General features: G+C 40.1%; 1 protein-coding gene and 1 long non-coding RNA gene across 3 annotated transcripts; one reads left to right on the top strand and one right to left on the bottom strand.

The window, feature by feature from the left end:
* Positions 1-1,827: 1,827 nt before the first annotated feature.
* Positions 1,828-7,606, bottom strand: LOC307142750. Its single transcript, XR_013818508.1, has 3 exons — positions 7,459-7,606; positions 3,233-4,539; positions 1,828-3,027 (listed from the first exon to the last, which is right to left on the bottom strand). It is a non-coding gene; the product is annotated as an uncharacterized lncRNA (long non-coding RNA).
* A 5,483-nt stretch (positions 7,607-13,089) lies between these two features.
* On the top strand, positions 13,090-56,259 carry LOC307142814 (dysbindin). Of its 2 annotated transcripts, XM_079843935.1 has the most exons (5): positions 13,132-13,381; positions 26,370-26,440; positions 49,214-49,363; positions 49,844-49,987; positions 54,799-56,247. In XM_079843935.1, the coding sequence occupies exons 3-5, from the start codon at positions 49,264-49,266 to the stop codon at positions 55,065-55,067; spliced, it is 513 nt and encodes a 170-aa protein (XP_079700061.1). In that variant the 5' UTR covers positions 13,132-13,381; positions 26,370-26,440; positions 49,214-49,263; the 3' UTR covers positions 55,068-56,247. The 2 variants fall into 2 exon arrangements, with proteins under 2 accessions (XP_079700060.1, XP_079700061.1); XM_079843934.1 differs by lacking the exon at positions 26,370-26,440 and having other exon boundaries at positions 13,090-13,381; positions 54,799-56,259.
* The last annotated feature ends 1,900 nt before the right edge of the window (positions 56,260-58,159 follow it).

Genomic DNA, 58,159 nt, shown 5'->3' with positions numbered 1-58,159 from the left:
ACCATTTTTCCTGTTGTTAAACGGACACGCCCGAAGTGCACTTGCGCCATGCGCTTAAGACCATGCGCTTAGATTGTTAAAATAAGGACCAACAAAGTAGGATGGAAACTTTTTTGGGTCCATCATTGGGGATAGATTTCTGCTAAGATATTGCACAACACCAAATCATTCTAAATGAGGGAACATGTTGGGAACTCGCTTGTTCAGACATACACACCCTCCAGGAGTTTGCGTTCTACCAGTGAACGACGCCTTGTGGTGCCATACCAGAGAGGCATGAAATCACTGTCACGGACCTTTTCCTGGACTGCCCCCACCTGGTGGAATGACCTGCCTATCTCAATTCGAGCAGCCGAGTCTGTAGCCATTTTCAAAAAACATCTAAAGACGCATCTCTTCCAGCAGCACCTGACCAATCAAGAATAGCACTTAACATTCTATTCATTCTATTCATTTTTCTGTCTGTCTAATTTATTTAAAAAAAAAAAAAAAAAAAAAAAAAAAAAAAAAAAAACTACTAAACACTGTTTTATTAAAATGCAGAATGTTTCCTGTGATGGGTAGGTTTAGGGGTAGGGGTAGTGTAGGGGGATAGAATGTACAGTTTGTACAGTATAAAAACCATTACGCCAATGGAATGTCCTCACTTATATAGCAAAACAAACCTGTGTGTGTGTGTGTGTGTGTGTGTGTGTGTGTGTGTGTGTATGTGTGTGTGTGTGTGTGTGTGTGTGTGTGTGTGTATCTGGCAACAATGTGACTCATGTGGCAGTATTGCAGTATGTGTCCACCTGCAGTATCAGAGTCATCACTTAGATCGTCCTCGCCTGTGAAGAGCGGCCAAGGCAGCAGGTGGGCGGTATCAGGGGAGAGCATTTGGTTATGATCTGAACATTCGGAATATATCAAATGATAAAATGAAATTAATAAAACTGTCTAAAGAGGAGCAGGTGCGATAGATTTTGGCAGACAAAAATGTGACCCGTGCAGCTGTTCTTAATAACGTCGATACAATACAACATTGTAGCGGTGCGTTAAAGAGAGGCTCCAGTGATGGAAAAGATGACTTTCGAAAACCAGATGTTTGGAGAACTGAAAAACATTTTATATGCCATACATTTTGTTTTTCAATGTTGTGGAGAAAATCTGTTTTATCATTATGAAAATTGTTATAGGCCTACAAAAACCACAAAGTGAACCCATTAATCAAATAATGCAAATGTAAATATTCTTTGAAATCAGAAGTTTTGTGTTGTTTTATTGGCGGGCTTACTTGGGGGAGGACATGAGAATGTTACTGATTAACTAGGCATTAGGAATTACATAGACTATCTTGTTTAGAAAAGAATACAAGTATATTCCATACACCTATTTTCGGTTTATAGCTTAGGGTGTAAAACAGAATGCATTATGCAAATCTTTCAAACAGTATGCTACATTATTGTTACATGCCCTCATTAAATTGCATGTTTAATTCAGCTAGTGGCATCTAGTTATCCCATGAAGTCTTGTACCATTTTGAATGGGAATTTAAGTAACAGATAGTTTTCTATCTGTGGGTTGCATACTACAAACAGTATACATGTTAGAGAGCATTTTATTGCACATAAAACAAACAAAAAAAGTATAAACACACACACACACACACACACACACACACACACACACACACACACACACACACACACACACACACACACACACACACACACACACACACACACACACACACACACACACACACACACACACACACACACACACACACACACACACACACACACACACACACACACACACAATGTATACACCATAGAGAAGGAAATTATCTCATCAAATTTTATGCTGTTTATTTTGTCAGCTTTTAGGAGTATACTAGCATATAAATTACCACCAAGCTAACATACATTAAGTATAAAAAAAAGACCAATATAAGATATTGCACAGGGTTTTTAAGATTCCCTTTATACCAATCTGTAAGCTTACAATAAATTATACAATGCAAAACATAAAAATAGCTATTGTAATACCCTGCTTTGTTGTTATACATGTGGTAGTTGTTGTAAGAAGGTCTGAAATGTATTTTGTAGGCTAACTAAATAAACTACCGTTCAAAACTTTTGGGGTTGATTAAGATCTCTTACTGCATTTATTTAATAAAAAATACTGTAAAACAGAACTATTGTGAAATATTATTACATCATTTTTTTTTTATTGTAATTAATTTCTGTGATGGCATTGGCAAATAAAATTTTTCAGCAGCCATTATTCTAAATTGCTAGTAGGAATATGCTGATTTGGCTCAAGAAATGTTTCTTATTATCCAATATTTGAAATTCTTGCTCTGCTGCACTGCATTACGCAACATTCTGTAGCCTATGTTATTAGGATGACAAAAATGTTTAAAAGTTACATTTTGGGCCCTATCATAAACCTGGCGCAATGCGGTGCGACACAAGTGCTTTTTGCTAGTTTCAGCCTGACGCAGTTATCATTTTCAAGTCCTGCGCTGCGCCGATGTTGTTTCAATAGCAAATGCACTCGCGCCCATCTGTTTGCCCATGGGCATGCTGGTCTGAAAACGAGGGGTGTTCAGGCGCATTGTTGGCGTGTCTTTTAGTATTTGACTGTAACTCTGATTTAAAAAAAATCTATTAAACTTTTTGTTATATTTCAACAATACATAATTCAGCCTTTAGTTGCTCAATCTTTGATGTGTACCTTAGAAATTTCCCCAAACTCAGGAGTTGTCAAGTGTCTCTTTCTTGATTTATCTACTATCTGTGGTGTGGGTTTCTTTTCGGCATGACACTTCGGGACCAAATGATCTCCACCAACTTCAGTTAGGCCCTGATTGGCAGGTTGTGATGAAGAGGCGGGCATATGCGTCAGTGCCAAGCACACGTCACCCACCATTAGTTGGCGGCATTGTAGTCTGCAGAATTGACTTGTGTATTGAGGGTTACAGGAGGACCAGCCATGCCCACAAACGAAGAAAGGCAGCCCTTCACTCACCTCCAAAGACAACTGAAGAGAAAATGTAAATATTTTAAAATGAATAGTTCACCTGAAAACCAAATTATAATTTAATTTAATTTTATGCCATTTACTCATGTCCTTTCATTTTTTATTCTAAAAAAAAAGTCTTTCACAGAAGATGGTTGGAATAAGACTTGATTATTCCTCAAGATGCAGCATATCAGGAGTATTTTCTGTCTATGTGTGTGCTTACCAGCGTGTGGTCATGCTCAATCTCCACATGGAAGCAAGAGAGCGCAGGTGTGTGTGAAGGTGTGATTTTTAACACAGTGAAACGTTTCAGCATCAGATCAGGATGTAATTGAGCACACTGCTCCAAATCCTCTGTCCTTAAATCCTCCACCCGCTTCAGTCCACCACCCTCAAGCTCCACCAAAGAGCCTTCTATAAAGCGACGGAGAATCCATAGGGCAGAAGAGGAGGATTTAGAGTGTGTGCTAGTGTTCGATTGATTGTGTTTTTCTGCATCTCCTCTCCAGACCAGTAGGGGTAGCTCCTCTCTTGTTTGCTTTTTACTTTGCCACTTTGATTCTTCAGGCACAGCACGAGTAGAACGTTTCAAACCAAATGGCTGATGATGGTTGTACTTTGTGTTGTGTTTAAAATGTTCTTTATTAGAATCTGTATATAGTAGAGAACCTAGAAGTGGGTTGTTTTTAACATAATGTCTCTCATTGTCTCTTTTGGAGCAGATTCTTTGACTTTGTGGTCCGTGGTACCAATGTGAATACCTCAGTCTCTCCTTTTGCATGCACATTTTGACTTCCTCAGTTGGAATATCACTTCTTAGAACATCCCTAACAACCCCTGTATAGAAATATGAAGCTGACAATGGGTCGATTTGTGGATTATGCAGCTTTCTGAAACCTTTGACGAATCCATGTCCTACTGCTGGAGTTAAATAACTCCAGTATGAAGCACCCCTTCCAATACTGTGCAGCGTATTTGGGTCAGTCACAAATAATTTTGACGAAGGTGGCAGATAACTACTGCTAGTAGAGTTTTGACTCAGCGAAGGGTGGATCTGATTCGCTCCAATAACACAAGAGAGGTCAGGAGTTGTGTCAGAGCCTAAATCACACCTGTAATTGTACAAGTTAAATGCATCAGGCATGGATTCCCGTACATGTCTAGGTCTTCTGAATATTAACTCCTGATTCCAAAAAGGTGAAGGGGTTTTAAAAATGTGTTCGGGTGACTTTTCATTGGAATTTGGTACAGAATCCCATTTTTCTAAAACTGAGGAGGAACCTGTGTTGTTTGCCATGAGCACAACAAAGATAGCACAATATCACATTTGACATAAATTATCTGTTGTCCTCCTCTTTCTCTCTTTAAAACCACTTGCTTAATGGTTGTGGAAAAATATCAAGCATGTCTGAGCATACAAGGTTTTAATCGTTTTTGAATTGTGCTGAAGGGTAAATTGATTTAGGAATCAAAGGAGACTTGATCACACTAACTGAAGAACTGTTGGGTGGTTTCCAGTGCTAAGAATTTCTGGGGAAAAAAAAGAAAAAAGAAAATGTTAATTAACTTATGTTAGTGATTGATCTGTTTGTAGTGATACCCACCTTTAGGCAAAAACGATACAGTATTAAGTCTTAAAAAATTACCTCTGTAAGGAACATTTTAATCTTAAATATGCAGTATATTATGACGTTTACGATTTTATACTTGTAGAAGGCACTTTTTTCTGGAGTTTACATTTAACATTAAAGCAACCAACTGGGCACCACATGTTTACTAAATAAAACGTGGAATAAATAAATACATTGGGTGACAATTAAATATGCAATTAGGGAATTTTCTACAATAGCAATAACAATAGCAATTTTAGCTTTTGTGTAATGCCACATTCATGCCAATAGATGACAGTATAAAGTCTATGAACACTGTTGGCTTAGCAAATGAAAACAAATAAAAATGACTTTAAATTCAACATAAAATCAAATTTGACCCTATTTACTGTCTTAATACGTATTAAAATGACTTTTATCAACTTATATCAAAATGTATTAACTAGATTTGCCTCTGAAATAAAAGATTGCGCAACTACAGTTTATTTTGTAATGCCTCCCTCAAAACACCTGACCATTTTTCATGATCCAATCAATTCAGATAAAATCAAGTCTTATATCTTATTTCTTTCATTTACATTTATGCATTTGGCAGACACTTTTATCCAAAGTGACTTACATTGCATTCAAGGTACACATATTACATTTTGTCAATTCTTGCTTTCTCTGGGAATCGAACCCATGACCTTGGCGTTGCTAGCGCCATGCTCTACTGTTTGAGCATATAGGAAAGCTTATGGAAACTTTTTTCATGTTCTCTCTCTGAATATCGTGTTTCACTCAATGCATCAGATTACTTTTTTTTTATTTATGCAAAACTACAAATTGTTTTTCATGACTCCATGGTAGGTGCTATCAAGGTAGTGTTATTTTAATTAGAAAAAAGCTGCTTTATTGCATGGCTCTGTATTAATGTTTCTTAATATTTCCTTTAACTGCCGAGATTATTTATTTTTTCCCCCAAGTGTAACCCTGTGGAAACAGTGCTCTAACAATTTGAAAACTTAATGGTACACTAATAACAGCATTCAGCACCAGATGACTTGTCTCACACCAGCTTCTAGTCTACAAACTTCAGTCTGCCCCCGTATCAGGGCGTTTCTATGGCTACAGTTTTTCCATAATAACAGTGTAAGTTTGACTGCTATAAGGTTTAAAGGATAGTTCACCCAAAAATTTAAATCATCCCATAATTTATTCACCCTCAAGCCATCCTAGGTGTATAAGGCATTCTTCTTTCAGATGAATAAAATCTGAGTTATATTTAAAAAATGTCCTGGCTATCATAATGGCAGCGGCCTAAAATTTGAAGCCCAAAAAAGTGCATCCATCCATTATAAAAGTACTCCACATGGCTCCGGGGGGTTAATAAAAGGCCTTCTGAAGCGAATCGATGGTTTTGTGTACGAAAAGTATCCATGTTTAAAACTCTATAAAGTAAAATATCTAGCTTCTAGCCTTGCCTAATCAACTTACCAAGAAAGTGTAACCTCTCTCACAGTTCAAAATGCTTACACTACATCCGGCGTCATCGTTGTGCCAGTTACGTTTTTTTTGTAAGTTGAATACGGAAGGCAGTCTGCCGGAAGCTAGATATTTTACTTTATAAAGTTTTAAATATGGATACTTTTCTTACAGAAACCCATCGATTTACTTCAGATTGCCTTTATTAACCCCCTGGAGCTGTGTGGATTGCTTTTATAATGCACTTTTTTGGCTTCAGATTTTGGGCTGCCAATAACTGCCAATATAAAGCTTGGAAGAGCCTGGACATTTTTTTATATAACTCTGATTGTATTCGTCTGAAAGAAGAATGTCATAAACACCTGGGATGGCTTAAGGTTGAGTAAATCATGGGGTAATTTTCATTTTTGGGTGAACTATACCTTTAAGAGTAAAATATCTATGACAAGTATAGGAAAGGTTACAAATACACACCATTCTGGAATGAATTAAGAATTAAATATTTGTTTGATTTCATTCCTGAATGGGAATTGGTCAATTTCTTTTGATTTGAACCCAAATGTTGGACTTATGAAAGTTTTCAATTCCCACGCTCTCAGAAAGACATTAAACGTATCACATATTATCACCTGATGTATGAACTGTGGAAAGAGGTATTTACCTATTCAAATTCCACAGCTGTTTATTCAAATGAAATGACTAATACTGCCATTCAATATTTATAGCCCTCAATCTACACATACATTTTACTTTAGAACATAAAGAGACCATTTTTTCAGTAACACCTTCTCAGGCAATATACAAAACATCGGCACCAAAGGGCCTATTTGAATGAGGGATATGCAAACAATAATTGCTCATTGCTGTAGAACAGCTAACAGCTGATTTTTGCATGCAAAAGTGAATATTTGTCATGGAATTGATGTAAAAAATCTGCTGCAACAAAACAACTGAATAATCTAAGAATCCTCAGTTCAGCAATGAATCCACAGCATGATTCATCTATTCAATGCTGATTTCAAAGGTCTATTATCTGTAAAATGTTGCATATTGTTGAAGAGGAGGTTCTGGCACTGGTAATATCATACTGCTCCCTCTAAAGCTAAATATGCAACTGAGCATTACATGCAAATGTAATAATGTAGGCTGACTTATGAAAGTAAACTGATTATTAAATGAAATGAAACAACTGAATTGAACTATTTTAAAATCTTAAAACAACAGCTTGTGCTTAAATATATTCATATTACTCCAAATTAAAATGATCTTTTACGAAACATTTTATAGTGCTAATTGTTTGACTATATACAATGAAGTTTCAGATATAAAAGAAGTACCACTGCAGCCAAAACACTTGATTAAAGATTTGTCTTACCTCTAGACACCACTTGCTTTACATAACACAAGGGTCTGTGCTGATGAAATGTTGTGCATCCAGTTGTGATGCTGACTTGCATATAAATTCTTATTTTCATTCCTCCTACTCTCTCTCAGTCTCTCCCACTCTCCTCTCGACTCTGTCTGACGCTGATGCTCTCTCTCTCTCTCTCTCTCTCTCTCTCTCTCTCTCTCTCTCTCTCTCTCTCTCTCTCTCTCTCTCTCTCTCTCTCACTCTCTCTTCTTTTTGCTCACCGATTCTCTTTTCAATACATCTTATATGTAGCTATAGAGTTGCTTTACATTATTATTTACACTAAAAATTGCAAAAAATACTTTTTGTGTGTGGTGCTTGTCTGACCAAATGATGTCAGTATGTTCTTGGTGTAGAACCCAAGGTGTTGTTACATAGTTGCTAAGTTGCTAGGGTAGACACCAGGGTGTTGTTATAAGGTTGGTATGGTTTTTTAAAGTAATGTTACAGTTTTTCTCGATTGCTAAGACACATTTCTTGAAAGCTGCTCTCCTTTTTTCTAAACTGTGAACACAAAACCCAATTTTCAAGCTACATTCACAAAACCTCAGACTCTTCTTGCAAAACCAAACTTTCACCTCAAAACAGTTCAATCTGTGCTCAAAACTGAACTATGTTGTCAAATCGTGCCCCGCGTCAATCAAAATTAAAAACACTACTGAACAGTCACTAAACACTACGTAGAAAAATAGAAAACGCAATGCTCAGGACATGAAGCTGGAGAAATAAATGTTTATTGTTCACTGTAGGCTAAATGCATGTTGCAAAACAAAAACAAAAAAACCTGTTCATTTAGCACTTGTACAAAAAGACAAAACAGAAATCTTATGCATTTGCCACTTGTGTACAGTAAGCCCATGTGAAAATAAAGTACAAAAATATACATGGAATACTTGGCCTACGAACAGTTAGACCAACCCTCCATTACAATACTACAGTATATGGTACAGTGATGTACTGAAACATATATTTACTTACAGTATACTGTGGTACAGTATATAGTATGTCATACAGTAATTGCTGTCAACATTTACATACTGTACTATAATGTCAAAAAAAGGTAATTACCTGTTCTCTTGGACACAGTGGACACAGTGAATCTACTGATGTTTGGTTGTACCCTTTGTCCAGCCTCCCTCATGCTCATACCATGGACAAGAACATGGTCAATTACAGTAGCTCTGATTTCATCAGGAATTACTGTTCTTTGTCTTCGCTGATCACCTCGACCACCTTGACCTCCTCTCACACGAACTCTTCCTCTCAGATTTCTATCCATTGTAGGGCCTCACAAACCAGTGCTCTCTGAACTGGCTTACTGTATATGTTCCCTCACATCATTAGCCACAAGTGTGATAAATTTTGAGTTGTTGTGTTCAAGTGGTGACATCTGTGCTTTAATTGTGTTTGACTTTTGTCACCTGTGCTCACCATTCTGTAGCACGGGTGCATCACAATGAAAATGTGTTGGCAAGTTGTGTCTAAACAGGTGAAAAGTGCTTATGGTTTTGCCAAAAGAGTGATTGATTCAATCAGTGGGTTCAGGCAACTGAGCATTTGGTTCAGACAATAGGGTTTAGTGTTTTAGCAATTGAGAAAAACTGTAATATATTTCTAAACAGATGCTAGGATTTCTGGGTGGTATCTGTGTTGTGGGTGGTTGCTCGGGCATTTCTATGCAGTTGCTAAGTTCTGTATTCTGAATAGTTGTTAGTTTTGCTATGTCAAGTCAAGCCAAGTCGAGCCACTTTTATTTATATACTTGTATTATATTATTATATTACATTGTTTTATAGCAGCTTTACAGTAATGAACAGGAAAGTGGTGATCAATGTTGCAAACAGAATTCAATTCAGAATAAAAAAAACATGTCATTGTTCAGCTGATGACAGTTGATTCAGTTCAGTTCAGTGAATGTGTAAAGTTCATCTATTATAACATTTTAAGCTCTGGATAAAACAGTGATATCATTGTCTAGCTCAGTTCAGTTCTGATCCGATGTCAGTCCAGTGCAGTCATATTACTGGAAATTAAGTGTCCCCATATGAGCAAGCCAGTTGATTTTTTTAGTTTATTTAATTTATTTAACAGGGACCATAAACAACACAAATGTTGTGCCAGAGTTAGCTAAATAGCTAAGTTGCATCTGTGGTCCCTGGGCAAGATGATGTAACATAAAATTACAGCATTCCATTACTGTCACGGAGCAAGACACGCCCTCTCTGCAGCCATCAGTACCAAATCCACCCACTCGTTCACAATCACCGGAATTCTGATCACCAGCACCTGCACTTACACATCAGTTCCCCTTCTCCCTTCACTCCTTGGGTGCATCTCAATCATCTCCCTAGTTCAGGGTACTGATCAGGGAGTCAGCCCATTGACTTGTGTCCTGATCAGTGCCCTGGCTACTGAACTAGGGAGCTGGTTGAGTTACCTACTTGTTCCTGATCCGTCGTCTGTCTCCTGTCATCCGTATCCTGATCGTCTACTTCATTTCCCGTCTTCCAGTAACCTGCACGCCAGTATCCTCGCTGACCAGCCAGCCCTCCTGTTCACAGAGAAATAGAACTGTGGTCACCAGATAAGCCTGATTCACCCCGCTATCCATTTACCTACTCACCTCTCTGCATCCCCGCTCCACTCTTCCTGCATTTAATAAAGCTTTGTTGAACTTACCATTCTCTGTCTTCTTCTGTTTATGACAATTACAATCGAGAAAAAAGAAAATAATAATAATATCGTATCACAAAATCACAAATATTGAATCACATAGAAGAAGATAAAAAAATATTGATTGATTTTTCTTAAACCATAATTTAAGTTAAATTTAAAAAATGGTTGTTAGATGGTAGATTTGCTATGTGGTTGCTAGGCTTTAGTGTTTTGGTGCTAGAGTTGTATAGGCTAATGTGTTATACAAGGTATTGTGAGTGCTTGCTAGTTTATTGCTATGCAGTTGATAGAGTGATCTGGGTGGTTGCTAGGGTGTTGCTGTGCACTTGATAATGTGTTTTAGCATAAGGTTGCTATGGTGTTCTGGGTTACGTTAATGCATTTCTAAAAAGTTGCTAAGGTGTTCTGAGTGGTAGTTAGAGCTTTGATATGTGGTTGTTAGAGTTGTGTTTCCCCTGTGAGGTTTTGTATTGGTTTGATAAGGTGTTGTGAATATTTGTTAGTATGTTGCTATGCAGTTGCTAGGGTGTTCTGGGTTGTTGCAATGCATTTGATAAGGTGTTCTGACTGGTTTTAGCTCATTGCAATGCTATAGGCATTGGTGTTCTGAGATATTGATAATGCATTTATCTACAGTTGGTACTATCATTTCTGGTGGTATTCTGGCCTGTTTTTTCCCTGGTATTCTTGGAAAGGATATTACTATGTGGTTTCTAAAATGCTTATATAAAGGCTGGTGCCAGAATGTTGTTATATGGGTTCTAAGGTTTTCTGAGTGGTTGTTAGTGTTTCGGTATGTGGTTGCTAGGGTGACTGTTCAATGGTGTTGCTATGCAATTGTTAAGATGTTATGTGTACTTGTTAGTATGTTTCTAAGCAGTTGATAAGGTGACTGGTGATTACCATTGCAATACAGTTGCAGATACCAAAGTGTTGTTATACAGTGGCTACAGTGTTTTGAATCATTGTTAGCACTTTGCTATGTGGTCGCTAGGGTTTTATGTGTCAGTTCAAGGGTGTTGCTATGCGCTTGATTAGGTGTTGTGAATGCATGATATTACATGGACATGCAGTTTCTGGGTGGTTTCCAGGGTGTTGCTATGTGATTGGGAGTGTGTTCTCAGCATGTTGCTATATGTTTAGTCAGGTGTTTTGAGCAATTGCTAATGTGGTTGCTAGGATGTTCTTGTTGGTTGCCAGAGTGTTAATTTTGGGATAATCACCGGTTGTTAGGGTATTCTGGGTGTTTGCTGGGTAGTTTCTTACTGACCCAGTCAAGGTTTAAAGCCCAGGAAACATATGTACTACTAAATGCATGTATACCTTGAATGCACTAAATAATTTGAGTGTCCACCAAATGCTTAAATGTTCTACCATTTGGATCTGCTAGGGGTGCACAAACTACACATTTCACCTTTTTCTACATTAAAACATGATTGTAGTTCTCTTGAGAGTGACCTTTCTTTTGAGTGATGGGACTTCAAGTCAACCATGTTTATGTTTTTCTTTACTAGGGTTACTTTTTACAAACTTTAATTTTTTCCTCCACCAAAATCTAACCCAAACATCAGTCAGAAGTGTCAATATTTTCAGGGTAACCGTTGCACTTTTGCTTTATTCTGTTTGCACTTGAAACGTTAGTGACATGCTACGGCCACAAACACTGAAGTGAAGCCCACACACAGTCGCAAGGATTCTCTGTCTGAGTCATATAAGAGCTCTATAACACCACACACCAATCCAAACACACACACACACACACTGCATGCATGTCAGTCTGGATTGTAAAGATATGAGTGACATTTAGAGAGAACTAATGCTGATACAATCATGTTTTCCACACATCCCACACACTCTTACAGCTGTGGTAAACTAATCTTCAGACGCAACAGAAGCTCAGCTGCACCGTTGAGGCTGTGTATCTTCTCAGGACAGTTTGAAGCAGTTTCAGTACTAAACCGGAGAGCAACATTAACCTCAATTCTGATCCTCCCAGCCTCTCATGCACAATATTGTCATCAGTGGTGAATGAATGTTCTGATGAAACAACCATTATTCGATCAGTAATAAAACCGAGATTTATTTTGTATTTCGCTATTTAGATGTTGCAGTGGTTACTTCAGTGATGCCACTTAATGTTTAAGACATTTTTAGATATGTGGGTGTTCTTCAGTCTAACATTTACAGAAGTGAAAATGTTTGACTGTACATGCAATAACAAGCATCACAGTATTAAGTTTTGCACTTTAAATATAAAGTTAATATTCAATTCAGTATAAAGTATAGATCAATAAATAAATATACACACCCTGATTTTACTGGATTTGTTTAATTGCCACTAGATGGCGCTTTGTATATATATCTTAAAACTAGACCAAGTGCACAAAAAAATCTTAACCAAACCTAAAAAAAAATCTATTGTACTGCAGTTGAAAGTGGTCCAAATCCAAATTTCTGCTCATATTATTATTATTATTATTATTATATATGTGAGGTTATTTTACTATTTTATTTCACTATTTTTAAACTATAGCACACTCTAAACCAAATGCATGAGGTACATCCCAGGAGGATTTTTTTAAACAGCACTGAAATTGAATGTACTGAACAGTATATTATATATTATATTTTGACTGTCTTATAGTTAATAAACAAAAACACTTTTAACGATGAATGTGATGAATATGTGTATACACACAAACACACATAAAGTAAGTTTATATGTAATTTAAAATCAATAAATTAATGGTTGATTTGTGTTTAGTGCACTTAGTGAAACATAGCTCTCCTATAAGACAAAGAGAGTTTGAGAGCCAGAGATGTCTTTAATTTTCTTAGTACTTCCTCTCTTGTTACATAACCCCTCCCTCCTTCCTCTGTCTGATCCCATCTTTAAATTCTACTCTTCTCCTCCCACGTGGGTGGACTCGGTATGATCCACTTGCCCCCGACCTGAGGTCTGACTCTGAGCAGAGAGACACGGCCACTGGCACTGCTGCAGAGGAAGTGCACGACTGAATCTACAGCCTTAAGTCTCAGAGATAGAGATGGAGAGAGAGGGAGATGAGCTGTGTTAGATTCCAGTCTTGCTCTGGGACGGCAGACTGACTTAAGCTGTTGGTAAAGCACTGAGTTTTCACAGCTGTGCATCTCTGTCACTCTGGAGTCATGAGCTCAAAGGGGACGAACCTCCACAACAAACGTCTTCCATGTGAGTATTTCAGCTTTTGTTGAATTATTTTGCTCATAAAGACATGAATCTTCTCACACTCTGCTTGACAACAAGCATGAAGGATGACCAGTCATTAACAGAAGTATCCCTGTCATTAAAGAATATGTCTGGCTAGTTGTCACACGTTTTACTCCAGTGAATATTTTTCAGTTTAGGTTTATTAATTTTGATAATCAGCTTTTTAAATGGTTATAAAGTTTACATTTTCTGATTGCATTTACCACTGTTATTCAAAATATATATCAAAATAATAAAAAAACACAAAGCATTGCAAAATATTAAACCACTGTACTTTGGCCAGAGGAGAACTGGCCCCCGAACTGAGCCTTGTTTTTCCCAAGGTTTTTTCTTCTTCTCAATTCTGTCACCTGATGGAGTTTGGGTTCCTTGCCACTGTGCTTTTGCTTAGTTGGGAACGCTTAATATTAAAAAAAAATATATATATATATTGTTCTGACTGTACTGACGCTGTTGTATGCAAACTAAACTGAGCTGGATGATGACATAATTTTTTGCAGGACTTTATAGATGAAATACCCTAATTTTCCTGTCATCACTGTGAAGCTGCTTTTGTAACAATCTGTATTGTATAAAGCGCTATATAAATAAAGGTGACTTGACTTTGACTTAAATATGTATAAAATTACAAAATATAAAACATATAACATATGTGACAACTTGCTCCAATCTGACATTTATGAAAAAAACATTGCACCTTCATCTTATAACTTTTACCGGATGTATGCCATGTGGTTTTGTTCACTAAATGTCTAAATGTTCAGCTAAATGTTGAAATATTTGCTGATATTCTTTTTAAACCAGCATACAAAACTACTGCCAGTGAAAACAAAACAAAAACAAGAATGCGCTGAAAATACAATACAACCAAATACAGAAACTCACTGCAAATACTCACAACGCAACCAAATACAGAAACGTGCTGCAAATACTTAAAACACAACCAAATACAGAAAGCTGCTCATCACTTTGACAACACATGCTGCAAATACAATGCAACATTTAGAAACATTTACAAACAAGTATTTGCAGCACGTGTTGTCAAACTGATGATGTTTTTTTTTTTTTATGTTGGCCGAGCGAGCTCAATGCACTGCAACTGAAGAAATCACATGCAAATAGAAAAAACACCAGCAAATTAAGAAAACAAATACTAATTTACTCACAACACAACCAAATACAGCAACGTTCTGCAAATACAACACAACCAAATACAGAAACGCACTGAAAATACTCACAATGCAACCAAATACAGAAACACATTGCAAATACAACACAACCCAAATATAGAAACATGCTACAAATACTCACAATGAAACCAAATACAGAAATGCACTGCATTGTGGCAACTAACCCCGGACTCAAATGTGTGACAAAACATGTTATCTATTATTATCCTTGAAATATCACCAATATCAACATTAAAAATGCCTCCCTTATTTGGACACGACCTGGGCTGAATAAGGAAAAATATTTTAAACAGTTGTGGAGTCGTGGCACTGTTTGTTTTAGTCTATCATAGTGCAGGACTTTTTATTTATAACCTGAGTGTGAAAGGTTTTGCTTAGTTTCTCAAATGCATTTTCTGTTATGTAGATTTTCTATTTATAAGGGGCTTCAGTCATTGTTTTGACCAAACATTTAAAGAGCTAATGACTTAATGAACCTGCCAAAGCTTACTTGCTAGATTTGTTGGGAGTAACCTCACTGAAATCCCTCTAAATGGGATTGTTTTTCTGCCATTTTTAGCAGATGGGACTATATACAATCCAAGTTCCCACACTCTCTGGCCCCCCACACACACATGCTTAGAGGTTGAGAATGGAAATTCGATTGGCCACAAGACAATTTGTCACACTATCTTTCAATTTTGCTCAGATTATGAGTAAAATGTCCATGTCTGAGATTTGGACTCCAGATGTTTAGGATGGTGTCATTCGGGTCCAGTGGAATGACTCTTATCTACAGGAATAGCACTTGTACATTTAGCTAATTGTCTTCATTTGATTAACAATTATAGTAATCTTTCTGATTTGTCAAAATAAGGCAACATGGTAAAATGTAATGACATCAAATTATATTTACATTCATAGAAAAACAGACTAAACGTATAAGGTATGTTTTACTGGAAATCAAAAGATTTTGTGACCATTAATTCAAAAAAGTAGAAGTGCCTACTTGATTCTGTTACTTACTGATGCATTTGAGCTGTTTTTGGGGTTCATAGTTTCACTAAGGAAGAGACAAAGTTGCACTAATGAAGAGAACAAATGACACTCAACTCTGATAGACTGGAGTGAATCAAACTGACTCTATAGTGCTGTCAAAAAGTTTTGGCCCCGTCTTTTTGAGTTTATGCAACTATAGTATGTGATCACATGATAGCCTATTAGGATTGTATTCTGAAATGTTTTTTTTTTTTTTTATTTAATTCAGTTGGACAGTTCTATAAAATTCAATAATGAATACATGTAAGATGTAAATTGTAGTGTTTTTGTTCATGAAGGGTAACTTTTATTCATTCATAAGTTTTTGTTGAAGATCTTATACCATTCAGTGTGAAATGTAAAAAATTAAATAAAATAATACAGAAAATCACACAGCAACAAACTTTTTCACAGCACTGTATGTATCACTTACAAGTCTTTAGATGATAGCATGAAAAGCGGGGAGAAATTTTACTGAACCTACAAGGACTACTTTTTATCTTTACACTTTAGGATTTAAAGTGTGTGCAAATGAATGAGAAAAAGATTTAAAAAAATACATTCCAGTCCTTTTGGTCGACAGCACTTGCTATCTAGTTCTCTACTCCCTGCTTCATACTTTCCTTATGACTCATTATCATGTCATTAATCTTGTGGAATCTTCTAGAAATTCCTCTTAGTTTGTTCCACTCACATTGTTCTCTGTGGTACTTTCCTGTGAATCTCAGTGTCTCTGAAAATAGAACCAATAGAGTTGATGGTTGGCTTATTAAAGATGCCGAATTAGATGTTTATGAGGTTAGCCTGTTAACAATAATTTCTTTGTCAGATACTCCTACTATATTAATAATTCAGTTTGTTTAGGAAACCATAGATGTGTTTGTAGATTCAACACAGGACAAGGGGATTTCTTGATTATGCAGTAACTATTTATGCTTCTGTTATTTCTATAAAAGAGTTGATTAGACTTTCAGAATTACGCTCTGGTAATACTCAGACACTTAAAGGGATAGTTCTGTCTTTACTCACCTTCATGTCGTTCCAAACCCGTAAGACTTTCGTTCATCTTTGGAACACAAATTAAGATCTTTTTGATGAAATCTAAGAGCTTTCTGTCCCTCCATAGACAGCCACTCAACTAGCACTTTAACACTTTAACACATTTTCTGAGTGAATGTACCTTTATCTTAGCTGAAGCAAAGCAAAATAATACTTACTAAATAAAACTACTAAAGCGAGAGATGATGAACACACGACAAGGAAGAATGAAAAAATTTACATTCAGTACACTAGTATACAAGCAACCCACATGGAAATAATCTATATGAACTTATATAGGTTTTCATATAGGTTTTTAATATATGTGACATATATAAAATTGGCCGTTTTCCTATATATTATGTACATATATGCACATATGTGTACATATATGCACATATGTGTACATGTATGTATATATGTGTACATATATGTATATATGTGTACATATATGCACATATGTGTACATACATGCACATATGTGTACATATATACATGCATACATACCTATATAGGTACATATATGCACATATATATGCACCTATATGTTCACCTATGTAAACACCTCTTTTCCACTATCTTCATACAAGAAAGAATCGACCTTGTAAATGTTTCAGGAAAACGTGTAGACATCATAGCTTTCCATCTCCTCTCACCTAATTGCCATAGTTAAATTCCATAACATGCCAATTACATGTGATACAAATTTCACGTGTTCGCCCATACATAAGTTCTTGCATAGTTCTTAGTTATTGCTTTGATAATAGATAATATGAGCTAGGCATCATGCATGACATATCTTGTATGTATAGGGCTTATATGTGGATATAAAGAAGCAATACAGAAGACCAATATGGCCTGTATATGCACATATATTCACGTCAATTTTGCCTATGTGTGGCATATATACGCATATATGTGGCATATATACGCATATATGCGGCATATAGGCCATATTATTATATATGTTGTATATATGCAGCATATAAGTGCATATAAACTGCATTTAGGTTTCATACATGCGCATATATCCCCATATAGGTTCTTTCCATGTGGGAAGAGTTTGTTGTTAGTCGCAATCAGCACCAGCTCCAGACAAACAATGACACTCAAAACTGTCCTGGCTGTTACTATAACTAAAATTAAAACAACAGCATATCTTGGTTCTGTGTAAAAGCAAAAACATGTCTCTCGCATATGAAGTAAGGAATAATTGCTATACCTCTGTGCGTCTCTAAACCTTGCTAGTGAAAAAATGTTATGTGTAGCCTTTAAGTTGCTACATATAGGCTAACTGATAAAATCGCCAGGGCAGCGCTGACACCTTTTTGTGCAAACTGTGGTGCGTGTGCGAGCACGTGTGATTGCAGTAATGAGACAGAAAGCTTGCCTTTGATGTCCGCTTCTGTTTGTTGGTTTTCATCTGGACTGTCTAATACTGCTGCTGCCCAGTTGTTGAACATTTTATATTCACCATAAATATTAAGAGTTACTTTAGGAAAATCGTCTGTCATGTTATTTTTTTTTAGTCCTGTAATTTCCGTTATTACAGTTAACTATGCTAAGTTATATGGAACTTGCGGTCAAGAGAGCTGCCTGGAACTACGTTTGCTGTGCGTTTCCCAGAAAATAATTGTACACCTCAGAACGTTCATCAGCCAATCAGATTCAAGCATTCAATGGCCCCGTAGTATAAGCAAAAACAATGCAACCTAGGCGTCCATTTTCAAGCCTTTCTCGCTTATGTCTCTCCAGCACTGGAACGCTTTTTTAATATTAACCTGAATCCTAAAGCCTTAGTTTTTTCAGTGATATTCCTTTGATCTTTTCTCTTTTGTAATGTCACTCAGCCATCTCTCTTTTTTCAGTCTTTCTATTAAATCATCATGAGTGAAAATTCCCCCTACTGCTAGCTACACATGTGTTGTGGTGCTTGGTCTGATTCACTTTCAACAGCGTTTCTCAGTTCCCCTTCGAGGGAACTCGCACTGCGTCGTCGAGTGACGACACTCTGGGGAACGCCCACAGCGTTACGCATCTGAAGTATGAATGAAATCAAGCCAATCTGATTGGTGGTGCGTCGTGACGTAGTAGATGACGGCATACCCGGAAGATACAAAAAGGAAGCTGATGCAAACACACACTAGCTTTTTTGCTCTTCAGCGAAGCGCTATATGTGAAATTGTCTGTCTATTTGGTGTTGTTTTGTCACAAAATATTGTATCCAAGATGGCTAGTGAGCAACAGTTCACAAGGTGTGTGCACCCGTGTCCGCGATTCATTTCGGGCACGGACACACACCTTTTGTGTGTGCAATGCCTGGGCGTGCAGCACGCTAGGGCGGCTCTCGAGGGAGCCGCCTGTAGCGAGTGTGAAAAGCTGCCGCTTAAGGTATTGCGCTCACGGCTGGCCGTGTTCAATGAGACCGGCCAAGCCCGCGAGCCCCAGGGTGCTGGGTTGCTGAGGCACAGCGGCGCCGTAGATCATGGGGCTTGCAGCGGGACCTCGTGACAGGATATGGGACTGCTGAGGCACTTTCCCTATCCTCGTCCGAGGACTCCGATGTTCTCCCGGCCCGTGCGGAAGCCCGCGATGCGGCTTCTTCCCGCGGGGTGGAGAACCCGACGTTTCAGCTATCTGGCTCAGAGGAGTCGGATGTGCTGAGCGTCGAGGCGGGTGCAGTGGAGCCTGAGCCATCGCTTCACGCACCCGCTCCAGAGGAGCTAGTGGAGGTTTTGACCCGCGCCGTGGCCAAGTTAAACATCGATTGGCCACAGGAAGAACCGGAAATCCAGCCGCCCAGTAAGCTGGATGAACGGTTCTTCAGGCGCAGGCCTCAACCTCCACGCCGGGGTCTGCCTTTTTTCCCGGACCTACACAATGAGTTGTGTAGGTCCTGGGATAAACCCTATTCGGCCAGACTCACCAGCCCTCCAGTACTCGACTTTGGTAACGTACTGGGGGCGGCCGAACAGGGTTATGGGACACTGCCGAGGGTAGAGGAGGCTCTCGCGAGCTACCTCTCTCCCGAGGCCGCTTCGTCCCTGAAGACCCCGGTATTGCCCTCCAAACCAGCGCGCGATACATCAGCGCTGGTAGGGAGGCCATATATGGCGGCTGGGCGGGCTGGTAGTTGCCTGCACACTATGGCGGTGTTGCAGGCCTACCAGGCCGACCTCCTCAAGGAGCTCGACGAGGGCGGGGGGCCCGTCTCCGGACGATGTCCTCGAACTAAGGAAGGCCACCGATTTGTCTCTCCGCATCGCCAAGGAAGGAGACGGCCCGTTCCATCGGCCGCTCCATGGCGGGTATGGTGTGTGTGGAGAGACATTTATGGTTAAACCTGTCGGGGATGAAGGAGAGAGAGAAACACTTTCTCCTAGATTCCCCGGTCTCGCCTTCTGGGCTTTTCGGCGGCGCGGTTAACACCGTCGTCGAGAGGTTCCAGGAGGTGAGAAAGCAGGCGGCGACCTTCCAACAGTATCTCCCTCGTCGATCCAGCTCCTCGGGGAAGGCTGTCTCAAAGGGCTGTCTCAAACTTCTCCCTGCCGGTCAGCCGCTTCAGGGGATCGGGAATGAGGCTCGGTTGACACCCGAGGCCAGCCTCGAGAGGCTGGTTCCCTTAGTAGATTATCTTGGCGCATGGACATGCCTTCCGAGTGTATCTACATGGGTCCTGCAGACTGTAGAGCTGGGTTACAGACTACAGTTCGGTTCTCCTCCCCCGAAGTTCAACGGGGTGGTCCGGACTGTGGTCGGCCCAGAGCAGGTTCGGGTTATGGAACAAGAAGTACAGGCCCTGTTAGCCAAGGAAGCCATAGAGCGGGTTCCGTTGGCGAACAGGGACTCCGGGTTCTACAGCCGGTACTTTATAGTTCCCAAGAAGGATGGTGGGTTGCGTCCGATAATAGATCTCAGGCTCCTGAATCGGTCTCTGAGGAGATTCAGGTTCAGGATGCTCACAATTCCAGCCATCGTGAGTCAGATCCAGTCCGAGGACTGGTTCGTCACGATAGATCTAAAGGACGCATACTTCCATATTTCCATCCTTCCAACCCACAGGAAGTTCCTGAGGTTCGCTTTCAGGGGCGAAGCATACCAATATCGGGTTCTTCCCTTCGGCCTGGCACTCTCCCCTCGCACCTTCACCAAGTGTATGGATGCAGCACTGGCTCCGCTGAGACTCCAGGGCATCCGTATACTAAATTACATCGACGACTGGCTCATACTGGCCAGATCGCGCAAGGTGGCGGTTCGGCATCGAGATGTCGTTCTGGCCCACATAAGGTGCTTGGGGCTGAGACTCAACACGAAGAAAAGCGTGTTGACGCCCTCCCAGAGGACCACGTTCCTGGGAGTCGTATGGGATTCCACATCGATGCGGGCACGTATGTCTCCCGCGCGCGTGGAATCCATACTGGCGACGGTCTCCTGAGTGAAGCCAGGCCGCAGCCTCACTGTGAAGCAGTTCCAAAGACTGCTGGGGCTCATGGCAGCAGCGTCCAATGTGATACCTTTTGGCCTGCTGCATATGAGACCCCTACAGTGGTGGCTGAGGGCCAAGGGGTTTTCCCCGAGGGGAAATCCGTTTCGTATGATCAGGGTAACGCGCAGATGCCTTCGTTCCCTCGTCATATGGCGGAAACCTTGGTTCCTGTCCCAGGGGCCAGTGCTGGGAGCATCATGTTGCCGGAGAGCCGTTTCAACAGATGCCTCCCTCACTGGCTGGGGCGCGGTCATGGAGGGCCGCTTTGCGAGAGGTCTGTGGGAGACCCGGCATTCTTCATGGCACATCAACTGCCTGGAGATGCTGGCGGTCTACAAAGCTCTGAGGAGCTTTTACCCGGACCTCCGCGGCCACCATGTCCTGATACGCTCAGACAACACTTCGGTTGTCGCGTATCTCAATCACCAGGGGGTTTTGAGGTCGCGCCCTCTATGCAGACTGGCGCATCAAATCCTCCTGTGGTCCCAGGGGAAGTTATCGTCCCTCAGGGCGATGTACATTCCCGGGGACCAAAATCAGGGAGCAGACATCCTGTCGAGGCAGGGGCTGAGGCCCGGGGAGTGGCGACTCACTGTCCACTGTGGTTCTCTCTCAGGTCTCTCTCTCCATGATGCAGACGTGGCCGAGGCTGCGTCTGTACGCATTTCCCCCGATCGCTCTGCTCCCGGGAGTTCTGGAGCGGGTCCGCCGGGAGGGCATCAGCCTGCTCTTAGTAGCACCCCGGTGGCCCACTCGAGTATGGTTCTCGGACATCATAGCTCTGCTAGACGGCTCTCCGTGGCAGGTTCCTCTGAGGAGGGATCTGCTCTCTCAGGCAGGGGGCACAATATTTCACCCCCGGCCAGAGTTGTGGAGCCTCTGGGTCTGGCCCCTGAGGGGGCTCGGTACCTAGAGGCGGGCCTGTCAGCAGAGGTAGTCGAGACCTTACTCAGCTCCAGGGCTCCTTCTACCAGGAGACTGTACAGCCTCAAGTGGAATGTATTTTCCACTTGGTGTAGAGAGCGTGAGGTGGATCCAGTTAACTGCCCAGTGGCTTCAGTGCTGGAGTTCTTCCAAGATCGCTTCTCCGCTGGTCTTACCCCGTCCACCCTGAAGGTGTACGTGGCTGCCCTTGGGGCTTTCCACGCACCTCTAGGTGATGGACCTTTGGGGAAGCACCACCTGGTTGTACAGTTCCTCCGTGGGGCTCGGAGGATGAGGCCGGTAGCTCGCTCCAGAGTCCCAACCTGGGACCTGGCGGTGGTTCTGGAAGGGCTGGCTGAGGCCCCCTTTGAGCCACTGGAGCTGGCTGAGCCTAAGAACCTGACCCTGAAGGTGGCCTTTCTCCTCGCCATTACCTCGCTGAGGAGAGTGGGAGATCTCCAGGCCTTGGCGGTCACGCCAACCTGCCTGGAGTTTGCCCCCGGCGGAGTAAGGGCCATCCTTCACCCTAGACCGGGTTACATTCCCAAGGTTCCATCTCAGGGAGCCCGGTCTCTGGTTCTTCAGGCTTTCCATCCCCCTCCCCACCTGACGGCGGAAGAGGGGAGACTTCATCTGCTCTGCCCGGTCAGAGCTCTGAGTATTTATCTAGAGAAGTCTTCCCATTGGAGGAGGTCAGACCAGTTGTTGGTGTGCTTTGGCTCACCCAAGAAGGGGCTGCCTGCGTCAACTCAGACGATCAGTAACTGGATCGTCCAGGCTATAGCCACGGCTTATAGGGTGCGCAATTTGCCTTCACCCATGGCCGTGAGGGCCCATTCCACCAGGAGCATGGCTTCATCAGTGGCCCTCCTTTCTGGCGTCTCGCTTCAAGAGGTATGCGAGGCGGCCGGGTGGGCCACCCCACACACCTTCATACGTTTTTACAGTCTGCACCTCCCGGTGACGCCTGGTGCTCGAGTTCTTGCGTCCTGAGTGTTTCCAGCTTCACACTGGGACGTGGGGGTGATTCGGTGTGGCCTAGTGGGTATTAACGTTCCCCAGAGTGTCGTCACTCGACGACGCAGTGCGAGTTCCCTCGAAGGGGAACGTCTCGGGTTATGACTATAACCCTTGTTCCCCGAGAAGGGAACGAGACACTGCGTCGCCACACCTATCACGGCTAGAGCGCTTGCTTCATCGCAAAAGAGCTAGTGTGTGTTTGCATCAGCTTCCTTTTTGTATCTTCCGGGTATGCCGTCATCTACTACGTCACGACGCACCACCAATCAGATTGGCTTGATTTCATTCATACTTCAGATGCGTAACGCTGTGGGCGTTCCCCAGAGTATCGTCACTCGACGACGCAGTGTCTCGTTCCCTTCTCGGGGAACAAGGGTTATAGTCATAATCCGAGACGAAATCACTTACTGCACCTTTACATATAATTCATTTTAATTTACACAATGGTAAAATAATGAATAGGATGCCAAACAGGATGGGAACAAAGAGCTCTTATTAAATGATGGTGCCAACTGGAAGTAAATATTGATTTAAATAGCGATTATATCATAGGTCTTTTTGTCAAGAAGGATTTCATGTTTTAAAGTAGGGCTAGGCGATATGGCTGAAAACTGTATCACGATATAAGTGTTTCATATCGGTCGATATCGATAATTATTGATATTTTTATGACCTTTTTAAAATAAGGACCAGGAGAAAAATATTTTACATTTAAAATGTTTTATTTTAAACGTAACCTTCCTCTGATTATAATCCCCTCAGTTATAAAGGCAGAAATGTCAACACAACCATGGAAAACACTCAAATAATTAAAATATAAACACAAACAAGTCTAAAACCACAATGAACACTTAACAATTATCTCTTAACATTAAGGTGCGGTGCCTCTTTTTCTTTGTAACTGTTACCGTTTAGATGCTTTGTCATAAGGCACTGATGCAGAGTACCTCTCCATGTAGTTTCAAAGGCTGAATCTGATATCGCCCCCTATACCCTTAAATAGGGCGCTATTTGAGGGGACAGCCATTTGTAGTGGTGTCCAAAATGATAGTGGACGTTATTTAAGGTGACCAAATTTCTGAAATGGAAACTGGGAACATTTCCTATTTGTGTGGTCAAAATACCACTAAAACCTAATTTGTTATTATATTTTATTTAAAAAACGGGGACAATACATTTTTGAATGTTTTTGTTGTTGTGAGCTCTCTATATTATTATTAACATTAATAATTATTATGATTTAGTTTGATTATTAGGAATTTTTTGTCTGGATTTAATTCAACGCACCCGCAAAAAACAAAAACAAACAAACAATGAAAACACTTAATAGTAACCATTGTAAATAACAAGCAGTTCAAAACAATATTATAACATGACATGACAAAAACACATTACAAAAATAAAACAACATAAATAATATGATAAATAAAATTATTTACAAATATTGTAAGATTTTATAATTGTATTTAATATTTTCACAAGTTTATACTATATTAATTACTTTTTTTTTCAAAATGTTTTATGTTTTAGCTTGAAAATTATTCTTACTAGGTCTTGTTATTTTGCATTTTAGGCTTATTTTAAGCAGAAAGTATGTATTCTGCGCATGTATTTTTTACAAGTGATTTTACAAGTGATTTACAACAAGTTTTTTTTATATTTATAGTTCAGATGTATGGTAGCTAATCACGGCTTTGCAACTGCGGAACTTTTGGGGGGTTCTGCTCTCATTACGTTCAAGTAGTAGCGGCACGCGTGCGTCCAAGTAGAGTCAGCGTATCTCACAGCGCGCTCTGCTGGTGACAATAATCACTACTAGACGATTGCTCCTATAACCAGCAACTGCTGTAAAACGGGGACATTTCCGGGGACAGCTCCAGTCGGGGACAGAACACCAAAAACTGGGACTGCCCCCGGAAAACTGGGACTGTCCCCGGGAAAACGGGGACGTCTGGTCACCCTAACGTTATTGAGTGCACTCGTTCTATTCCACTTTGCACCGCAATAACGAGTGTACAGCCCGGCTGTCCGAATTCACTCACTTGTTTTCATTCACTCCTTCAAATGAACTGTATTAGTGGATTAAAGTAGAAAATAGTGATTGATTTCGGATTCAGCCAAAGTCAAGAATAGCACAACGGCGAGCTCGTCGAAAATGAACACGTCCCCAAACGAATAAGGCACGTGCGCATTGTCAGCAGAGGCTCACGCTGCGGAGCCAGATGAAAGTATAAACAAGGCTGGTAAAACAAGTTTGTGGTATTACCAGTGTTGGTAGGGACGACAGTCATGCATAATTTGCAGACGACATTGGTCTGACTACGGTCAGACTGATAAAATCCAAAAAACTGCCATACTGGCGAGCTGACTTGTTTTCATGTTTTATCAACAATTTCCTCGCTTGCTGTGGCATTAATTTTCCACTTATCACTCCACGCTGGTTCTGTTTACTGAAGAATTAATCCAACACGAGACAATGATATGGCGCAACCAAACGCAACCTACAGTTACATGTTTCGCTGTTAGCCTGTCACTCCCTACATTGTTTGGTTACCAGAGAGCGAGTGCCTTTGTTCATGCAACCAAACTTGCTTCGCAACCTCTGGTTTCTTCCGACAAAGAAAAAATAATTATCGAACGTTTTATCGAACGCATTTTTTATTGATATCGATTACGTGTCTATCGCGATACATATTGTTATCGTTTTATCGCCCAGCCCTATTTTAAAGTGAGACAAACCAACCAATAGGGTGGATGGGGCAACGACTATGGCAGAATCTGCTGTGACAGCCAGCCGAGGGTATGATGTCATCAATAAGTGAAAGCAATGTGTGTTACTATGGTAATACAGGTCGAATGTTCAATGAAAAAGTCATCCCTTCCATCCCAAAAACATAAACACAGTTCTCGATAGAATGAGCACGAACATATTACAATTATGACTAGATTAAAGGGTTATATCGATCACCAAAAGAGGAACCAAAGGAAAAAAGCTTTATATTAGGAGTATATTATCTTACTTTTCGGACACTCTTTGGGAGCTGACGCTTTAAACAGACAGTGGAGGAGGTTTAGATGCTCCAGGCTTATCGGATGTGGAAATGAATGGGTCTTTATCATTGCTGAAGTGAACGACAATTGCAAATGGACAAATAAGAACACGACACACGCATATTCAAGCAAAGGCCAGTATATATTAGTTATGTGAAACAAAACAAAATCAATGTTACTTGCCTATCGAGAAGAAATAAAGTAACCTCAGCGTCCGTTGCAGGTTGCAGGCCTTCCCGCTCCTTGAGTTCTCTCCAGCGCTGGAGAGATAAAGCTGATACTTCTTGCCTGATCGTAAGCCTTCTTTTTTTCCATAGACATTTTCCACATTTGTTTTTTTATCCGCCATCTCTCTCTTTCTGTTGTCGCTCGGCTAATGTCTGTCCTGTGTGTCCTTTGAATAATGACGTGCACTGAGCACTCTCTTCTCCCTGTCAGTAGACACGCCTCTTACTGCTGATTGGCTACAAGTTTGTTTTGGTACTCGGCCTGAGACACCTTTCTAAAGCATTTTTGAAATATCACTTACCCCACCCCATGCGACATCCATTTGTGGATTATATAACTGATATAGCCCTCCTCCACCACCACAAAAAAACAAGGAAACAAAAGAACACATTTTAAATTAAATTAAAATTCAAAAATAAATGCAGTTTTCTTCTGATGGGTTGCACTTCTTACATAATACAATGAAACTGAATATACAGTAATGATATGACAAACATGACTTCACCTCATATGTACTTGCATCAGAGATGCTTTGCAACTGATATAAAATAGTGTAGAGAGGATGAAAATGGTAGTGTGAAGAGGGGGAAACAAGATCAGGAAAATCTTGCAAACCAGACTCAAAGTAGCATGCACAGAGCTCAGTGTGTCAATGCATCTGTGCTAACCACTAGTTTTTGGCTCCAACAGAGGCATTTTGTTTCTCTAAGTTTAGTGTGTAGCCTATCTTTTTGGAAGCATCTTTGGGTACATCACCCTTCACATTATGTGAACATACTGCAAAGTGACGAACGCGAAGTGGCATGCTTCTCTCTGCAGTTTGATATATGGCAGTTTGAAAGCACAGCAGGTCAGAGATCAGTAGGGGAACACTAATGAACAGCAGCAGTTCCAAATGACCTGACAAATGATGACATTGGTATGGCATGACATCTTTTATAACAGACCTGTGACATCATCACCTTGTGCTTAGGACTGAGTGTTACATAATCATCCAAAAAGCGAAAAGATATGATAAGTGACTGTTGTTATGCCTTAGATCAGCTGTTTGTCTTGTGATACGTAGTTTTGTGGCAACGTTTTTAGCCTTGTGGCTAATATCTTGGTAACATGGTAGCATATTCCTTAATAGGGGTGGACGATATACAGGCAAAAACAATATAATTTTGTCAACCGGTAGAGAGTTTGGACTATTGTCTTTATCGCGATTGCGCTCACTTGATGTTGCTGATAAAGGCTAATCATTTGCATGTGTTTTTAAGCATTACAGTTTGCACTTTATTGCACTTTATGCGCACAATGTCAGAGAGATGGTTTCAGGGCATTGTCTGAGGGGACGTTTACACGACAACGATGTACTAAAAACTGAAAATTTTTCTTTTGCTTTTTTCCGATATCCACAAGTTTCCTGGGACAAGTGGGACTTTATGCATTTCCATCGTAGTTTATGCGCACGTTTTCGTATCGGATAGAACATGTATCTGACTCAAACGAGCGCATGCGTTTTTTATGCGCATTTATAGAATTCATGCGCATCTTGGCGTTTCCATTCAGCATTTTTTGATGCAATATCCCAAAATGCGCATAAAAATAGGTGGATGGAAACATAGCTTATTGACATTCAACAGTTGACAGTCATTCATGCTATCCAAATTTGCTGACGATGTGGGAACACAACCTCAACTAACTTTCAAAAGGGTGAAACAACAGTACCTTTACCCTCCGCGGTAATGTAGTTGGTTGGGAGGATGACGTGAAGAAGTGGCCTCGTATCACGTACGGTAGCATTTTTAGCTATTTTATAGATTCAGTAGCCTATGATGGAAAGGCAATGAGCAATTTGAAAAGCTCAGAGGCACATCAGTATCTGTCGGAAACAATCTAAAAGCGGACATTGAGCCGAGCCTGAGCCTACACGTATCCCATCACAAGGCATGGGTGCTAGCATCAGTTACAGGTGAAGTACAGACAACGGGTTGTTCATGTATTAGGGCCAGGACGCTGTTGTAGTCATGCAGCAGCACTTTTGTGGAAGGTCAGTAAAGTAAGGACAATTAAGGACACAAAAATTTTATTGTTTATTGTATTGTGATATTATTAATTAACTAATAAATGTACTAAACTGAAATGTTTAGTGTTTGTCATTCATGTTGCAAATGTTGCTTCACAGTAACCTTCACTTAACCCTTGTGGCACCATCTGATAAAAAAAATAGTAAAAATTATAATTTTGAAACCTTGCTAATGATCCGAAAAACATTTAGCCTTTTCACTAACTAGCACACAAAATACCATTGTATACGGCTTCTGCCACCTCACCGGAAGTTGTACCCACGTAGTTTTTTACAGTAGCGCCCCCTGGAAACAGGTGGATAGGCGACAACATTGTCAGAACGATCCCCGTTCACAAGGATCTGCGAAAACAATTAAACACGCTGTATTATTCATGCCAGACTAGTAGCTGACGAGGTCACTTTGTAGCCTACAGATTGAACACGGGACGTAATATGCAGCATAATGTCATCGTTTTCACAAATTAATTTTTTTTGTAGTTAAGTGCACTTGTCCTTTTTTGCAAAAGTTTGCATTTTTGGCCAAAACGCATACAAAGTTTTCCGGCCAAATGCATAAAATGTTTTTCAGTTTTTTAATTTTTTAATTAATCACAACCTTAACTACAACAGAGACATTTTGAACACATTACAGTATATGTAATTTACACAATGAAGACTATGACATTTTTTTAAAAATATTTGATTACTTTATACAATTTATGTAGGCCTAGTATTTTTACTTCTAGTGCTTGACATTTTTCAGGTAGGTCTATTTCATTTGTGTCTTTGTTCTGTTGTAGTTTGTTTTCCTATGCTTGTACGATTCTTTGTTCGTTTTCACTGTTTACTTATATTCAGTAAGCTTGAGAGTTTTTTTTTACCTGTTCACCATCAATGAGTAATAAAAAATGAAATGATCAATGTCACAACAACATATATTATTACATTTCTTTAAAGGTGTCATGAACTGGCTTTTTACATTTTTTTATACTGTTGTCTGAGGTCAACTTATGACGTTTGCGTGGTTTTTACATTCAGAAACATCATAATGAATAAGTAATAGGCTATTTTCTGCCTTGGTTTTGAGGCTCTCTGAAAAACGATCGGTTTTGATGGGCGTGCCACACTGAAGACTTGGAAGTAAACGCCCACAGCTAGGATTGGATAAGATTTGCATATTTAATGAGTTTCCGCTCCTCTGTCAGTACACGTGAGGAATTGTTTTGAAAGCGTTTGGAGAGATGTTCACAGGGCTCGAAAAATATCTTTATCAAACAAACACAATGATTCATCTCTCATCCACCCGCAAATGTTATTTCGGTATCATTTCTCCCGATCATCAGTGAATATAACCACGAACCGTACACACACACATGCGTGCGCAAGAAAGGTGATAGCCCGTCTGAAAAACACATAACGTTAGCCCCGGGACTTTGGGCTTTGCGAGCTGGTGTTACAAGTCCGAGTCTGATCACGAATGAACCAATAACACCTTCTCCAGCCTGTGACAGCGTGCTAAGGTATGTAATCAATAGATATCAAACGATCTGTAACAATGCAATACTAACACATATAAAAACACGTTTTACTCACATAAGTGTGTTGCACCGTTCATGTCGGATCCAATATAGAAGGCACAGCATTGTGTTTTAATCTCAATATGTCTGCAAATCCAGTCACGACCTCTATCTTGTTTACAATTGATTACACTGTGAAATGAAGCGAACAAATGCAATGTCTTACGCACACGAGTTGGTGGGCGGGCTTGAGGTGGTGCTTCTAAATTGTATGACGTCAGTGGTCTAAATATTGTGAGAGCTCTCGTTTTCTGGGCCTGGTGTCTATAAAAGCTTTTCTTAGACTAACAAGGACTTTTTCAGCTCTGAAACTTATATATTCTTATATCACAATGAACTTTTATAAACCAAAGGCTCAAATGAAAGTTGATTTTTCAATTCATCACCCCTTTAACTCATCAAAATAAGTTAAGCAATTTTCAACTTATACAAGATTCAACTATGTTTTTTTAAAAAGTCAGTTTAAAATATTTGAAGTTGAAATGACTTACACAGCCAAGTTGATTGTACTTAAAATTTTAAGGCAAAAACTGAACGTTTATATACGTTTTTTTTACAGTATATTGTCAAGCAAGCACTTTGGGCTTCCTTTTACCATATTTTATGTGTTCTATTATATATGTGTTGATCAATGTTAAATGTGAGGAAGCATCAAGTTTCTTCAGAAGACTTTGAATTCTTGATTAATTCATATGCTTAATTCATATGGATTTCTTTTATGATTTCATTATGAACTTTTTGAAGTGTCAACGTTTTGGTGGAATGATTTGGAAGGACAGAAATCTCTCAGGTTTAATTTAAAACATTAATTTTTGGGTCAATTAATACTTTAAGAGCTTGTGTTTATAGTCGAATGCCACATACTTCATCCAATGTCTTCATTAATTTTGGTTTGTGGGTTTGAAAATCCCCATTCTGGTTTAAGGTTACCATACTTGTCAAAAGTGAGTAAAAAAAAGAGAACATTCTTTTGCCATTCTTCAATGAGAGAAATGGGCATCTGCTTTTTAGTTATATTTTCAAGGTATGGTATCTTAGTTAGTAAATCAGGGCTTTGAGTCCCTGAGGTTTAACACATGAACTTTTATCTCATTCATCTGGAAAGTTCATTTCTCATGTCCTGTTTTCAAACTGTCCTCAGAGGAATGTGGTGGACTGGTTTTAGGTTGTTTTTTGGGCTAATGCTTCTGAAGTCACTTCCTAGAAGAACAATTTTGGGTGAGATGACTGGAAGAGGTTGATGTGTGGTTAAGGTTTTTCTGCTGCGGTAAGTAATTACACAAACCTATATGAATATATATAAACCGAATAGCCTACATTCCGGTTAATGAGTCCAAGATCTGTTAAAATCAAGAGCTGCATGAAGTGTTAATTTGTGTCTGAAAAGGTTAAGACCGTTGAGAGTGCCTGTATGGATGCTGTGCCATGTCCGGTACCCTGCTGGATCATAATCCCCAGAATGCTTTAGTATGAGAACCACTGTGACAAAGAAAGCTGGGGGTAGGGTGGGGTGGAAACAGAGCTTTGCCTTGTATGGAGGGAATGACAAATCAGTCCTTACAGACAATCCGCCTTTCTTCTGCTTTGATCTAACAAGCCTTGCTCACCCCTCCCAGCCTACTGCTGTGTGAATGGACAGCACAGTGTGAAAAAGGGGGATGGATATGAGAAAGAGATGAGTCCGAGAGAGGAAGAGAAAAATAGAGTGATCTCATCCTCATGCGGTTGTTTACTTGCCTTATGAATGATCTTATTCGATGATTTGGGGCAAGGTCAGAAAGCCTCATGATGAAATCATTCACTTTAAATCAATCACAGATTCAGTCCATTTGGAAAACACTGGCTGATCAATTGTGGAACATACTGCTCTACAGCAGATCTGACTCCATCCACTACTTCATTGTGTCCGTAAGGTTGTTAAGGTTATTTTGGGTGGTTGAATGGTGACAGTGGTTGGTGTACACTTGTGATGCATCCTGAATCATAATCATACCGTGTTCGTTCGTTGGCCAGAGGAAAACTGGCCCCCCGATTGAACCTGGTTTCTCTCAAGGTTTTTTTCTCTCTCCATACTGTCACTTGGTGGAGTTTGGGATTAAAGTTTAGAGTTCAGCTGAACAATGACATTATTTTCTTTTAGAGCTGCTGTACAGTCTAAACGAACTCTGTTTGCATTATTGAATAATTTTCCTGTTATCACTGTAAAGCTGCTTTTAAATCTGTATTGTATAAAGCGCTAAATAAATAAAGGTGACATGACTTGCTAGGTTGTTACCAGGGTGTTCTCAGTGGTTGGTTTTATGAGCGTTCCTACATGGGTACTACCCAGTTCTTTGTGGTTGCCAAGGTATTTCAATGTAGTTGGTACAGTTTAAGAGTATTTTTTTAGCATATGGCCAGGTGGTTTCTATAGGGAAATGGAAGCCAGCTCTTCTCCTGAGGGCTAACTTCTTGAAGAGTTCAACTACAACCCCAATGAAACACACCTGAACCAGCAAATTAAGGTGTTCAAGATTTCTTATAAATAACAGGCAGGTGTGCTGGAGCAGGGTTGGAATTGAAGTCTGCAGGAAGGTAGCCCTCCACGAGCACAGTTGTGTACCACTGTTCTAGGGTGTACTGGGTAGTTTCTAGCACATTACTAGGGGTCCTATTTTAACGTTCTAAGGGCATGTGCTAAAATGTACAGTGCAAGTGCACGTAGGGTGTGTCCGAATCCACTTTTGCTAGTGGAACAACAGGAGAAATGGTTGGCGCGACCGGCGCATGGTCTAAAACTGTTGTCCCTATTTTCTTAATGAGTAATGGGTGTGTTTTGGGCGTAACGTGCAATTAACCAATCAGAGTCTCATCTCCCTTTCCCAGTTACGCTCGCGCCATGGCGGAATTAGCAAGCAGAAAAAAAACTGAATGATTCTCTAAGTCAAAGTTATTAAGTCAAAAGACCCACCAACTCAATCTCATGAGAATTATGGATTGTTGAAAATTACCTTTTATGTAGTGTGTAACATAGTTCTAAGTGAATGAAAACATTCTGCAAAGTTTTAAATCAGAAAGTGCACCGTATGTAAAGTTATTGTCTCTCAAAAGTAAGAGTCGACTCTGAGTCAATTAAACAAATAGTTTTTTGTTTTCCTAAGCCGTTTCGTTGTGACATCAAGACTAAACATTAGCATATTGCCCGTCAACTTATTGCGCGTCCAGACACCAGGGAAAACTTGAACCACCTCAAACACTGCACCGGATACTTGATAGCATCATGTTGAGAAGACGTTGTGCTCTACAATGTGTTTATTGTGTTTCATATTGTGTAGGTATCTGGCTAACTCACGTTATTACTGTCTCACTAAAATACTACTGTAAATCAGCTGTGGGCTGCAGTATTACCTAAAAACTGATACTATTAATGCAGATTGTCTGTAATTCATACTACTTTGAGTAAAGATAACGGAGGAAGCAAGATTTGTTTTGAAAACTTTAATGTCAGTCATTCACGTTAGTCCTCGGCTAAGATACTGTATGTGCTGTTATTGATACAGTTCCCGCATGTGCACCGCAATAAATTAGAAACACACACACACACACACACACACACACACACACACACACACACACACACACACACACACACACACACACACACACACACACACACACACACACACACACACACACACACACACACACACACACACACACACACACACACACACACACACACACTTGTTAATGCTGATGGAATTACTGTTCTCATAATGTACCTGAGAAACGTCCTGCTCAAGGTTCGGGTTTAATAACTAGTTCTTCCAATGTTTCATCGATTCGGACTCGTGCTGGGATTGGTGTAAAATCGACGTCCTTGTGACTGTCTTTACAGTATAGAAACCTCTGGACGACGGACGAAGTTGGAGTTCAGTTATGGTAATGGGCGAAATACATGCTGCATGCGGTAGACCAATCACAACAGACTGCACCATCTAACCAATCAGAGCAGAGTAGGCTCGCGGAAAGGAGGGATTTAGAGAGACTGATTCATCTGATTCAACTTTAAAATAGCATAATAGGGACACTTTAAGAATTAAAGTATTGTACAGTAAATTAAGTATTGTATTGTATATGAACAGAATGTAGCTATTGCTGCCTACAAGTTGATATGTGACCCAGAGGTCAGGAACACTCACAAGCTCTGCCAAATCTGCGAGATGACATTAATAAACACCATGCCCACCGCACTGGCCTTTTGCTAAGTGCAAGATGGCCAGCAAAATTTTGTTTTCTACGGACAATAGCTCAGTCAAATCACATTTTCCCTGACTGGCTCTTTTCTCGATCACGCCAGAGAAAATGTGATTTGACTGGAAGGGAATGCCAGAGAATGTAAAAACACTGCACCCCTGAGCAGAGCACTTAACCCTGCGTTATTTCAGAAGCACCAAGTCATCGTTTTATTTTCACACATATGCACACACGCAAATATACACATGGCAGATATCAAGGACTGAGTCACACCACCCTGGTTATGCAATATCCATTCATGGCATGTCTGTCGAGTTTTAAGTGCCTCAACCTTTCTTAACCTTTTATACAAACACCGGAGTACTTTTTTAAATATTAAACTTGGACAAGGTCATGAAAAAATGGAAGAGGAGATCCCTGCAGGGTTCAAAGAGGCAAGTTTACATTGTTGAATGATTTGACATTTGGATACGAGAATGCCACTGTAGGTGAAGACATTATTTCAGTCCCACTGTGATGAGTTCCTGCTACAAGCCTAGTGTGTCCCTGCAGGATTTAAGTAATGTTCTGGGTTTAAATTGCGTTCAAGTGACAGTTTTCTAAATACATGTTATTGATCTTGCTGTGAACAATTCATACAGTACACATGTTTTATTTTTAAACAGTGTTTTAATCTCATAATATTTTATCAAAATGTCATAACTTGATCTTCCCACTGGTGAAGTATGCTGGACTTCTCTACCAAAACCTCAGCCCTTCTCATACAGCTGACTGCAAGTTCGCACCCACATTTTAAAGAACCAAGTCCCCACTCTATAAAAAACAAACAAACAAAAAAACATTGTCTGTACTTTGATTTCATCGTAACTTTAAGCTCTTTTGGCTGCATCAGTGACTTGCTGTTGATTACCAAAAAAAAAAAAAAAAAGTCCCCAGCCACCACTGTTAAAAGGATGATTTAGACAACTTTACTGCTCAAATAACTATTAGAACCTATAAAAGCTCTGGAAGGAAGAGGAACTGTATCAGGATACAACCCAATCATTTAAGCACCACACCTCAACTTTGAAGAATCTGGAGAATGTCTGGAGAATTTTAAGAATGTCTTCTAACTGCTAGTTCACACAAAGTTGCATTTTGTGATGTTTTATATATAGTTTAACATTTATGCATTTTGAATCGATTAACTGAAATGGACAGTTTGAACTGATTTAAGGAAATGAATCAAATTCACTAACTTTTTACCACTAAAGTTTAAACTAAAGATCACAACATCTCTGTTAATGCTCTCATCCTCGCAATCACAAACTGATTTAATGAAAGTACATTAAAAAGAGCTTTATGATCATTGCGATATTCATAATGTTTTTTAATATTATATTACCATTTAAACAATCTCAAATATATGTTAAATTTTCAATTTATTGCCCAGTCCCAAGACAAACCTGTATACACACACTTTGTGCTGAGCCACAAAGTGGCTCATGGACTGTCAGATGGAAACACAAATGGGACATCCGGCTCCCCCTTTGCCCATTCTGAGCACAGTGGTCAGCTAGCGCATATCTGATTAGTTATTCAGAGTGACAGCTCTGTGGCCCCTGGATGCCTCTCATTGTCCTCACTGCCACTACCAGGCGAGAGAGAATGACCCCATCTAAACCTTACACAACTGCCTACTCTGGCGGTTTGCCTGTCAAATGTGATGACTCATGGATTCAGGAACGGAAATAAAAAGGAAATGCAGTCATCATAGTCTCACCCAAGTTCTCCATTTTGCAAAAGTATATTGCTACCCTAAGTCTTAGGGCCTAAGAGAACAATGGACATATTAAAGAGTTTTTATTTGTGATCTTTCATTTTGGGATTGTCTAAAAGAGGTTGTTCATTCAAAAATGAAAATACTGTCATCATTTACTTATCCTAATGTCCCCCATTGACTTTAATTGTATGGACAAAAAACATTGAGGCATTAAAAAAAAAAGGTTTGTAGGTGTTCCACAATATAAAGTACTGCATAAAGGTTTTGAACCACATGAGACATCTGTTCAAACACTGGTGGGGGATGATGGTCTCTGCACACTGTCAATAATGTAAACGTGTTGGCAGTTGTTTTTGGAAAGTGACTGCACAGCAAAACCCCCAGTGTTAAATGAACACTGCCAGAGTTTATTTCATCCACATGGATTATATAAAAACTGTCAGTGTTAATTTAACACTGGGAGTTTTGTTATTGTGTGTGAACTCGTATACATTGTACAAATGCAAATTTTTCAATGCCCTATTGAAGTGACCAGTCATAAGTCGCATGGGTATATTTGTGGCAATAGCCAACAATACATTGTATGTGTCAAAATTATCGATTTTCTTTTATGCCAAAAAGTAAAGATCATGTTCCATGAAGATATTTTTAAAATGTATTATTAGTAGTAAGAATATGCATTGCTAAGGTCTTAATTTGCACAACTTTAAAGGTGATTTTTTTTCACCCTCAGATTCCAGATCTCGGCCAAATTTTTTCCTATCATAACAAACCATACATCAATGGAAAACATTTGGGGTTACTTGACTGTAACCCTGTTCCCTGATAAAGCAGAACGAGAACATCTTTATCGTGACCAGCTGTGAAATAGTGTTTTTAACACGTCAATGAAATTGACCCGGCGCACCTGCTGCACAAGGCTATATATAGATGAGCCCCAGCTACAAGCCTTCAGGTCTTTTTTGTTTGAAGAGCAGTCCTGGGACATCATCAGCACGGCACTGCAGTGCAGCATGTTGTTCCGCTTTATCAGGGAACAGGGTTACAGTCAAGTAACCCCAAGTGTTCCCTTTCAAAAGCTACACTCAATGCTGCACGAAGTGCATATGGGAAACAGAATACCCAAGCCGCCGTGCTTGATGGTGTCTGGACCCCTTACGGTTGTGTAGGTGTGCACAAGGACGCAAGAGGCCTCAGACATTAGCTTGCAATGTCGACCCAAGGACATGAGAGCCCGGAGTGGCATGAGAATCCAAGCTATAAAATCTTATGAATGTGTGCGGAGAGGACCAACCAACCGCATCACAAACACTTTGTAAGGGGGCACCCCTTGCTGACGCAGTGGAGTGAGCCCTTAACCCTATTGGCGAAGCTTGACCGCGCACCTCATAGGCAAGAGCCATAGCATCCCTGACCCAATGTGACATAGTTTGTTTGGTTGCAGCAGAACCTCTGTTATGGCAAACAAGCAAACAGTTGCTCCGACTTATGCCACTGGTTAGGGCGGTGGATGTAGGTCTAGAGAGCACGAACTGGACACATTATATGAAGTCTGTCCTGATACAGCGTTTCGAACGGTGGATGGCAGAAGGTTTCAAGAGCAACAGGATGCACAGTTAAAAAAGGAACCTTAGGCAGGTAGTCAGGATGAGGATGCAAAATCACTTTCACCATTCCTGTGGAAAAGTCTAAGCTGGATGGCGATATTGACAGAGCCTGCATATCCCCAATTCTTTTTAGAGAAGTTATAGCCATAAGAAAAAACATCCTTAGGGTCAGAAGTTTGTCAAACGCTGACTCTAGAGGTTCAAAGGGAGTCTCAACCAGACCCTCGAGGACTCTAGCTAAATCCCATGAAGGGATCTTGGTTCTTACGGGAGGCCTCAACAGCCTGGCCCCACGAATGAAGCGAGCGAGCAGAGGATGCCTCCCAAGCGGCACCCCATCCACCAGGGTGTGGCAAGCCAAAAGAGCGGCCACATAAACCCTGAGAGTGGAGGGGCAAGTGCCTGTTGACAATGTTTCTTGCAGAAAGTCCAGAACTGAAGCAACCTGGCAGTTAATTGGATCTGCATTATGTGTCGTACACCATCTTTCAAAGACACCCCATTTATTGACATAAACTTTCTGAGTGGAGGAAGCCCTAGCACTTAGGATGGTCTCAATAACTGCAGGTGAAAGCCCAGTGTCCCTCAGTTGGTGCCCATCAGGGGCCAAAAATGAAGTTTCCACAGGTGGGGCCTGGGATGGAATATCGTGCCCTCTGCCTTAGATGGAAGGTCCCTCCTCGCCGGAATCGCCCACTGCGAGCCGTTGAGGAGAGACACTATCTCCGAGAACCACATTCTGTTTGGCCAACGCGGCACTATCAATAAGAAGCAAGACCCTTGTTGGCGAACACTGCCTAGAACACCGGGAGCAGAACGACTGGAGGGAAGGCATACAGGCACATCTTAGGCCATGTATGAGCCATCGCATCCAGGCCCAGTGGGGTGGGTGACTGAGAGATAAGTAGAGGGGATATTGCGTTGTCTGATAAGAGGCGAAGAGGTCCACTTACGCTCTGTAAAATCTGGTCCAGATCTGATTGACTTCTTCTGGGTGGAGTTTCCATCTCCCCATTCGTAATTTCTGTCTGGACAGTAAATCTGCTCCCACATTCAACTGGACCGGAATGTACACTGCTCTGAGTGACAGGAGCTTGTCCTGGGCCCAGAGAAAAATCTGTCTCGCTATCCTGTTTAGATTGCGTGAGCGCAGACCCCCTGGTGATTTATATATGAGACTGTTGCTGTATTGTCCACCCGCACTAGGACATGCCAGCCCCTCAACTGGGGGAGAAAGTATTTTAGGGCCAGAAATACAGCCATCAACTCGAGGCAGTTGATGTGCCAATCGAACTGATGGTCCTCCCATTCCACTTGGGCTGGACGACCACTTAAGACCGCACCCCAGCCTGCCAAGGAAGCGTCCGTTTTTAGCAGTTTGTGATGACAAGGTACACCTAGAGTGGGACCCAAGGCAAGGAACAGTGGTCTGAACCACATTGATCTGAAATAGTGGTCTGAACTATTTCGTACACATAGTTAGTGTACGAAACCCACGAAACCCACGACGCGTCACTTTTATTAGCCTCTGAGGATTGACCCTTGGATGAAATCCCCTGGCTCTGAGTCACAACTGAAACGGTCTCATGTGCAACAGCCACATAGGAATCTCCGTGAATGCTGACGCCATGAAACCTAACAATCTTTGACACTGACGAACAGTGAGATTTTGACCTAGCCTGACTTTGCTCAGGGTATGCCGAATCGTGATCGAATCCCAAATGACCCCCTGATAAGTTGTTCTCTGGGCAGGAGGCAGAACACTTTTCTTGGCATTTTCGAGTCTCAACCCGAGAGAAACTAGATCAGCTAGCACAATGTCTCTGTGCTGAAGCGCCATCTCTTGTGGCTATGCTATTTTTAAGCAATCGGCGATGTAATCCAAAATGTGAATGCCCTGGAGTCGCAATGGAGCCAGTGATGCATCCATGCATTTTGTGTATGTGCGGGGTGATAAGGCTAGGCCGAATGGAAGAACCCAAAATTGGTAAGCTTTGCCCCCGAAAGCGAACCTCAGGAACTTCCTGTGTTGTGGCAGTATTTCTATGTGAAAATAAGCGTCCTTCAGATCGATCGCGACGAACCAATCGCAATGTTGAATTTGCAACACAACCGTCTTTATGGTTAACATCTTGAACTTGAGTGCTTTGACTGAAAGGTTTAAGCCTTGAAGATCTAAGATTGGATGCAACCCTCCATCTGTCTTGGGAACCAGGAAGTATCTGCTATAGTAGCCTGACTCTGACATTTAACATTTAGATGGAAACGCCAAATCGCCAGAGGCGGAGAGGTTTCGTGAGGGTAGCGGGACGGAGTGAGCAGGTGTTCAACGTGCCCCGTCCCGTGGGGGGCTACCACCACCAGACTGGGCGCAAGACCAGGACTTCTTCTTTTTATTAATAATCCTACCTGAGGTCCGCCCTGGGAGGCTGCTGAGGGTGGCGAGCCTGTCCCCAATCTTTACGAGGTCCCCAATCAGAGCGCGGTCCCCAATCCCCAATCAGAGCGTGACTCGCCACACTCTGCTTCTTAACCTCCCTAGCTCTTGAAGGACCCGGGAGAGGTTGGGTGGCTGACAACCCCTCCCCTTGAGTGCGACGAGAAAGGAACTGTGTGAACGCTTCCTCATGTCTTTTGGCTTCTCTGAATCTGGCGACAACAGAGTTAACTGCGCCACCAAATAAGCCCATGGGGGAGACTGAGGAATCGAACAGAAACACTCTTTCTTTATCTTTTATTCCTGAAAGATTGAGCCACAGATGCCTCTCCGTGCTCACTAAAGCAGACATATGGCACGGGCCGTTTGCTTGGTGGCACGAAGAGACATCTGTGGCTCTGGGAAGTTCAGCGAATGCTTCGCCATCGATCGCATATTCAAACATTCTTTGTTTGGGAGGATTTTTGGGGGGAGATTGGAGCTTTAGCTTTAATCTCTACAACTGTTTATTTCACACCGACATTCACAGGCTTTTGATATCACGTCTCTACTTCCTGCTCTCTACTACGCAGATTCTGGTCCCAAGATCACTACGGCGCAGACTCTGTCCCAAATCTGCGCAAGATGTCAGCGCCATATTCTGACCTCCAGAGGCTTCAATTACTTCAGCGGAAGATAATTAAGTTGTGTCGTCCATATTTTTTTTTAGGTCTATGAGCTTTACCCACGAAAAACACACAAAAACACGCAAGGTATATGGTTTACTCCATGACTTAGATATTTTGTCATGGAGGTCCTCAAAGAAGGGGAGAGACTGATGTTGCGTTCTCTCCAAATCCATTCTCGAGCCCCATGATTGAATTGCGGGTGCGGACTGAAAGAAGCCCAGACGAGCATGCAGCATTTTGACTGTGAACAGTTCACAATGCCAGCACTCGTCTGACTCCAATGCAGCGATCACGTGCTCCTCCCCCAAACACACAAAGCAGTAATCGTGTGTGTCCACATCTGCCATCAGAGTATGGAGGCACACAACGCTTAACCTGCTGACTAATTTTCTAACTGGTTTCTTTTAGCTTGAACTCTTTTCACTGATGTTGTAACAGAGACGAATTAAGAGAGAAATCTGCACCCTTCCAGTTGAAAACTAAATCCTAACAAAAGGTCTCAAGTCAAGTATTGAAAGGTAGAGAGAGATTTTTTTCAGAGAGATTGTTTTTGCACACCAACACAGAGTGGTCTGAAAACAAAAAGACCTGAAGGCTTGCAGCTGGGGCTCATCTATTTATAGGCCCTGTCCCAAACGGCACCCTAAGCCCTCACGGTCTTCCTCTGAGTCCGCACTTTCACGACGTAATGCCGCTTTGACTGCCAGGAAGAAGTCCGCTGCGTAGCTCGCACCAGTGCGGGCTCAGCAGAAGTGCGAATCGAGGGCGCATATCGACCTCAAAGGGGGCACTCGCGAGCACCCTTCTCAGACCTAAAATGACAAATGGGACACCCTACGGTCTCGTGGACTTACCGGACACGCACACGCAGCGGCCATTGTAAGTCCACAAGACCGAAAGTGCACATGAAGTGTGCCATTTGGGACAGGGCCATAACCTTGTGCAGCAGGTGCGCTGATGACGTCACCAGTCAAGGCTATAAATACCTCCGGGTCAATTTCATTGATGTGTTAAACACCTTATTTCACAGCTGGTCACAATAAAGACGTTCCCATATGCACTTCGTGCAGCATTGATTGTAGCTTTTGAAAGGGAACTTTTTTATTCAGCTTTCAGATGGTGTATCACAATTTCATAAAATTTACCTTTATGACGCATTGATTTTGTGGTCCGGGGTCACATATGGTTCATAAACGCTGTACTTGGTGCCTGGTCTGCACTGATAGTTTAATCCTATAAACCTGTATCATATTTGATACCCAGATACATATGTATATAGGACACTTATTACCCCAGGCAAAAGAGTAGACTGTATCCTAGAGAACTTTAGTGGGCACCCCCTTGTCACAGTGCCTGCAATGTTCACAGTTATCCCCCTTGGACGACGGCCTTGTTTTACAGCACGTCTGAAAGCAGCTGAATGCGATCAGCTCTTCTAGCACACCACATAATCTTTACATTATTCCTATTTTAGACCAGGTTTAAAAGGCAGATCCAATTATTTCAGGCTCAGTCTGTGCCTTCTAATTATGGTTGAGTTGCGGGACACTGTCTCTGTGAGGCTGGATGTATTAATGACTTGTGAAAGTAAAAGAATGACATTCTCTAACACTACACTATAGAGCTGTGGTGCAAGCTTTAGGGCTGTTATTTCAGTTGAGCTAATGCATTCCCCGTGTCACTTTTCAAGGACAGTCAGTGAAACACAAATGTCAGGCTGAACATGTCATAGTGGCAACCCATAATTAGCTCAATTGTTGCTTGTGTGTAATGTAAAAAGATTCTAATGTAATGAAAAAATATATATATAATGAACCTCTAATAAATGATTATAAAACTTAATCTGATGAAAGAAGAAAAAAATCATTGCTTTAATCAGAACTGGTTGTTTATGTTTGTAATTGCATAGTTTCTAGGGTCAGGGTGGCAGATGACTCGTATTGTCTATTTCGAGATTGCTGTGCATGTGCTAACACACATTGAGAGGTCTCCGTATATAGAGCAATGACTAACATCTCTGCTTCCAGGTCAAAAGTCAGTTTGTTCAAGAAAGTAACTGCTTGTTGTGGCAGTATATAAATATAAATACCATGATATTTGACTTTTGTTACGGCCAGCTCGTTTCGACCGTACATAAAGGATACAAGTACACTGAATGACTTGCAAGTTTTTATTACTCTTCAATATTCAGATAAATTAATATAACAAAGTCTAGGGTTCAAAATCAAAGGGGGAAATCATAATCCAAATGGGGAAGAGAAAAGGTGGGTATGGGTTGTAAACAAATAAAGGTGTGCCAAAATGACTTCTCCAGAAGGTGTCAATCCCCTGGACGAAGCAAAGTAGAATGGTGAAGGCCAAGGATTTATCCTCTCCTTCATTAGGTGGAAAATAGGGAACAGGTGTGTACACTCTCCTGCGCTCTCATTAACATAGCGCCCCCAGCAGGCGAACAAGTGGAACGCAGGGTCGTAACACCTCCCTCCTCAAAAAAGATTCGACCACGAATCTAAACAACAAAGAAAAGACAGTTAAAACACTTCCAAGAACAAATACAAAGAAAAGTTCTGGGGATCCAGAGAAACGTCGTCTTTTCAAATCTTCAACACCTCTGGGCCCTAGAGATGCAAAGGAAAAGGAACAGGCAACGCAGAAATGTTACGCTCTAGAAAGTGTGTCAGCGATAACGTTATCTTTTCCTGAGACTGGTCAAAGGCACCTGCCAATACCCCTTTAAGAGGTCGAATTTGCTGACGTATCGGGCAGAGCCAACATGATCGACGCAGTCATCAATTCGAGGTAAAGGGAAACAGTCCGGCTTTGTCACAGAGTTAAGTTTTCGATAATCTGTGCAGAATCGATATGAGCCATCAGGTTTATTTACTAAAACACAAGGGGAACTCCATGAACTGAAACTAGATTCAGCCAGATTATGAGCAAGCAGATAGTTCACCTCTTGTTTCAGCAAATCTCTTTTAAGAGGATTGACTCGATAGGCGTTCTGTTTAAATGGACATGAGGTTCCTACATCGATATCATGTTCGATGACAGAAGTGCGACCGGGAACGTCAAGGAAAAGAGAGGGAAATGACATCACCAACTCAGTGACATCACTTCTCTCTTTCTCAGTCAAATAAGAAAGATGAGAGGACAGGTTAAGAAGAATCTCAGAGTTTTTAAGTCGCCCGTCGACCTTTTCTCGAGAAAGGAAACTCTCATCCTCATCAGCATTCTCTAAAGAATCCCCACTCGTGCTGTGAAAGAGAGGAGACGATTCTGAAAAAGAGTCACAAGAGTTTACCACATTAACAGTAACGGAACGAACAGGAGCGGTATACAATTTCAACAGGTTACTGTGACAAACTTGTACTTTTTTCCTCCGGTCAGGAGTATTCAACAGATAGTTATTATCGGAAAGACGTTTAGCTACACTGTAGGGGCCTGTAAATTTAGCCTGAAATGGGTTGGCAGGTAGAGGCAGCAAAGCCAATACTTGATCACCCACCTGAAACTCCCTCAGCTTAGCTTTTCTGTCAAAATGTTGTTGCATTTTTATTTGAGATTTACTCAACTTCTTTTTAGCGAGAGCTCGTGCCTCATACAATCTACGCCGGAATCCACTCACATAATCTGAAATATTTTCAGAAGGTTTAGACGTTCGCCACTCATCAGCTAACACAGCCGTAGGTCCTCGCACTACATGTCCGAACACTAATTCATTTGGGCTAAACCCAAGGCTTTCTTGGATTACCTCACGTATCGCTAATAACATCCATGGCAGACCTTCTTCCCAATCCGCATCGAGTTCCACACAATAAGACCTCAAAAGGGACTTCAGAGTTTGGTGAAACCTCTCAAGAACTCCTTGACTCTGCGGATGATAGGCACTGGAAATATTGTGGTTTACTCGAAGTTGACGCAGGGCTTTTGAGAACTGTTTTGACATGAAGTTCGAACCCTGATCGGACTGAATAACTTTGGGAATTCCAAAGGTCGACATGAAATTAGTGAGGGCCTTCAAGACAGATTTAGTAGTGATGGACCTTAGCGGATAAGCAGAAGGATAACGAGTAGTCTGGCACATGACGGTTAAAAGGTATTGGTGACCAGTCTTAGAACGGGGCAAAGGACCAACACAGTCAACTATCAAATGCTCGAAAGGTGTGGAGACGACAGAAATAGGCTGCAATGGAGCAACAGGTACTTTTTGATTTGGCTTACCGGTGATCTGGCATGTATGACAAGATCGAATATGTTTTGCCACATCTCGTTTTACCTTAGGCCAATAGAACTGTCGCAAAACTCGATCATACGTTTTACGAACTCCGGTATGACCAGCAAGTCCTTGATGAGCCAAATGCAACACAGAGTCTCTCACTGTAAAAGGAAGCACAATCTGAGTTTTAGGTTCCAGAGAAACATCTTTATGCAGGACCACTGTCCGACAAAGCAGACCATCATCAAGAAAGTACGAAGAGGACAGAGGACCAGAACACTTCTTAGACCCAGCTGCAGAAAATAAAGGTCCAAGAGTGTCATCGCTCTGTTGAGCTCTAATTAAATCCTCTCGAGAGATCTGTAACAAAGAAGTTAGAGAACAGTCATCAACATCAGGGAGATCAACATTGGTTTTCTCAGGAGTGGACAGAACCTCAGACGTATCAGCAGATTCATTTTGCAGCACTGTTGAATCTTTCTGATCAAAAGACAACGAAGAGCAGGATTTCAGGTCTCTTTGCTTAGGACATATATACTCATCAGATCCTGGCTTACCTGTATTAACATTGTAAAAGAAAGTGTCATGCAGTGGAACTTCAACTTGATGTTCAGACAGGGGTTTAGCCATGGATCGAGTAACTGCACAAGCTGGAAACAAATCAGGAAATTCTCTACAAGAGCCAACATCAAATTTCCTGGGTGTAGATGCTATTATGGGCGGAGCTGCCACACCACTCCGTCCCCAAACATTCCCACCAGCTAAATCATTTCCTAGAATAAATGTAATCCCAGGGACTGGAAGTGCAGAACGAACACCAACTACTACATCACCAGAGACAATGGCAGAGGAAAGATGGATTTGATGCAAAGGCACTTCAACAAACCCCATCTCAAAACCTCGCACTAGTACATGAGTTCCAGTAGCGGTTTCAGAAGTTAAAGGCAAAATTCCTTCTAGGAGAAACGACTGTGCGGCTCCCGTATCTCGAAGAAGACGCACTGGCACCGTTTCGTTTGAACCAGGCAATGACACATTTCCCTCAGTGATAAAAGGTGTATAATCAACGGAGGAAGCTATACACTGATCAATAGATTTATCACCAGCACTAGATAAATGACAATCTTTCTCATCACGAGTGTCAACAATAAATGGTGAAGTAGAAACTAAAGCAACAGGTTTCGACAATCTCTCTTTCTTCTTGAGAATTAGACAGTCAGATATTTTATGACCAGGCTTTTTACAATAAAAGCAAACCAGGTCTCGTGAGAGTGCAGGCTTACTAACATGTTCAGCAACTGTCGCCTTAATATTCCTACTCATCACAGGAGACTTCATCTTAGGCTGAAAGCAAAACTTAGACCTACTCATATCGTTGGTTTTAAGACCGACTGAACTGAATGACCCACGATGGGTTAACACAAATTCATCAGCCATGATAGCAGCTTCAGAAAGTGTATTCACCTTGTGTTCAGTGAGATGCGTAGCTACAGCATGAGGAACACAATGTTTAAACTCCTCTAAGAGTACTAATTCTCTTAACTGCTCTTTAGTTGTAACTTTCATTGAAGTGCACCAACGATCAAATAAGTTCTCTTTTCCTCTTGCAAATTCAACATGAGTACATTCATCTGTTTTACTCAAACTCCTAAATTTTTGTCGATATGCCTCAGGCACGAGTTCATATGCATGTAACACAGCAGATTTCACCACATCATACTCACCACTCTGTTCCAGTGAGAGTGCAGAATAAACTTCCTGAGCTTTACCTGTGAACACACACTGTAACAATAAAGTCCAAAAGCTTCTCGGCCATTTCATGGATAAAGCAACACGTTCAAAGTGATAGAAATATTTATCCACTTCCTTTTCAGAAAATGGCGGAACTAATCTCATATTTCTGTGAACATCAAACACAGGTTCACCTGCATTCGCACGCGGGTGTGGAACAGTAGGCACATTCGCTTGCGCTGTCTTTGCTTCTAGTTCCAACTCCAACTTTTTAATCTGAAACGCTCTCTCCTCTCGATCCTTCTCTATCTGAAATGCTCTCTCCTCTCGATCCTTCTCTATCTGAAATGCTCTCTCATCACGTTCCCTCTCAATCTCAAGCTCCATTTTTCGCATGGCTAACTGATGATCTAATTTTCTCCCTTCAAATTCTCTTTCTACCGCTCGCTCTTTCATAGCGTGATCGTCACGTTCAGCACGAACTTTCGCGGCCTCTAAACACAATTGCTTCTCTTGCAAAGATAATTCTGGAAATTTTGTCTCACTTTCACTATAAACCTCAGCAGGAGTAGACACAAACGATTCACTAGGAGTAATTAACTCAGTGCTTACCTCTATAACTCCCCTATCAACAAGTGATCGCTTCAAAATAGTCACGATAGTTTCCTTCAGCCTCTTTTCTTGAGAAGTAAGATCAACACTGAAGCGTTCGGCGATTTGCACTAACTGCTCCTTTGTACAACTCTCAAGCAAAGCTTCTGACGGACACGCAAAGAAATCTTCGACCACCGAAGACATTTTGTTCGTATATGTATACGCACAATAACACAAACGAAACTACCACACGTGAGACGCTGTTTACCCGAAATACAACTCCCATAAGCCACTGCTTCAAAAATGAACTACGTCACCGTATTACGCAACCCATGTTCATTCACAAAAACTTCCGAAGACTTCCCACAAGTCAAAACACAGTGTAAACGCGAGATTAAACTGCACTATACACACGAACACAATGATTTACCTTTACTTATTTGTTGAATGGATTTACCGTTTACAATATGAGAACTCCCGCTCCTAACTCAGAAAAACACTAACTAAACCCTACCTGGTCTTCAGAGATGTACCGGGCTCGGGGCGGCTTTAAACGCTGAGCTCCGCGACAATCAGTCAGACTGAAGGTCCGGAAGCGTACCCCCTACAGAGAGTTAAAATCTCCACCCAGGATAACCTCCAAAAACAAGAAAGTAAAATAATAAACAAAACAACAAACAGTGCTCCGTCGGAAAGATTGTATTCACAATCCAGCTGGAAACACTCTAACTAAGCAGAGTTCTCATTTATAAAAGGCAATCATTCACAAAAACATACACACATACAACCCATACTTACCAACGTTTCCTACCCCCATAGGATCGCGGACGAGACACCCAATTTATGTTACGGCCAGCTCGTTTCGACCGTACATAAAGGATACAAGTACACTGAATGACTTGCAAGTTTTTATTACTCTTCAATATTCAGATAAATTAATATAACAAAGTCTAGGGTTCAAAATCAAAGGGGGAAATCATAATCCAAATGGGGAAGAGAAAAGGTGGGTATGGGTTGTAAACAAATAAAGGTGTGCCAAAATGACTTCTCCAGAAAGTGTCAATCCCCTGGACGAAGCAAAGTAGAATGGTGAAGGCCAAGGATTTATCCTCTCCTTCATTAGGTGGAAAATAGGGAACAGGTGTGTACACTCTCCTGCGCTCTCATTAACATAGCGCCCCCAGCAGGCGAACAAGTGGAACGCAGGGTCGTAACACTTTATCGACCATTTTTCCTTTTTAAAAGTAATTCGTTAGCAATTTTCTCTCTATAAAACAGACACACAAACAAACAAACAAACATTTTTACATGCTGACCTATATTTAAATATCTACTTAAGAGCCTAATATACACACCACCTATATACATTCATTCAAATAAGACTTAAGTAAAGAAGGTTTATCAGGCCTCTGACTCATCAGTCATACTGAACAAACTGATGCAAGATGTTCATATTCCATCTCTAACACATTCTCATATTCCACAAACGTGTATTTAGTCTTAGCACAGCATGTTCTCTTTCTAGCCTTTTTCATTTACTACAGTACTGGCTGAAGTGAACAAGGCTCAAGAAGTTTTGTTAATTTAGAGAACCAACAAAAACTTTGAACCACCGTTTAAAATTTTATTAGAAGAGATATGAGGTAATGAACATGCAAATCATGTTTGATATTGGATACATGTCTCACTGTTGCTCTGAAAAAGAAAAAAATATTTATATATTCATGTAATGAGGCATAAACTGAAAATAGATTAAAGAGATTTCAAGTAACTTCTGCCCCCTGCTGGCGAATTAAAAATGCGTTTTTGAAGAGGGTTCTACAGTGCAGCATGTCCATTTAAAGTATTGCAGAATTAACTATGGTATAAAAGTTTGCAAATGTGGTGTTAAGCAAATATCCTGTTAATGGGTGTTGATATAAAATGTGACTGAAGTTATTCCCTGTTGTTGCTGATAGCGGAGACAGAACATGCACAGAGAGTACCGGACACAGAGTCGACCCAGCAAATGAGGCTGAGAGAGAGACACCGATTCTTTGAGGAGGTGTTTCAACATGATGTGGATGTCTACCTCTCTTCTGCACACCTGCAGATAGATTATAAGAGACGTGAGTTTTAACACACACATATGGGTGACTTTTTTTTTTTTTTTTTAACTCTAATCTAATTTTCGTCTTTAAAAAAGGTCCTTGAAAACTATATATTTAAGCTATACAAAGTGTTCAGGTAAATTTAGGAAAATTGTACTTAACATTTTTTGTCAAACTTTTAATAGGAAAAACATTTCATTTTGTACAAAAAAAGTCCCCACAAGGTAAAAAAAAAAATACTGGTATTACTACCCTTGTGGGGACATTTGCTCCCCATAATGTTGTAGGGAATACCAGATACACACAATATTAATAGGTCAATATCACACATTATAGCAAAATCCACTTAAAGGTTGAGAGACCATGATCTTTAATTTAAGATACTTGATAATATAGTGATAAACATACTTTGAAGAAGATTATAAGTACCCAAATACGCCATATTTAAATCTAATAATTTTCTTTTCTTCTTGCATATGTCTGACTCTCCTATTGCAGCTCCCTTGGGAAGCATCTCATCAATGGAGGTGAACGTCGATATATTAGAACAGATGGACCTGATGGACATCTCTGATCAGGAGACCTTGGATGTCTTCTTCAGTGCTAGCGGAGAGGAAGGAGCACTGACATCTCCTCTTCCAGGTATACAACTCCAGACCAGTTTAAATGGCCATTCACACTGATTGTAGGCTGAAAAGTTTCTGTATTGCTAGGCGGTGTTCCTGCTGGACTGCAATATCCACAGTGACATGGGTTCCACTGTGTGCATTTCCATTTCATTTTTGCATAAAGAAGTGCAAAATTCTACTTTACTGCATTGCCATCAGTCTCTGTTGCTCATGACACCTGAAATGGACAACTTCTGGTTGCTTTGTTGCTGCAAATTTAAGTGTTAAAATGTGTGTTGTTTCCTAACTAGGTGCAACCAAGAGCAAAGTTCCCTGTAGTATACAAAGTAGTCATTTTTATATCCTAAGCTAAATAGTCCTCGAAGTGATAATTACTGCCAAAAAGATTATATTTTTTCCAAATATAATAGTATATGGAGTGGCATTGTGGACTAACGTGAATTTTCCTGTTCTCATATAAAAACGTGACAATTTTTGGAAGTGGTGGGTGATTTCAAATTAATTTGTATGCTGTGAGTCATACATTACCATAATCAGATTGAATGAAAACGTACAAATTCATATGAATTAGCCACCAATTCCTCAAAATGTAAAATACGAATTGCCATGGGAATGTGTTAAATTTGTACCCAGGGAGTGACACAACAAGTATAGCAATTTTGGATATATTCCGACTAGCATGCCATCAAACAAAGCGACCTCATTTTCATTGCAAGTTGAGGATTTCGGATACATACAGGGTCCTATGTTCCGCAGATGTATATGGCACATAATGAATATAATATATTCCTATAGGTCCTATTCCCCAGTTCAATAGTCTGTTAACACACATTTGACAGGGGCGTAGCCATCAGTTGAGAAAGTGAGGGGGACAAAAATGTCAGGTGTAAAACCAGTTTTTATCTGACCTTTGTCTAAGTGATTTTATTTTTTATCTCATCTTTTGCTTTTAATTTGGTAAGAAATCAAATACACTACTGAAAAATAACTAATAAATATTTTTTATATGTATCATTATGTCCTAATGGATTTTATACAATGTAAAATAAATAAGGCAGGACATATACAGTGCCTATCAAAAGTTTGGAATTACAATTGTTTAATGTTTTAGAAAGAAGTTTCTTTCTCTTATCAAGGCTGCATTTATTTAATCAAAATGTAGTAAAACCATAAATGTTGTGAAATAGTATTATAATTTAAAATTGTATTATTTTATTATAATTATAATATTTATTATATTATAATTTCTATGTGAATATATTGTAAAATGTAATTTATTCCTAAAGCTACATTTTCAGCAGTTATTACTCCAGTCTTTAGTGTCACATGATCCTTCAGAAATCATTTCAATATGCTGATTTGCTGCTCAAGAAAATTTTTTTATTATTATCAGTGTTGTTGTTTATTATTATCAACAGTTGTACTGCCTAATATTTTCGTGGAAGCCATGATACCATTCAAACATTTGTGGTAAGATAAAAAAAGAGAGAAATGAATACTAAATTAATCAGATTAAATTGTTCAAAGGTGACAGTAAAGACATTTCTAATGTTATAAAAGATTTATATTCAGTAAATGCTTTAATAAATTTAATAAATAAATGTAATAAATGCTGGATTGAACTTTCTATTAATCAAATAATCCAAAAAAAATGCATCATGGTTTCTGTCACAGTTATGTTCTGTTTTGTTCCATGGACTTCCTGTTCTCATTTGTCACATGATTCTTTGTTCTGTTTCCCGCCACCCATCTGTATCCATAGTAACATCATCATTAGTTCCTTCTGTCAGCTGTGTCTTGTCAATTATCTGGTTGGTTTTCCCTATTTAGTTCTCCCTTTTCTCCCAGTCTGTGTCTGATCTCTGTCGCGTATTGTCTGTTGTAGTAAGTGTGTTGTGACCTGCTTTATCGCTCACCTGCACCTTCATCATTAAATTCTCCTTTGATATTGTATCTGCCTGTCTTTGTCTTCCTGCCTGCAACACCCGTGACAGTTTCCACAACCATTTTAAGCAGCACAACTGTTTTCAACATTGATAATAATCAGAAATTCTAAGGCAGCAAATCGGCTTATTAGAATAGAGTAGACTAATGATGCTAAAAAAAAGAGGAAAGGGTAACACAAAGTTGATATGGGAACAGATTAAGAATTTTATGGGAATTAGCCACAGGCTTAGAAACCAGTTAAAGTTGAACCTGAAAGGTAAATTAATACAAGATCCAGCACAAATAGCTGTTGCTTTTAATGAATATTTTATCAATTCTGTGGATGAAATCACGCAGAATTTTCCTCTAACATCTGGATATATTGTTAAAATAGATGAAACTAAGCCTTCTTTTTGTATTCAACCGATTTTTGAAATTAAAACTCAGGCAATTATTAATTCTCTTAAAAACTCAACAGCAAAAGATATTTATGGAATGGATTCTAAAATGCTTAAATCCCTGAATGAACATCTAGCCTACCCTAACACACAAATTGTTAACCAGTTAGTATTAGAGGGGATATTTCCAACTATTTGGAAGACTGCAATTGTAACTCCCATATTTAAGTCAAATGACCCTCTGAACATATCTAACTACCGTCCAATTAGTATTCTACCAGTGGTCTCCAAGGTTGTTGAAAAATTTGTATCAGAGCAGCTTGTCTCTTTCCTTAATAATAGTCCATTTACTCTTCACCCGATGCAGTTTGGTTTCAGGGCCCATCACTCTGCAGAAACAGCTAACTGTTTCTTTTTAGAGACTGTACGAGCAATGGTTGACAAGGGAGGTGTTGTTGGCGCTGTGTTCTTAGACCTTCGTAAAGCTTTTGACACAGTCAACCTTCTTGCTAAACTCTCTACTTTTAATTTCTCTCCTTCTGCAATTAAATGGATCAAGTCATATTTAACTGGTGGAACTCAATATGTTTCTGTGAATAACCATCGTTCATCAGCTCTTAATTTATTCACAGGCGTACCACAAGGATCTATACTTGGCCCGCTTTTGTTTATTCTATATATTAATGATCTGCCATCAGTTTGCCCTGATATTAATACACTAATGTATGCGGACGACACTGTCATTTATGTGCCTGCTAAAACAAAACATCTGGCTGCTGCCAAACTGACCATAGCTATGGATCAGATCACCAATTGGCTAAATCGTTCGTGTCTCCAATTAAATGTAGATAAAACTGTGGGAATGTTTTTCACAAAGAGGCAATGTAACCTTGTGTCAAATATAACAATTTCGGGTCAAAACATTAGTATCGTGCCACAATTTAAGTATTTGGGCGTAATTATCGACTCTAATCTTTCTTTTAAAGCACATATTAAGAAAGTGTGCAATAGGGTCAAGTTTATCTTAGCTAATTTTAGATATATTAGAAATGCACTTACTTTTAATGCTGCGAAATTATTTATGGATGCCATGAATACATCTAACATATTGTCTGACAAGCTGGGGACAAATTAACACATTATCACTAAAACCATTAGCAATTCTTTATAAAATTGAATAAAGAATTTTTTCATGTGTTCCTTATGTGCCATATAAATCTGGGTGACATGGGAATGACCCGACGATTTCTAGCAAAATGAGTGAAAGAGACCAATGATGACAAGAGATCAACTATATGCAAATAACAGTGATGCAATGCAGAAAAGTACAGAAGTATCAACAATGCTTTGCCTCATCCAGCTGCATACGGCAGTCGAGTTGAAACACCTACTACAAACGTGATTTTTTTTGTCAAACCAGTTAAGCGTGAACCCTGTCCCACAGACAAGTTAATTGATCAACGCAATCAGGCTTTGTGCTTAACTGATTTGAGGGGTGGGGTCAAATACTGCAGAGACCAAGGGGTCAAGATTTGTCTTAGTAGTATGACCCTGTTAATCCCCCTCTGGGGCTACAGATTTATAAATTATTAAAACTAAATAAATAAATAAAAATCCATTGATGGCCATTGTATTCTGAGGAAATTTTGGCAAACAGCATAACAAATATTTCATTATAGTAGACGTTTTTGGAAACACTTTACAATAAGGTTCAAGTTAACATTAGTTAACTGCATTAGTTGACATGAACTAATAATGAACTGCGCTTATAAAGCATTTATTTATCTTTGTTAATGTTAATTTCAACATGTACTAGTGCATTATTCAAATCTTGCTAACATTAGTTAATGCACTGGGAACTATCATGAACAAATCATGAACAGCTTTTATTAACTAACATTAACAAAGATTAACTAATGCTGAACAGAGGTGTTGTTCATGGTTAGTTGATGTAGATTAACTAATGTTAAATAATACACTTAATACTTATTGTAAAGTGTTACCATGTTTTTAAAGTGTGAAATATTTTTTTTCTGTCTGCTGCCTGGTTCCCTTTAGAAATGTTTGAGAATGGGAGATTTCAAATGTATACTTGAGGTCATGTGTCAGCCAAGGACTACCAGTGAGATACAGATGGCTTGTTTACACTTAACTGGTTTGGGAGGGAAAAACACGCCAGCAATTTAAACATCGTTAGTGTGAACAGGGCTTAAGGCTTTCAAAGAGACAGGTGTGATTTCTCAAGAGACATATTTCAGTGATGTCTGTCAGGTAGTAAGAACATTTTCTACGTGCTGTTAAATAAAAATGGCTTACAGCAAAGAGAAAAGGGACTGCTTTCTAGTAAAAGCCTTTTATTGTTAAACAATTTACTAGAAATTGTCTTAAGACAGTCACTCATTGTATGTTGAAGCCATGTGGCTCAGATCTGAGCATGACCACTGACAAAAATCTTATAGATAAAATTCCATAGTGAACAAATAATACATTTCTTCTCCAGCTCTTGGTCACACTGACATAGAAGAGGATGGATTGCGGAGAAATGACGCGTCCTTGAGAATTTCTGACCCTTGTGAGATCAAAACACGTATGTTGTCCACGTCTTCCAACTCCACCTGTGACAGTCAGGCCTCCAATGAGGACGGATCAAACACTCCTGTTGTCCAATCAGATGATGAAGACGTGCATGAGGATAGCCTGTTGCAAACAGGAGTGCCCAAAGGCAACAATCCCTCAAAAGAGCCCCTGCCCTCTGCCCTATCATTATAACCCGCCTTCCCATTTATTACTGCAGTTTGGAAAGTGTTACATGTCTAGGTTGAGACTGTTTCAGGGTTGGGTTGAATGGTTTTGGCCATAAATCAATCTACCAAAGACCTTCATGAACACTTGCAAAATTCAACGCATTCAAAGTTGAAAGAACATACACACCACCAATATTTTGCAATTCTTTTTACAAAGATTGATGCTGATTTGTAGAGAGAATAAATGCAAACAGGGGTGCCAACAGCCAACAATGAGAGACTAAGAGAGACTGAATTTTTTAAGGTGAGTCACACAAACATTTCACCTCAAATATCAAAAGAAAACAAAACATAAAGAAAATTAAGCCTCTTGTTTACATCATTAAAAGGTACATTCACAATTACATTTTTGGTTTCATAATGAATAATGAATAATTTAATAATTTTCATTTTTGTTAGATATATCCATAAATATTTTTTTTTGCATCTTGGCATTATTTTAAATGTATGCGTTTGGTAGACGTTGTTAGAACCAAGGTCATGCTCTACTTTTTCCCCTTCTTTTCTCTTTTTTGTATTTTTTTATCTTAATGGTGATTCTTATTAAATTATTACTGTATTTTCTGTTATCAAAATAAATATGTTTTTTTTTTAAATCAACATAAAAGGCAATACAACAAATACTAGCATGGTGTGGATATACAGTATTAATACAGTACAATAAATTGTTAATGAGAATTTAAGAGGAAATGTGCTTAATTGTTATGAAAATAATGTCACAATGCAAAAAATATCAATTAATTAATACATTAATTTTATTTTAATGGTTTGCTTTTTTTATCCAAGACAGTAAACAATAAGGTAGGGGCGAGAGGATGGGAAATGGACCCATAACAGCCCAAAATTAAACCTAGATACTCTGAGCTCACAGTCATGACATGACTTGTGATTGTTTGCAATTGTTAGCTCATTGTGTAACATTCACTGATAGAATGCATTTACGTTCAGCAAAATATTATTTTTTATTTATTTTGATTTGGGGTGAAATATGACCCCAACATTTTTTGTGAGGTCTAAAACTGTTGGGTGTGTATGTCAAGAATGTCAGAATTGTATTTTTTTTTTTTCATCATGTGCTGAGGATATGACTTCCTCTCTGATGTCCGCAACACCTTATGCTTTGCTATCAAAATAAAGCCAAATGCCAGATAAAGAGTATTGGTATTTCATTATTTATTACTGGTATTTAATTATTTTGTATTTAATTTTCTTTATTTCCAAATATGAGTGAACATGAGTGAACTGATTGAAAAATATGCAGGTCTGAGGTCAACCCTACTATGATCTCTTTAATGCAGCCAAGAGTATGGATGCACCTTCTCATTTTTTATTGTTATGTTCTACCTTTTAGTAAATTAGTAAATTCATCAAAATGCTAAATAATACAGTTACAAATGTAAAGGGTCAAATGTTTAGATAGCGCTAGTCATTTGTCCCACAATTGTTATTGATTATCAGTTATGAAACTGTATATATTGCAGTTTGTGTGAATGATACACTATACCAAAAGTTTTGGGACGCCTGCCTTTATATGCACATGAAATTTAATGACATCCCATTCTTATTCCGTAGGGTTTAATATGGAGTTGGCCCACCCTTTGCAGCTATAACAGCTTCAACTCTTCTGGGAAGGCTTTCCACAAGGTTTATGAGTGTGTTTATGGGAATTTTTGACCATTCTTCTACAAATGCATTTGTGAGGTCAGGCACTGATGTTGGACGAGAAGGCCTGGCTCGCAGTCTCCGATCGAATTAATCCCAAAGGTTTTCTATCGGGTTGAGGCCAGGACTCTGTGCAGGCCAGTCAAGTTCCTACACACCAAACTCACTCATCCATGTCTTTATGGACCTTGCTTTGTGCACTGGTCATGTTGGAATAGGAAGGGGTCGTCCCCAAACTGTTTCCATAAAGTTGGAGCATGAAATTGTACAAAATGTTTTGGTATGCTGAAGCATTACGAGTTCCTTTCACTGGAACTAAAAGGCCAAGCCCAACCCCTGAAAAACAACCCCACACCATAATCCCCTCTGCACCAAACCCATTTCATGAAGCTCTCTACGCACTGTTCTTGAGTTAATCTGAAGGCCACATGAATTTTCTAGGTCTGTATAGTTATTGACTCGACTTCTGCGCACTGTGCGCCTCAGCATGCGCTGACCCCACTCTGTAATCTTACGTGGCCTACCACTTGTGGCTGAGTTGCTGTTGTTGCCAATTGCTCCCACTTTGTTATAATACCACTAACAGTTGACTGTGGAATATTTAGTAGTGAGGAAATTTCACGAATGGACTTATTGCACAGGTGGCAACCTATCACGGTACCACACTTGAATTCACTGAGCTCCTGAGAGTGACCCATTCTTTCACAAATGTTTGTAGAAGCGTCTGCATGCCTAGGTGCTTGATTTTATACACCTTGGGCCATGAAAGTGATTGGAACACCTGAATTCAATGATTTGGAAGGCTGCCCCAATACTTTTGGAAATAGGGGAGAGCGCTTTTTGACTTTCTCAGTTTGAGTAAATCCACTTGGGGTTCAGATTATTTTTTTTTTTCCCACATTAATTTCACACGTCTAGTACAATTATGTGGTTCAATCGTGTGGTCATTAATACAGTCTATACTTTTTTCTTGATTTACCCCGAAAGAAGTGAAATGTGACAACATGCCCCATATGTGGGGTATATTGTAACACGTGAGTGGCACATTGTAACATGACCAAATGACAGCTTAAAATGGAAAAAAACAAAAAAATCAAAGACAAGCTAAAATATTTTGTCAATAATATGCAATTATTAACTTTTTCAAATAAAATAATTACATTTTTGAATCATTAAAAATAAACAAATTTTTGAGTTTGACAACAAACACACCTCAAAACACATACAGCATACAGCACATACAACATGTTATACAGCATAGTTAAAAACATAATAATAAGTAATAGCTTCTGAACATTTACTCAGTCTCTATTCACCTTTTTATCATAGTTTTTCAATAGAATTCATAAAAGTATAGGATATAATAGCGCAGTTCTAATAGGGGTACATTGTAAC

This window comes from Gobio gobio (assembly GCF_949357685.1).
Source record: "Gobio gobio genome assembly, chromosome: 19".
NCBI classification, from domain to species: domain Eukaryota; kingdom Metazoa; phylum Chordata; class Actinopteri; order Cypriniformes; family Gobionidae; genus Gobio; species Gobio gobio.
This window is presented reverse-complemented; position numbering and strand designations above follow the sequence as displayed.

Bases quoted from the DNA above. Each gene is read 5' to 3' on its own strand.
- LOC307142814 (XM_079843934.1), top strand. From the start codon at position 13,339: ATGAGCTCAAAGGGGACGAACCTCCACAACAAACGTCTTCCAT. The intron at 13,382-49,213 runs GTGAGTATTTCA...TGTTGCTGATAG, and splicing joins CCACAACAAACGTCTTCCAT to CGGAGACAGAACATGCACAG. The intron at 49,988-54,798 runs GTATACAACTCC...TTTCTTCTCCAG, and splicing joins ACTGACATCTCCTCTTCCAG to CTCTTGGTCACACTGACATA.